The sequence below is a fragment of the Mesoplodon densirostris genome, chromosome 19 (assembly GCF_025265405.1).
Source record: "Mesoplodon densirostris isolate mMesDen1 chromosome 19, mMesDen1 primary haplotype, whole genome shotgun sequence".
In the NCBI taxonomy this organism is placed as follows: Eukaryota; Metazoa; Chordata; class Mammalia; order Artiodactyla; family Ziphiidae; genus Mesoplodon; species Mesoplodon densirostris.
In genome coordinates, this window is record NC_082679.1 from 64,472,832 (window position 1) to 64,544,920 (window position 72,089).

General features: G+C 48.9%; 1 protein-coding gene across 1 annotated transcript; it reads right to left on the reverse strand.

Moving 5' to 3' along the window:
• Nucleotides 1–1,758: 1,758 nt before the first annotated feature.
• On the reverse strand, nucleotides 1,759–58,893 carry KLHDC4 (kelch domain containing 4). Its single transcript, XM_060083725.1, has 12 exons — nucleotides 58,727–58,893; nucleotides 54,798–54,889; nucleotides 52,073–52,151; nucleotides 51,406–51,504; nucleotides 45,351–45,487; nucleotides 21,204–21,296; nucleotides 10,173–10,332; nucleotides 6,492–6,567; nucleotides 4,397–4,605; nucleotides 3,476–3,881; nucleotides 2,697–2,831; nucleotides 1,759–2,309 (listed from the first exon to the last, which is right to left on the reverse strand). The coding sequence occupies exons 1-12, from the start codon at nucleotides 58,823–58,825 to the stop codon at nucleotides 2,251–2,253; spliced, it is 1,644 nt and encodes a 547-aa protein (XP_059939708.1). The 5' UTR covers nucleotides 58,826–58,893; the 3' UTR covers nucleotides 1,759–2,250.
• Between the last annotated feature and the right edge of the window lie 13,196 nt (nucleotides 58,894–72,089).

The following is a 72,089-nucleotide window of genomic DNA, read 5'->3' on the forward strand; positions in this document are numbered from 1 at the left end:
TGCTCAATTCAGTCCAACCCCAAGGACTCCACCGCCTTAGACCAACCCTCTCAAATTATCTAAGCCTGACGCCGTCAGCCAGCTGAGCTGCTCCTGGGAAGCTGGGAGAAAGCACAGCTATTCACACTCAAACCCCACAAAGCCCTCCAGGGGCTCTGGTGTGGTGTCCGCAGGAGTGACGGGGCCAGCTGGTGGGCACCAGCGAGAGACAGGGGCAGAACCCGTCCAAAGGGGGGCAGTGAGGGGGTCTTACCAACAGGTCAGCAAACCAAGGAGCAGGCAAGACGGACGTCCACTCAGGGCCCTCGCTGACCCTGAATACAGCTGTCATCCTGCTGTTTTGGCTCCAGCAATGCAGGGAACAGAGGCCTAGGGCTCTGTGCTGGCCGTCCAGGCGCCAGGAGCATTCAGTTCAGCAAACCAGCTGCCAGCAGGCAGAAGGGGGGACGGTGCGCTGGCCACTGCCCTCCCTGGGGACCCCGCAGTCCTGCACCGTACGCCCACCTCTCCCTGCCACTGTCCCACTGAAGGGACGCTTTAACCATAGGGGTGACACAGCAGAGGCAGCTCCTTGTGTGGAGTTTGTGCTTTTCTTCCTCTGTCACTCAAACGGCATCCTCAGCAATAACCCCGTGGACAGGACAGCAAAGCAGAGAGCAAAACAGAAGTTTCTTCCAGGGGTTCTTTCTTTTCCAACTTGTTTGACTCCAAACTACCTTCCCTGGAGTCTCACCTGCTTGCAGCCTCCTCTGTAATAACAACAGCCCCGGGAACAGAAGCCTGCATTGGGGCCGACGCTCTCCCAGCAACCTCCTCCCAAGGCAGCAGCCAAGAGAGCGGGAGCTGTACGCCTGGGCCTCGCATCACGAGCACGCAGGGCAGGTACCGGGAGGGCCTCTGTGGCCGCCGCAGGCCTGCCATGGCATCCAGCCTGGCTTTGAGCCCTGCCCGCCTGCCCCAGCCCCCACGAGGAGCCGCGTGAGACGCTGAAGCCGGAGCGCCTGCCCTTCCCCCCCACACAGCTGCGTCTGTCCAAGGCCTGTGACCGGGACCCCCGTGGGCTCTGCCAGGCCCCGTACCAGGGGGAGGCTCTGGTGGGCAGAGGCGAGGAGAGAGCTTCCTATTTCTGATCCGCATGCAGTCAAGCGGGAGAAGTCTGACGAGTGAGGTCACACGGCCAGAGGTGCGGGGGCCGAGCACGGCGAGAAAGTAAGTGCGGCTTGGGGGCGAGGGGCTGCTTCTACGCAAGTTGGCCTCAACCTTCCCCTGAAGCCTGCCCGGGCCCGGGCCCGCTCTGCTGGGGTGGGTGTGCCCACGCTCCACTTTTAACTTCCAAGTAATGAGCAGGATGACCCGTTCAAGGTAATGATGGGTTGTTCGGCCTGTCACTGAAAACTAAGAATCCTGCCTTCTCGTTATTGATGATATTTTAGATGAAGATGAATTCCCCTGGTGTGAATTCAAAGCCCAAGCTGTGCCCCAATTACATAAATGAAGAGCGGCCTCCTGCCATTAACCCAGGCACCAGTGGGCGCGCCCACGCACTGCAGACCCAGACGTGCCCGGCACGGGACGGCAAGGCCGCGTGGGGACAGTGGGGCCCGCCCTCCGGCTTCCTGTCCTCTTCTGTTGCTGTGCGAACGACGACCTTGAGCCCGAAGAGGACAGGGCAGAGCACAGCTCCACCACGTCCTCCCCGAAGGTGGGAGCGGCCAGAGGAGCTGGGCACACGGCACCCCAAGAGACCCCAGGCAAAGCCACACGGCAGAGCGGCGCTTTATTCTCCAGAGAACCAAGAAAATGCGTACAGGAGGCGGTGGGCGGCTACCGATAATTTTTAAAAATGAAAGTCGGCTGAACGTGCAGGCGGGCACAACCCGTCTCCTAGTTTTGCAGAGGGGAACCCCGCAAAGCCCGCAGCGTTCCACTTCATGATCAAGGTGACGCGTGCGTGGAGGCGGCTCCCCCTTGCCCTCAGCTCGGCCCCAACCCAGCCAGAGGCCCCGCCAGAACCACCGGGGCCCGGAGGCTGCACAGAAGACCACCTTCGCGGCAGCAGCCCCCTGCGCCAGGTCCAGTTTATTTTAAACCGCACGCAGCGCGGGGGGCAGGGAACCCCACCCCCTCAGTCTAAGCTCTGGCTGGTGTGCGGCTCAGGCCGAGTCATCAGAGAAAGCCGCGGCCACGGCCCGGGTGGCTCTCAGCACTGTCCTCTCCGGGGCCCGGTGTCGTCCGCGCCAGCTTCGCCCACTACTGCTCGGTCCTGGGCAGGGAGACTGCGAACGGCTCACCGGGCGCGGCGCGTTGCCCTTTCGTGGGGAAGGAGGGGAATAAGAAAGAAACGCGTTCAGTCGGGGAAGGAGGCCTGAGTCCTGACGGAGCGAACGTGCTGTGAGCACCCGGATTACACGGAGGACGTCACGAGGCCGTTACGACCCTGCTTAAACAGCGAGTGCTCAAACGTACGACACAATTAGAAAAAGCACTTCAGCTGGCCTGAGGAGCGCACCTACACAGCCAAGTCCAATTTGAACAGAAACTTGGTAAAATTTTACGTTCCCTCATCACCGATAAAAATAAGGGCTCCGGCAGAGAAGTGACCTGAGCTGTGAGCCCTGCGGAGGCGGGGCCCGGCCCCGAGGCTGCTCCTCCTCAGCACCGGCTGTGGCCGCGCGCGGCCCCCCTGGCACACTCACCCCTGGCCTCCTCGTCGCTGTCCTCGTCGTCCTCGCTGCTGTCCTCGTCTTCCTCACCCTCCCCACCGCCCTTGGCGCCCTTGACCTCATCGCTGTCCTCCTCCGAGTCCGTCTCCTCCAGCCACTCCTGAGATTCTTTAAGCAAAAGCGAAAACCACAGAGTGTCAACACGGCCAGGCCACCGGGGAAACTGCAGGCGAGCCGCGGCCGCCCCCAGGAGCCCACCTTCTGCCTGGACATGCAGATGTGAGTGTGGGGGCCCCGCCCCCAGCACGTCTGGAGCTCACGGCAAACATCACATCCCCACATGCCGAGGCAGAGACGGCAGGGTGAGAAGCTGCGCTCCAAGACAGCAGTCGTCTCGCACAGCCGCTCAGGGCCTCTGCCCAGACGTGTGGATTTTAAGGGATTTCAGCCTCAGACCCAAGGACTGAGCAGTGACCGAGTCCAGCGCAGCCTGTGGTGCAACACGGCAGCGGAGACGGGTGGGCCGCTAGTCTGCTCCTGGGCACACAAGCGCACCGCGGGGAAAACATGCGTCCAGTCTGCTTTGCCGGGGCAGGTCCGAGGCTCACGAGTGGTGTCGGGGTGAGCCTGCTCCCTCCCCCGGGACCCCTGCAGGGACGGCCGTGCACAGCCATGCCCCTGGCAACAGGGCCCTCCCCACTGCACTGAGGGCACGGGGGCGGGAGGGGGCAGAGACGTGCAGCGCTCTGCGGGCGCAGGGTGGACGAGTTGGGGGGCTCCCGAGGCAACCCCAGAGGTGCTACCCCCCTCACCTGGATCCATCTCCACCAAGACCGTCCACTCCTCCATCTTGTGAAGGTCGAGGCTGTACAAGTCGCTGAGGGTGACCTGGCGGTCGCCAGCCTCAAACATGCCCCCATAGAGGTAGAGGCGCCCGTGCTTCACGGCCAGCATAGCGTTGGAGCGGGGGCTGGGCTCCACCGCAGGGACCTCCGCCTCGCTGGGGCCATCATCGCTGTCGTCGGACTCGGGCTGTCCCGCCGGGCCCTGGGCAGCGAGCCCCTGCTTGATGGTGACCACGGTCCCGTCCTCTGCCACCAGCTCTCTGACCACCTGCAGGGGCTCCTGGGCCCCGGGCCCCTTCCCTTCCTGCTCGCTGGCACCCCCAGGCGCCCCTTTGTTGCCCCGCCTGCGCCTCCTCTCCTCCGCCTTGGGCCCCTGTCGATAAAGAACAAGGCCGTGTGATCCAGGAAGGGGGCAGCGAGCACCTGACAGCCAGAGGACCCCCACCCACTTGCTGGGCCCCCCCACCCTGGGGGAGCACACCGCCCCTGCCTGGCGTGACCTCTCAGGGGAACGGGCGGCAGACACCAGCCCTCACACGCTGCCTGACTCCCCTCAGAAGCGCCAAGGCACTTCAACCGGAGCCAGCCTTTGCCACATTGTGGACCACCCGCCCTCCTTTGGCCATAGGGCCCTGCTTCTGAGGCCCCTGACCTGATGAAGCCCCCAGGGATGTCAGTCCCGGGAGAGCAGCCACTGTGCCGCGTCTCTCAGGCTGGTGCCAGCAGCAGGGGCAGAGGCGACCCGGTCCCTGCTTACGGTGACAGTAAAGATGGCGGCAGCTCCATAGAGCCTCACAGACAGAGGGAGCGGGGAGGCCCTGGGCATCACTAACGGAGGTGACGGCCGGGCAGGCCCTGCGCCGGCTGCAGGTCTGGGGCCCAGGCTACCTTCAGCTGCCCCGCGAGCCAGCGGTTCCTGACGGGGTCGTAGAAGTGCAGGTCACTGAGGAAGTGGCCCTCCAGGCTCTCCTCCTCCTCGTCGTCACACACACCCCCAAACAGCAGCGTCCGATGGTTTGGGGCCACAGCCACCGAGAAGCCGGACCTTGGGGTGGGCTTGGCTCCGGAAGGGTTGACCCGAGTCCAGGCCCATCTGCCTGAGGACGAAAGGAAATGGGGACGGGGGGCCCTCAGAATGCCATGGCCGTCGTTCTGCACCTGCGGGTCTGGCACACCCTGGAGGCCATGCCTCCTCCTCAAGGGTCAGTCTGCACTGAGGTAGGGAACCTGTCCACACACCCTCCCAACACTTGCCCAGGGGTGCCGTGCAGCTGTGATGTGAAGGCAGGGTGAGGGAGAGGCGGGCGCATCAGCTCCGGGGGATCCCGTATACTGTGCCCTCGGGCGGGGCCCTCCGACCGCAGACACCCTCAGAACCTCCCGTGGGCCACGCACTGTGGTCCTTCCCTCTGGGCGGGTGCCGTGTTTACGCAGCAACCCTCAAGATGTGGCCTGGCACAAAACATGTGGGAGTCTTCCCAACATGTCCAGAAAAAGGAACTGGGATGTTTTTTCTTTAATGAACATTTAAAAAAAGATAGAAGCAGCCAACAGCAAGACTTCCCTGGAGGCGCAGCCCTAGCGGCATGCGTTAGTGGGCCACAAGGTCACTCACAACAACCAGCATCTTGATCTTTAAATAAGAGAAGAGAATAAGCATCAGTGTGCCCTGCACGTGGTTGGGGGAGGTGGCTTTCCCGGCTGTGCCGGATGCGTCTCAGGACACACCATGTACTTTATTTACACTGGGGGCCGAGGGCCTGATGGCCAGACGCGGGGGCTGAGCACAAGGGCTGGGGTCCCACTGCCTAGAACACAGTCCACTTTCAAGTTCAAGTGTGCTGACATGTAAAAGGGGCTCTAAACCTTGGCTCCCACGTCCCCATCAGTCACCGCAATTCGGCGTGGCTGGGACCTGAGAAACGCCTTGTACGTGACCTTTCTGCAGCCTCTGCTTGAAGAATGTCACAGAGGGAAAGAGGAAACGTTCCTGCCCAGCAGGCCTCTCGTCTTACGGAGACGGGTCTCACAGGGGACAAGGGGCAGCCAGGACCAGACGGGCCCCATCCGCTCAGGCCCCTCTCCCATCACGTGCACCATGCAAACTAACCACCTCTCGACTTCTGAGCTTTAAAAATGAGTGCTGGGAAGCCACCTTGGTGTCCGTCAACAGAGGAATGGATATAGAAGATGTGGGGGGGTGGTGTGTGTGTGTGGAATGGAATATCATATCAATATCAATGGAATATCACTCAGCCATGAAAAAGAATGAAACAATGCCATTTGCAGCAACATGGAGGGACGTAGAGATAATCATACTAAGTGAAGTCAGATAGAAAGACAAATACCATATGAGATCAAAGACAAATACCGTATGAGATCACTTCTATGTGGAATCTAAAAAGATGATGCAAATGAACTTATTCACAAGAGAAATAGACTTACAGACAAAGAAAACAAACTTATGCTTACCAGAGGGGAAAAGCAGGGAGGGATAAATTAGGAGTATGGGATTAACAGGTACACACTACTATATATAAAATAATTAACAAAGACCTTCTCTATAGGACAGGGAACTCTACTCAATGTTTTATAAAAACCTATAAGGGAAAAGAATCTGAAAAACAACATATACACGTATGTACGACTGAATCATTTTGCTGTACACCTACAACTAACACAACATTGTACATTAACTATACTTCAAATAAAAAAAAAAAAAAAACAGCGGGCATTTCAACCCCACAGATGCATTCCAGAAGTCTCCGTCCTAACAGTGAGCAAGAACAAATGAGAGATGACAGATGCCGTGGCCCCGCCCCCAAGAAGGGAGCTGTGTTTCTAACTCAGTGCGCCCTCAACGCCTCAGAGGGGACACGGGGGCTGCTCGTGGACTGCCCCACCCGCCCCACGACCCTCTGCCCGCTTTCCACAGCGACACACAGACCACCCGCGTGGTCTGTCACCTGCACGGCGCGTGTACCTTCTCTTCCCTCCTCAGCCTTCAGCAGGAACATGTCGGAGTGCTGGGTACCTCTGTCCACATCTTTCCTGACTCTCTGCAAAAGGAAAAGGGAGCCGTGACAAATGCCACGTGCTGTGCCAAGCCACGCAAGGGCCCCCAAGCTCGTGGTCCCGTTTTCCATGGAGGTGACTCGCTAGCCTTCAGACCAGCCTCAAAATCTGAAACACAACAGGTTCCATCCAGACCGCATCTGAACAGACAGAATAAATGACCACAGGTTGGGGACACCCCAGAGCTCTCCTCTCAGAGCTTCCTGTGGCTCTGAGCCGAGCCCTGCTCTGGATGGGCAGGGTCACCGCAGGGACCCTCCTATCATTACACAGCCACCCTCCATCTCCAGCCCCTGTGCCCTCAATTCCCACAGCCTTCCCAATAATGGGATTCAAGCTTCGGTGCGAGGATGAAACGAACGCTCTGTGCAGAAGCCAGCACAGCCATTTAAAGAGCGCTCCTGAGCTGCAGACAGACAGCACAGCCCCCTTCCACCCCGGTCTGCTGCTTCAAACCAGGCTTACGACCCTGGGTGGACCCCACACTTCACTCTCCCGAGCAGCACCCCAGTCCTCACGTGGCACCTTCTACCTCAGTGCAGAAGGGTTTAGAGAGCGACCTGGAAAAACAGCTCTCCTCAGGGGCATGATCTCAGCAATTTTAACTTCTTCGTCTTTGTCCTTCAAATTCCCTATTTTTAATTAACTTGTAACTTCAGCATAGTTTTACATTTACAGAAAGATGGAGACGGTGGTACCGCAAGTTCCCACGTACGCGGCAGCCTGTTTCCCCTCGTTGCTAACATCTGACATTAGTGTGGTGCATCTGCCACAAGTAATGAACCAATACTGACAAATGACTATTAACAGAAGCCCCCAGTTTATTCACATTTCCTTATTTTCCCTAACGTCCTTTTCCTGTCCCAGGACCACGTTACATGGAGTCGTCATGAATCCTTAGGCCTCTTGAGCCGTGAGTGTTGCTCAGACTTACCTTGTTTTTGGTGACACTGAGGAGGGCCAGTCAGGTGTTTTGTAGGGTCCCCTCTACCGGGACTCGTCTGACACTGTTCGCACAATTGGACAGGGCTGTGGGTTTTGGGTGGTGGATCCCAGAGGTCAAGGGTCCTTCCCATCACATCCTATCGAGGGTGCATGCTGTCACCAAGACCCAGCCCTGCCGACGTGGACCTTGCTCAACTGCCTGAGGTGTGTTTCTCAGGTTTCTCACGTGCGCTTCCTTGGGCTCTGGCACTACAAGCAGCTCCGGGAGCACCTTGCCCACTTCTTGCCCCGATTCCAGAATCGGCTACTTCCCCGAGAAGCCCTGGTTACTTCGTGGAGGTGGCCCTAGAATCCAAGATCTGGGCACAAGGTACCCTGACTGCTGCCGGGTGGTGGTGTTTTGTTCCGTCGGCCGACAGAGCCCGGGGATACATGTGCGTAATTCATTTTGTTTTGTTTCACTAACGAGTATGTGCTGTGTTTACTGTAAGGGGGGAAAACCTATTCTCCTTCTGGAAAACAAACAATCCCATTGTCCGTGGGCCGGACCTGTGACCTGACCGTCCTAGAACCAAGGAGGGTCAACGTGAGGCACGCGTGGGAAGCAGCCGTCTCTAGGAAAGGAGAGCTAGGCGCACGCCTCTTCTGTTCTCCTCCGGAAACAGGTGCACACGTCAAGTGATGCAATCTCTGCACATCACGGACAGTTACTGAGACTGCATATTCCCCTTTTCCAGCAGGCTAGCAGGGGAACTGGCTGCCACTCCCATGCCCACGCTTCCAAGCCAAAAGCCCAGCACTCGCAGGAACTAAATCCACATGAGGGGTTTCCCTGGTGGTGCAGTGGTTAAGAATTGGCCTGCCAATGCAGGGGACACGGGTTTGAGCCCTGGTCTGGGAAAATCCCACGTGCCGCAGAGCAACTAAGTGCAAGTGACACAACTACTGAGCCTGAGCTCCAGAGCCCACGTGCCACAACTACTGAAGCCCGTGTGCCTAGAGCCCACGCTCCACAAGAGAAGCCACCGCAATGAGAAGCCCACACACCACAACGAAGAGTAGCCCCTGCTCGCCGCAACTAGAGAAAGCCCGCGCACAGCAACGAAGACCCGACACACCCAAATATAAATAAATAAAATAAATAAATTTAAAAAAATAAAAATAAATCCACACGAGGCCTTGCCCATTGGCGGCACACTGCAGGAATTCAGTGCCGTCTGCTTGTGTTACAAACTTGATCACAGCCGGGCTCCAGCCCTTCCCTCTCAGCCCCTCGCCCTCCCGCACCTGCTGGCATCCACGGCACTGCTCTGCCAACAGCAACCATCCTTCCTTAGAACCAACGAGCTAAGGGGAACTTTCATGCTGTCACATTTAAACACCCCCCCCGAGGCCTGTACACCAGAGCCCTCCCTGAGACCGCCGCTCCGCCCGCCCAGGGCCACGGCTTCCACACAGTGGCCAGCGTGGCAGAGCCCGGGGCTGGGGAAGCAAGGAGGCTGCAGCCGCGGGCTCCCCCGAAGCAGGGAACGCCCGCTCCACCTCCCCTGCCTGACGGGTGATGAGAGGCTCGTGCGCCAGTCCCTCACCCAGTGGCCTGCGCCGTCCTTCCAGTAACGCGCATCACACTGGTCAGACACTCACTCTCCTCACTGGACTAGAGGACACAGAATGGGCGTGAAGCTCTGGAGCTGTCAAACTTCCCCCAGGGCGTGCGAGGCTCTGAACGGGGTCTCAGCTCCTCCGCAAGGGGGAGTGGACGCTAACGCCGCGGAGCGGTGACCTGGGCGTGCACCTGACAGAGCATTCCTTCCGCCGCTCGCACATTTCTGTCTCATACAGTATTAACGGAACCCAAAGACACCTGAGAGAGACGTGTACCAAGGGTCACAACACTACGCCGCGCCTGCGGAGGACGTTCCAACCCAGAAGAACCCCAGTATCACACCCACGTCTTTATCACCTACTCTGGTAAATCCCCCGTGAGTGCAAACAGAGCAGCTTCTCACTGCCATCAAATGCTGAAGGCCTGGCGTGAGTGGCCCCTGAATCAAAGGGACTCGGATCATCCCCCAGCTGTCCATGTGGCTGCAGAAAAGCAGCATTTGGGAATCAGGCGCTGCTTTGATTAAAGTGGCATCAGCTTAACAAGGGCTTGCTGTTCATCATCCGGTTTTGCTCCGAGGAGCATCTGCTGTGATAAAGCATCAGTTCTGGGCACTGTGCACAGCTGCTGGAGACAGCCGCCTGTCTCGCAGGGCCCTCCCAACTGTCACGCGTCTAGCCATGCCCCAGGCAGGTCACAACCACAAATCCCAAGTCAGTTTTCCTTTCCAGAACAAGGGCTGGCCGCTGGCTGAGTGGGGGTGTGGCAGGGTGGAAGGCGGTGGCCAGGGCACCTCCCTGCCACAGCCAGCATTTACGCTGCATGGTTCGGGGGCGTGTGGATGAGAACGCAGCGTGACTGTAAAGAAGCTCAGTATGTTCACACAGGAGCAGATCAACACCACCTCTGTCCAGTTCTTATTCAACAGAAAGGACTGTTCCTATTAATCTAATGAACTATTATTTGAAGTTTTCATCGCTGGCAAAACTGAAAAGGCAGCAGACAGAAGTCACTCTGCATCCCACACGCACGTCTTACCTGTTTCGAGTAGCCCCCGTAGATGATGATGCCGCCCTGGGCAGTGACGGTCATCTGGCAGCCTGACCTGGGTGTGGGCCCAGTCCCGGATGGGGACAGCCTGCTCCACGTGAAAGCGTCCAGGTTGAAGGCATACAGGTCATTGTAATAGATGTAATCTCTGTTATAATATAGGAACACAAACAAAAAGGCGGTGACATGAAAAAGTGAACTTGATTTAAAATAAAGGTACATTTGCTACCATATGTACTAAGTTATTGGTTTAATTAAAGTTTAAATTCATAAGAAAGGACAGCAAGCACATGTGGGTTTGCATTTGAAGCTAGAAATAACGCTGGCCCAGAGAAGCACTGTAACATGCCTGGATCCGAAAGTCTTTTCATTCTGAAAGTTATGTGATACATCCTTACACAGTTCATACAATCACAGTCTTGCAAACAATTACATTAGTTTTCTATATGTGTAACTTTAAGCGGGACAGTGAACTAGGTACCAATACCCTGCATACTCAGAAGGGAGATATTACAGCTTGGCAAGGGCTGTGGAGACCCCGGGCTGGGCAGAGATGGGGCAAAGCATTCCTGAAACTGAGAGAGAACTCCTGGAGCCCACAAGCCGGAGCAAAAGCCAAGAGGACATGGCTGAGGCATTCCAAGAGGCACAGTGGCCTTGCCCTGCTCAATGCTCCTGGGACTTCAGTGGCAAAGGACTCAAAACAGAGATGGGGCCTTGAGGAGGGAGCACGTGTGTGAGGAAAGCAGCGGTTCTGCCAGAGACACAGAGGCAACCGTGTGTCCTGACGGGAATTTCACAGGTGGCCACGGGCAAAGCCAAGGGGACTTGGGTCAGAATTACACAGAAGAATGAGAGATGCTCCCCAGCTACTCCACACGGAGAGCTGGACCCGATGTTCGCAGGAAGAAAGCATGGATGCATGGAAGGAGCGAGCAGCCCCACCAGTCAGACATGATTCCTGACTCTCCTGCTGCACTCAGATCACCCAAGTCTGGCGCCCTGCAGCCAGCGTGCAGGTCACTGTGCTCCCCCGGAATGCTGTCCAAAGCAGGGCACTGGGAACAGGATGAGCCACGTGGACTCTCCACCAAACACGTCCTTCCGTGGGAGGAGGGCTTTTAGTAGATGAGCTGAGGAACCAGGAGCACAGTTTTTAAAAGACTTCACCACATTCCACAGTTTTCTCAGATTTCACGTTGTAAATTTCCAGGAAAAGAAATACTCTGTTCTGCACCCTACGGTAAATAACAACTGTCATTGGGTTTTAAAGGTCAAACTGTACTTAGTTTAATATGGATGGTGACCACACAGATAGTTGTTTGAGGAACTTCAACTTTGCTATATGTTTGAAATACTTCATAAAAAATAATTTTAAACAAAGTAACAGATAATAGCTTTGAAAAACGTTCTGAATTTGAAATGGTTCCAAGTTACAACCACTGTAAAACTTGACTCATTTTGTAACCTGTGAGTTTCAGGAGAAGGGCCTATGTAGACCCCACTCACTGTCCCGCACACAACAGGGGCTGAATTAACACACTGACATCTCATGAACCCCCCTGTCTGCAATGGCAAACAATTATTTGCTTTGTAAAGGGTTTTAAATGCAAACAAAAATCTTTTAAATATGAATTTTAAAAAACAGAGCAGGCTCTCTTCTCCAAAATGGCAAGAAACTAAACACCTGCAGGTCAGGAAATGGACCATGGGTAGGAGATGGACCAGGACAGGGCAGGGAGCCGGGGTGGAGGCAGGAGACGGACCAGGGGTAGGAGATTAACCAGGACAGAAAACCAGGGTGTAGGCAAAAGACAAACCAGGAGCAGGAGACGTTACCAGGGGCAGCAGATGGACCAGGACAGGGAGCCAGGGGGTGCAGCACGACAGAATATGGGAGTAACTGAACATCCGCAATCTTTGGTCGAGGACAAGTTCTACTACTTAACAGTTATCTTGGTTTCCTCATCTTTAACTTGAGATAATAACCTACCCTCCCAATAGCTTGGTTTTTAAGTGAATTCTGTAAAAACCACTTGATGAACTTTGTGACGAGACATGAAATTTAAGCACTATTATACCCAGATTATGCCTTTAAGGATACACAATCATTCCTTGTTTTATTTAAATTCGACTTTAAAAATCTCCTCCCAAAGCACTTAAGAATTATACCCTGGGAGACCTTCAAGATGGTGGAAGAGTAAGATGTGGAGATCAGCTTCCTCCCCACAGATACATCTACATGTGGAACAACTCCTACAGAACACCTACTGAACGCTGGCAGGAGACCTCAGAGCCCCCAAAAGGCAAGAAACTCCCCACGTACCTGGGTAGGGCAAAAGAAACAAGAAAAAACAGAGACAAAAGGATAGGGACAGGACCTGCACCAGTGGGAGGGAGCCGTGAAGGAGGAAAGGTTTCCACACACTAGGAGCCCCTTCGCGGGCGGAGACTGCGGGCGGCGGAGGGGGGAGCTTCAGAGCCACAGAGGAGAGCGCAGCAACAGGGGTGCGGAGGGCAAAGCAGAGAGATGCCCGCACAGAGGATCGGGGGTGACCAGCACTCACCAGCCCGAGAGGCTTGTCTGCTCACCCGCCGGGGCGGGCGGGGGCTGGGAGCTGAGGCTCCGGCTTCGGAGGTTGGATCGCAGGAAGAGGACTGGGGTTGGCAGCGTGAACACAGCCTGAAGGGGCTAGTGTGCCACAGCTAGCCGGGACGGAGTCTGGGGAAAAGTTTGGAACTGCCTAGGAGGCAAGAGACCATTGTTTCGGGGTGCGTGAGGAGAGGGGGTTCAGAGCACCGCCTAAACGAACTCCAGAGATGGGCGCGAGCCATAGCTATCAGCGCAGACCTCAGAGACGGGCATGAGACGCTAAGGCTGCTGCTGCCGCCACCAAGAAGCCCGTGTGCGAGCGCAGGTCACTCTCCACACCTCCCCTCCCGGGAGCCTGTGCAGCCCGCCACTGCCAGGGTCCCGGGATCCAGAGACAACTTCCGTGGGAGAACGCACGGCACGCCTCAGGCTGGTGCAACGTCACGCCGGCCTCTGCCGCCGCACGCTCGCCCCGCCTCCGTGCCCCTCCCTCCTCCGCGGCCTGAGGGAGCCAGAACCCCCGAATCAGCGGCTCCTTTAACCCTGTCCTGTCTGAGCGAAGAACAGACGTCCTCCGGCGACCTACACGCAGAGGCGGGGCCGAATCCAAAGCTGAGCCCCGGGAGTTGTGCGAACAAAGAAGAGAAAGGGGAATCTCTCCCAGCAGCCTCAGAAGCAGCGGATTAAATCTCCAGAGTCAACTTGATGTACCCTGCGTCTGTGGAATACCTGAATAGACAACGAATCATCCCAAAATTGAGGCGGTGCACTTTGGGAGCAACGATATTTGTATTTTTTTCCTTTTTCGCTTTTTGTGGGTATGTATGTGTATGCTTCTGTGTGTGATTTTCTCTGTATAGCTTTGCTTTTATCATTTATCCTAGGGTTTTGTCTGTCGGGGTTTTTTTTGGTTTGTTTAGTATAGATTTTAGCGCTTGTTATCAGTGGTGGATTTGTTTTTTGGTTTGGTTGCTGTCTTCTTTCTTTTTTTAAATTACTTTTTAATTTTTAATAATTATTTTTTATTTCAATAACTTTATTTTATTTATTTTTCTTTCTTTCCTTCTTTTTTCCCCCCTTTTTATTCTAAGTCATGTGGATGACAGGGTTTTGGTGCTCCGCCCGGGTGTCAGGCCTGTGCCTCTGAGGTGGGGGAGCCGAGTTCAGGACACTGGCCCACCAGAGACCTCCCAGCTCCACGTAATATCAAACGGAGAAACTCTCCCAAAGATCTCCATCTCAACACTAAGACCCAGCTCCACTCAACCAGCAAACTACAGTGCGGCACACCCTATGCCAAACAACTAGCAAGACAGGAACACAACCCCACACATTAGCAGAGAGGCTGCCTAAAATCATAAGGTCACAGACACCCCAAAACACACAACCAGACACAGACCTGCCCGAGAGAAAGACAAGGTCCAGCCTCATCCACCAGAACATAGGCACCAGTCCCCCCCACCAAGAAGCCTACACAACCCACTGAACCAACCTTAGCCACTGGGGACAGACACCAAAAACAACAGGAACTATGAACCTGCAGCCTGAGAAAAGGAGACCCCAAACACAGTAAGTTAAGCAAAATGAGAAGACAGAAAAACACACAGCAGATGAAGGAGCAAGGCAAACACCCACCAGACCTAACAAATGAAGAGGAAATAGGCAGTCTACCTGAAAAAGAATTCATAATAATGATAGTGAAGATGATCCAAAATCTTGGAAATGGAACGGAGAAACTACAAGAAACGTGTAACAAGGACCTAGAAGAACTAAAGAGCAAATAAAAACTGATGAACAACACAATAAATGAAATTAAAAATTCTCTAGAAGGGATCAATAGCAGAATAACTGAGGCAGAAGAGCGGATAAGTGACCTGGAAGATAAAATAGTGGAAATAACTACTGCAGAGCAGAATAAAGAAAAAAGAATGAAAAGAATTGAGGACAGGGGCTTCCCTGGTGGCACAGTGGTTAAGAATCTGCCTGCCAGTGCAGGAGACACGGGTTCAAGCCCTGGTCTGGGAAGATCCCACATGCCGCAGAGCAACTAAGCCCGTGGGCCACAACTTCTGAGCCTGCGCTCTAGAGCCCATGAGCCACAACTACTGAGCCCACGTGCCACAACTGCTGAGCCTGTGTACCACAACTGCTGAAGGCTGTGCACCTAGAGCCCGTGTTCCCAACAAGAGAAGCCACCACAGTGAGAAGCCTGCACACTGCAACGAAGAGTAGCCCCCGCTTGCGGCAACTAGAGAAAGCCCACGCACAGCAACGGAGACCCAACACAGCCATAAATAAATAAATAAATAAAATTTATTTTTTAAAAAAAAGAATTGAGGACAGTCTCAGAGACCCATTAGGGGTCCCAGAAGAAGAGTAGAAAAAGAAAGGGACTGAGAAAATATTTGAAGAGATTACAGTTGAAAACTTCTCTAGTATGGGAAAGGAAATAGTTAATCAAGTCCAGGAAGCACAGAGAGTCCCATACAGGATAAATCCAAGGAGAAAAACACCAAGACACATATTAATCAAACTATCAAAAATTAAATACAAAGAAAAAATATTAAAAGCAGCAAGGGAAATACAACAAATAACATACGAGGGAATCCCCATAAGGTTAACAGCTGATCTTTCAGCAGAAACTCTATAAGCCAGAAGAGAATGGCAGGACATGTTTAAAGTGATGAAAGGGAAAAACCTACAACCAAGATTACTCTACCCAGCAAGGATCTTACTCAGATTTGACAGAGAAATTAAAATGTTTACAGACAAGCAAAAGCTAAGAGAATTCAGCACCACCAAACCAGCTTTACAACAAATGCTACTCTAGGCAGGAAACACAAGAGAAGGAAAAGACCTACGATAACAAACCCAAAACAACTAAGAAAATGGTAATAGGAACATACATATCAATAATTACCTTAAATGTAAATGCATTAAATGCTCCAACCAAAAGACACAGATTGGCTGAATGGATACAAAAACAAGACCCATATATATGCTGTCTACAAGAGACCCACTTCAGACCCAGGGACATATACAGACTGAAAGTGAGGGGATGGAAAAAGATATTCCATGCAAATGGAAATCAAAAGAAAGCTGGAATAGCAATTCTCATATCAGCCAAAAAAGACTTTAAAATAAAGTCTATTTAATTTTAGATGCTACATAATGATCAAGGGATCAATCCAAGAAGAAGATATAACAACTGTAAACATTTATGCACCCAACATAGGAGCACTTCAATACATAAGGCAAATGCTAACAGCCATAAAAGGGGAAATCGACAGTAACACAATCACAGTAGGGGACTTTAACAACCCACTTTCACCAATAGACAGATCATCCAAAATGAGAATAAATAAGGAAACACAAGCTTTAAATGATGCATTAAACAAGACTGACTTAATTGATACTTATAGGATATTCCATCCAAAAACAACAGAATACACATTTTTCTCAAGTGCTCATGGAACATTCTCCAGGATAGATCATATCCTGGGTCACAAATCAAGCCTTGATAAATTTAAGAAAACTGAAATCGTATCAAGTATCTTTTCCGACGACAACACTATGAGCACTATGAGACTAGATATCAATTACAGGAAAAAATTTGTAAAAAATACAAACACATGGAGGCTAAACAATACACTACTTAATAACCAAGAGATCACTGAGGAAATCAAAAAATACCTAGAAACAAATGACAATGAAAACACGACGACCCAAAACCTATGGAATGCAGCAAAAGCAGTTCTAAGAGGGAAGTTTATAGCAATACAATCCTACCTTAAGAAACAAGAAACATCTCAAATAAACAACCTAACCTTACACCTAAAGCAATTAGAGAAAGAAGAACAAAGAAACCCCAAAGTTAGCAGAAGGAAAGAAATCATAAAGATCAGATCAGAAATAAATGAAAAAGAAATGAAGGAAACAGCAAAGATCAATAAAACTAAAAGCTGGTTCTTTGAGAAGATAAACAAAATTGATAAACCACTAGCCAGACTCATCAAGAAAAAAAGGGAGAAGACTCAAATCAATAGAATTAGAAATGAAAAAGAAGAAGTAACAACTGACACTGCAGAAATACAAAGGATCATGAGAGATTACTACAAGCAACTCTATGCCAATAAAATGGACAACCTGGAAGAAATGGACAAATTCTTAGAAATGCACAACCTGCCAAGACTGAATCAGGAAGAAATAGAAAATAGGAACAGACCAATCACAGGCACTGAAATTGAAAATGTGATTAAAAATCTTCCAACAAACAAAAGCCCAGGACCAGATGGATTACAGGCGAATTCTATCAAACATTTAGAGAAGAGCTAACACCCATCCTTCTCAAACTCTTCCAAAATACAGCAGAGGGAGGAACACTCCCAAACTCATTCTACGAGGCCACCATCACCCTGATACCAAAACCAGACAAAGATGTCATAAAGAAAGAAAACTACAGGCCAATATCACTGATGAACAAAGATGCAAAAATCCTCAACAAAATACTAGCAAACAGAATCCAACAGCACATTAAAAGGATCATACACCATGATCAAGTGGGGTTTATCCCAGGAATGCAAGGATTCTTCAATATTCGCAAATCAATCAATGTGATACACCATAGTAACAAACTGAAGGATAAAAACCATATGATCATCTCAATAGATACAGAAAAAGCTTTTGACAAAATTCAACACCCATTTATGATAAAAACCCTCCAAAAAGTAGGCATAGAGGGAACTTATCTCAACATAATAAAGGCCATATATGACAAACCCACAGCCAACATTGTTCTCAATGGTGAAAAACTGAAACCATTTCCACTAAGATCAGGAACAAGACAAGGTTGCCCACTCTCACCACTATTATTCAATATTGTTTTGGAAGTTTTAGCCACAGCAATCAGAGAAGAAAAAGAAACGAAAGGAATCCAAATCAGAAAAGAAGAAGTAAAGCTGTCACTGTTTGCAGATGACATGATACTATACATGGAGAACCCTAAAGACTCTACCAGAAAACTAGTAGAGCTAATCAATGAATTTGGTAAAGTAGCAGGATACAAAATGAATGCACAGAAATCTCTTGCATTCCTATACACTAATTTTGAAAAATCTGAAAGAGAAATTAAGGAAACACTCCCATTTACCACTGCAACAAAGAGAATAAAATACCTAGGAATAAATGTACCTAAAGGAGACTAAAGACCCATATGCAGAAAACTATAAGACACTGATGAAAGAAATTAAAGATGACACAAACAGATGGAGAGATAGACCGTGTTCTTGGACTGGAAGAATCAACATTGTGAAAATGACTATACTACCTAAAACAATCTACAGATTCAGTGCAATCCCTACCAAACTACCACTAGCATTTTTCACAGAACTAGAACAAAAAATTTCACAATCTGTATGGAAACACAAAAGACCCCGAATATCCAAAGCAATCTTGAGAAAGAAAAATGGACCTGGAGGAACCAGGCTCTCTGACTCCAGACTATACTACAAAGCTACAGTAATCAAGACAGTCCGGTACTGGCACAAAAACAGAAATATACATCAACAGAACAGGATAGAAAGCCCAGAGATCACCCCACACACATATGGTCACCTTATTTTTGATAAAGGAGGCAAGAATATACAATGGAGAAAAGACAGTCTTTAAGTGGTCCTGGGAAAACTGGACAGCTACATGTAAAAGAATGAAATTAGAACACTCCCTAATAACATACACAAAAATAAACTCAAAATGGATTAAAGACCTAAATGTAAGGCCAGACACTATAACACTCTTAGAGGAAAACATAGGCAGAACACTCTTAGACATAAATCACAGCAAGATCCTTTCTGACCCACCTCCTAGAGAAATGGAAATAAAAACAAAAATAAACACATGGGACCTAATGAAACTTAAAAGCTTTTGCACAGCAAAGGAAACCATAAACAGGATGAAAAGACAACCCTCAGAATGGGAGAAAATATTTGCAAATGAAGCAACTGACAAAGGATTAATCTTCAAAATTTACAAGCAGCTCATGCAGCTCAATATCAAAAAAAAAACAACCCAGGGCTTCCCTGGTGGCGCAGTGGTTGAGAGTCCGCCTGCCGATGCAGGGGACTAGGGTTCGTGCCCCGATCCCGGAAGATCCCACATGCCGCGGAGCGGCTGGGCCCGCGAGCCATGGCCGCGGAGCCTGTGTGTCCGGAGCCTGTGCTCCGCAACGGGAGAGGCCACAGCAGTGAGAGGCCCGCGTACAGCAAAAAAAAAAAAAAAAAAAAAAAACAACCCAATCCAAAAATAAGCAGAAGACCTAAACAGACATTTCTCCAAAGAAGATATACAGACTGCCAACAAACACATGAAAGAATGCTCAACATCATTAATCATTAGAGAAATGCAAATCAAAACTACAATGAGATATCATCTCACACCAGTCAGAATGGCCATCATCAAAAAATCTACAAACAATAAATGCTGCAGAGGATGTGGAGAAAGGGAACACTCTTGCACTGCTGGTGGGAATGTGAATTGATACAGCCACTATGGAGAACAGTATGGAGGTTCCTTAAGAAACTAAAAAGAGAATTACCATATGACCCAGCAATCCCAGTACTGGGCATATACCCTGAGAAAACCATACTTCAAAAAGAGACATGTACCACAGTGTTCATTGCAGCACTATTTATAATCACCAGGACATGGAAGCAACCTAAGTGTCCACCAACAGATGAATGAATAAAGAAGATGTGGCACATATATACAATGGAATATTACTCAGCCCTAAAAATAAATGAAATTGAGTTATCTGTAGTGAGGTGGATGGACCTAGAGTTTGTCATACAGAGTGAAGTAAGTCAGAAAGAGAAAAACAAATACTGTATGCTAACACATATATATCGAACCTAACGAAAAAAAAAAAGTTATGAAGAACCTAGGGGCAGGAGAGGAATAAAGATGCAGACGTAGAGAATGGACTTGAGGACGCGGGGAGGGGGAAGGGTAAGCTGAGACGAAGTGAGAGAGTGGCATGGACTTATATACACTACCAACTGTAAAATAGATAACTAGTGGGAAGCAGTCACATAGCACAGGGAGATCAGCTCGGTGCTTTGTGACCACGTAGAGGGGTGGGATAGGGAGGGTGGGAGGGAGACGCAAGAGGGAGGAGATATGGGGATATATGTCTATGTATAGCTGATTCACTTTGTTATACAGCAGAAACTAACACAACAGTGTAAAGCAATTATACTCCAATAAAGATGTTAAAAAATAAAAAAAGAATTAAAAGAAACAAGAATTATATCCCCTTTTCTCAACTAATGAAAATATTTTTTGTTCGTGAAAAAAACCTGAAACCTTAACTGAGCCAGATCGACACCAGGATGCCTCAGCTCGGGTAGGAAACAGTGAACCCAGCAACACTCACTCCCATTAACGTACCGAGCACCACTCTCTCCACATATATGTGCAAGGACTTATTTTCACGAGCCAGCGAGTGTCATACAAAACGTGTGCCAATGGAGTCACACTGAAAGAAGCGTGCGTGCTGCCACCACCACCAGTTGATGAGCACGTTAGTGTTTAAAGGAGTAGGAAACAGAGGGGCATGTGAAACGAGGCTCCAGCGAGAAAGCCATCCACCCACCGTGTCGGACACGGCCCGAGGTCAGAGGAAAAGCACCACTTGCGTGGCCTGCGCCAGGCATCAGAGCAGTCTGGATGTCTTACCCAGAACCTGAGCGTTTTACGACAGTGGAAGGAACTAACCTGTTCACCAAGTGTCTTCTTTTTCTGGACTGAACTAATAAGGACATTCAAGAAAGTATCAGTATAGATGATGGGCTTAAAACCCCCAGAGAACATGCCGCCAGGCTGGGCACATAAGCACTGTGGTGACACAACCAGGCACAGGAGACCTGGATGTCCCCTCAGTGCCCTCTGCAGGATGCAGGCTGCCGCATGCTCCCCAACGGGTGGATTTTAAAGTTATTTTAGCCTCGTGGTTCTCAAAGTGGGGTTCCCTGGCCAGCAGGATAAGCATCACCTGGAGCCTGAAGAAATGCAGATTCTCAGCCCGATCCCAGGCCAATGGAGTCACAAATCAGAGTCTGAACAAGCCTTTCAGAGGATTCTCAACAGGCTGAAGTTTGAGAGCCCATCTTAGATAGGATTGGCCACATTACTTGCAGGCCTTGGTGCAAAATAAAACTGTGGGAACCTCTGTTCAGTAATTATGAAGAATCCCACGACAGTGACAACAGAGCATTAAACCAAGCTCAGGGCCCTCCTCTGCAGCTGCCCAAGCCGCTGGCCCTGGTTTTAAGGGATGGGCAACATTTTCCACATGTATTCAGAATGGTTCTTCACATAAGGAGCCCACTCCTCACTGCTCCAGGAAACATGATCCTCCTATTTGTACTGACCTTGTACTCTCATGGAAGCCACCAAAAAGGATTAACTGTCTCTTCCAGGCCACCATCCGATGTCCACTCCGTCCTGAAGGACCGCCTGGTGATCTAAAATTGAACAAAAAAAAAGAGGAGCTTGGCAGATGGCAGAAGAGTAGGAGGTGGAGCTCACCTCCTCCCACAAACACACCAGAATCCATCTACACGTGGAACGGCTCGCACGGAACATCTACAGAATGCTGGCAGAAGACCTCAGACTTCCGAGAGCACAAGAAAACCTCCACGTAACTGGGTAGAACAAAAGGAAAAAGAAAAAAAAAGTGAAAGGAGTTGGGACGGGACCTACACCCCAGAGAGGGAGCTGTGAAGGAGGAAAGGTTCCTGCACCCTGGGAAGTCCACTCATCGTCAGGGAGATCATCCTGGACAGACGGGGAGCTTTGAAGCCTCCGAGGAGAGAGTAACAGCCAGTTTGCGGAAGGCAACACGGAGAGTGCCCTGCACAGACGGTCGGTACAGCTGCCCTGCAGTCCCCAGCCTGAGACACTCATCCACAGGTGCGGGGGGCAGCTGGGTGCTGAAGCTTGGGCTTTGGAGGTCAGACCCAGGGAGAGGACCAGGGCTGGCACACAGAGACAGCCTGAAGAGGCTGGACTGTGGCAGCTGAGGGTGTGCTCGGAAGAAGCCTGGGCCTGTCAGAGAGGCAAGGCGCCATTGTTGGGGGGCATGTAAGGAGAGGAGCAGGACCACCATAAGAGCTTCCTTCCTTGTGCATGTGCTCTCAGTCAACAGGACACCACCTACACGAGCTCTGGGCTGGGCGTGAGCCACCACCACCATCATGGGCTCTAGAGGCGGGCATGGGCCATTGCCACTGCTAAGACACACACAAGGAGACCCGAAGCGCTGCCCCCCGCTGTCCCCGGAGTGCACGGGCCGCCACCACAAAGCCCACGAGCAGGTCCCAAGCGCTGCCCCTAGAGGCAGGCACGGGCCATCGCCACTGCTAAGACACACACAAGGAGACCCGAAGCACTGCCCCCCACTGTCCCCGGAGTGCACGGGCCGCCACTGCCACCACAAGACCCATGAAGAGGTGCCAAGTGCTGCCTGCACTGTCTCAGGAGGGCATGGGCCACCACCACCAAGAGACCCACCAGCAGGCGCCGATCACTGTCTCTGCCTTCTTGGGAGCATGCGGGCCGCCACCGCCACTACGAGAACTGGGAGCAGGGGTCAATCACTGCCCCCGCTGTCCAAAAGGCTCAGGGGCTGCTGCCACCGCGGTGAGACCAACAAGCGGGTGCTGATCGCTGCCCCCGCCATACCAGGAGCGCGCACAGGCCACCGCACCTGTACACCCCATGTCAAGGGGATAATGTCCAGCATACACTGAGGAAAGGGGCGGCAAAGCATCCAGACTACAAGCAGCCCCTCAATGCCAGACAAGGTGGTGGAGTAGGGGATCGAGCTCACCTCCTCTCAAGAAAACACCAAAATCACAACTAACTGCTAAACAACTATCAACAAAAAAGACTGGAGGGCTTCCCTGGTGGTGCAGTGGTTAAGAATCTGCCTGCCAATGCAGGGGACATGGGTCCGGGCCCTGGTCCGGGAAGATCCCACATGCCGCGGAGCAACTAAGCCTGTGCACCACAACCACTGAGCCTGTGTTCTAGAGCCCGCGAGCCACAACTACTGCGCCCACGTGCCACAACTACTGAAGCCCATGAGCCACGACTACTAAAGCCCATGAGCCACAACTACTGAAGCCCGCATGCCTAGAGCCCATGTTCCGCTACAAGAGAAGCCACCACAATGACAAGCCCGTGCACTGCGAAGAAGAGTAGCCCCCACTCACCACAACTGGAGAAAGCCTGCGCGCAGCAACAAAGACCCAACTCAGCCATAAGTAAACAAACAAACAAACAACATTTTTTTAAAAAGACCGGAACCTACAAAAAAAGATATTTTACACCCAAAGACAAAGAAGAAGCCACAACAAGATGGTAGGAGGGGCACTTTCACAATATAATCAAATTCCATACCCGCCAGGTGGGTGACCGACAAACTGGAAAATAATTATACAGCAGAGGTCCTCCCACGGGAGTGAGAATTCTGAGCCCCACGCTGAGGGTCTGGCCTCAGGAGGAAGAGCCCCCAGAGCTCTTGGCTTTCAAGGCCAGCAGGGCTTGAGTGCAGGAGCTCCACAGGACTGGGGGAAACAAGAGACTCCACTCCTGGAGGGCACACACAAGACTTCGTGTGCAACGGGACCCAGCACAAAGCAGTGACTCCACAGGAGCCTGGGACAGACCTACCTGCGGGTCTTGGAGGGTCTCCTGGGGAGGCAGGGATCAGCTGTGGCTCCCAGTGGGGGCAAGGACACTGGTGGCAGAGGCCCCAGGGAGTATGATCACCGTGAGCTCTCCTGGAGGCCACCGTTTTGGCACCAAGACCTGGACCCACCCAACAGCCAGCAAGCTCTAGTGCTGGGATGCCTCAGGCCAAACAACCAGCAGGGGAAACAATGCCCCACCCATCAGCAGACAGGCTGCCTACAGTTGTACTGAGCTCACAGTCACCTCTAAGCACACCCCCTGACATGGGCCTGTCCACCAGAGGGACAAGACCCAGCTCCACCCACCAGTGGGCTCGCTCCAGTCCCTCCCACCAGGAAGCCTGCACAAGCCCAGGACCAACCTCACCTACCAAGGGCAGACACCAAAAACAAGAGGAACTACAATCCTGCAGCCTGCAGAAAGGAGACCACAAACACAGGAAGTCAGACAAAATGAGATGACAAAGAAATATGTGCCAGATGAAGGAACAAGATAAAAACCCAGAACAACTAAGTGAAGTGGAGATAGGCAACCTATCTGAAAAAGAATTCAAAGTAATTATAGTAAAGATGACCCAAGATCTCAGAAAAAGAATGGAAGCACAGACCGAGAAGATACAAGAAATGTTTAATAAAGAGCTAGAAGATTTAAAGAACAAACAGATGAACAACACAATAACTGAAATGAAAAATACACTGAAAAGAATCGACAGCAGAATAAATGAGGCAGAAGAATGAATAAATGAGCTGGACAACAGAGTGGTGGAAATTACTGCCACAGACCAGAATAAAGAAAAAAGAATGAAAAGAAATGAGGACACCCTCAGAGACCTTTGGGACAACATGAAACACATCAATATTCACAATATAGGACTCCTAGAAGAAGAGAGAGAGAAAGGGCCCGAGAAAATAGTTGAAGAGATTATAGCTGAAAACTTCCCTAACATGGGAAAGGAAATACTCACTCCATTCCAGTAAGTGCAGAGAGTCCCATACAGGATAAACCCAAAGAGGAACACGCCAAGACACATATTAATGAAACTGACAAAAATTAAAGACAAAGAGAAAATAATAAAAGCAACAAGGGAAAAGCAACAAGTATCATACAAGGGAATCCCCATAAGGTTTCTTCAGCAGAAACTCTGCAGGCCAGAAGTGAGTGGCATGATACATTTAAAGTAATGAAAGGGAAAAAGCTACAACCAAGAATACTCGACCCAGCAAGGCTCTCGTTCAGATTCGAAAGAGAAATTGGAAGTTTTACAGACAAGCAAAAGCTAAGATAATTCAGCACTACCAAACCAGCTTTACAACAAATGCTAAAAGAACTTCTCTAGGTGGAAAAGGCCACAACTAGAAAGAAAATTATGAATGGGAAAGCTCACCAGTAAAGGCAAACACACAAAAAAGGTAGGAAATCACTCACACACAAATATGATATCAAAACCAGCAATCGTGAGGAGACGAAAGTACAGATGCAGGATATAGGAAATGTGTTTGAAATTAAGAGACCAGCAACTTAAAACAATCTTGTATATATTCAATATATAGAATGCTTTACCAAAACCTCATGGGAACCGCAAACCAAAAATCTACAATAGATACAACAGACACACACACACAAAAAGCAATCCAAACACAAGACTAAAGATAGTCATCAAATCACAAGAGAACAAAAGAAGGGAAGAAAAAAGACCTACAAAAACAAATCCAAAAGAATTAACAAAATGGCAATAGGAACATACATATGGAGAATTACCTTATATGGAAATGGTTTAAATGCTCCAAACAAAAGACAAAGACTGCCTGAACGGATACAAAAACAAGACCCATATATGATGTCTACAAGAGACCCACTTCAGATCTAGGGACACATACAGTTTGAAAGTGAGGGGATGGAAAAAGGTATTCCATGCAAATAGAAATCAAAAGAAAGCTGGAGTAGCAATATTCATATCAGACAAAATAGACTTTAAAATAAAGACTGTTACAAGAAACAAAGAAGGACACTACCTAACGATCAAGGGGTAAATCCAAGAGGAAAATATAACAATTGTAAATATATATATACACCCAACATAGGAGCACCTCAACACGTAAGGAAAATGCAAACAGCCATAAAAGGAGAAACCAATAGTAACACAATAATAGTAGGGGGCTTTAACACCCCACTTACATCAATGGACAGATCATCCAGACAGAAAATCAATAAGGAAACACAGGCCATAAGTAACACATTAGACCATCCAAAAGCAGCAGAATACACATTCTTCTCAAGTGTACATGGAACATTCTCCAGGATAGGTCACATGCTGGGCCACAGAGCAAGCCTTGGTGAATTTAAGAAAACTGAAATCATATCAAGCATCTTTTCCAACCACAACACTATGAGATTAGAAATCAATAACAGAAAGAACTTAAAAAAAAAACACACACAAACACGTGGAGGCTAAACAACATGCTATTAAACAACCAATGAATCACTGAATAAATCAAAGAGTGAATAAATAAACAACTAGAGATAAAAGACAATGAAAACACGGGAATCCAAAACCTATGGGACAGTGGCAAAAGCAGTTCTAAGAAGGAAGTTTACAGCAATACAATCTTACCTCAGGAAACAAGAAAAATCTCAAACAACCTAACTTACACCTAAAACAACTAGAGAAAGAAGAATGAAACACAAAGTTAGTAGAAAAAAAAATCATAAAGATCTGAGCAGAAATAAATAAAATAGAGACAAAGAAAACAATAGCAAAGATCAATGAAACTAAAAGCTGGTTCTTTGAAAAGATAAAATTGATAAACCTTTAGCCAGACTCATCAAGAAAAAAAGGGAGAGGGGTCAAATCAATAAAATTAGAAATGAAAAAGGAGAAGTTACTACTGACACCACAGAAATACAAAGGATCATAAGAGACTACTACAAGCAACTATATGTCAATGAAATAGACAACCTAGAAGAAAGGGACAAATTCTTAGAAAGGTACAACCTTCCAAGATGGAATCAGGAAGAAATAGAAAATATGAACAGACCAATCACAAGTACTGAAATTGAAACTGTGACTAAAAAACTTGCGACAAACAAAAGTCCAGGACCAGATGGCCTCACAGACGAATTCTATCAAACATTTAGAGAAGAGTTAACACCTATCCTTCTGAAACTCTTCCCAAAAACTGCAGAGGAAGAAACATTCCCAAAATCATTCTATGAGTCCACCATCACCCTGATACCAAAACCAGACAAAAATACCACAAAAAAAGAAAATTACAGGCCAATATCACTGATGAACACAGACACAAAAATTCTCAACAGAATACTAGCAAACCAAATACAACAATACATTAAAAGGATCATACACCATGATCAAGTGGCATTTATCCCAGGGATGCAAGAATTCTTCAATATACGCAAATCAACCAGTATGATGCACATTAACAAAGTGAAAAATAAAAACCATATGGTCATCTCAATAGATGCAGAAAAAGCTTCTGACTAAGTTCAACACCCAGTAATGTTAAAAAACTGTCCAGAAAGTGGGCAAAGAGGGAATGTACCTCAACATAATAAAGGCCATAGTTCATAGATGACCAACCCACAGCTAACGTCATTCTCAATGGTGAAAAGCTGAAAGCATTTCCTCTAAGATCAGGAACAAGACAAAGATGTCCACTCTCACCACTTTTATTCAACATAGTTTTGGAATGCTAGCCATGGCAATCAAAGAAGAAAAAGAAATAAAAAGAATTCAAATTGGAAAAGAAGAAGTAAAACTGTCACTGTTTGCAGATGACATGATACTATACATAGAAAATCCTGAAGATGGTACCAGAAAACTACTAGAGCTCATCAATGAATTTGGAAAAGTTCCAGGACACAAAATTAATGCACAGAAATCTCTTGCATTCCTATACACTAACAATGAAAGATCAGAAAGAGAAATTAAGAAAACAATCCCATTTACCATTGCATGAAAAAGAACAAAATTCCTAGGAATAAACCTACCTAAGGAGGAAAAAAGACCCGTACCCAGAAAACTATAAGACACTGATGAAAGAAATCAAAGATGACACAAACAGATGGAAAGATATACCATGTTCTTGGACTACAAGAATCAACACTGTCAAAATGACTATACTACCCAAAGCAATCTACAGATTCAGGGCAATCCCTATCAAATTACCAATGGTATTTTTCACAGAACTAGAAATAATTTTTTTTAAATTTCTATGGAGACACAAAAGACCCTAAATAGCCAAAGCAATCCTGAGAAAAAAAAACGGAGCTGGAGGAATCAGACCCCGACTTCCCACTATGCTACAAAGCTACAGTAATCAAAACAGTATGGTACTGGCACAAAAACAGAAATATAGATCAATGGGACAGGATAGAAAGCCCCAAAATAAACCCATACACCTATGATCAATTAATCTATGACAAAGGAGGCAAGAATATACAATGGAGAAAAGACAGTCTCTTCAGTAAGTGGTTTAGGAAAACTAGGCAACTACATGTAAAAGAATGAAATGAGAACATTCTCTAACACCGTACACAAAAATAAACTCAAAATGCATTAAAGACCTAGTGTAAGGCTGGATATGATAAAACTCTTAGAGGAAAACATAGGAAGAACACTCTGACATAAATCACAGCAATATTTTTTTTTGGATCCACCTCCTAGAGAGTAATGAAAATAAAAACAAAAATAAACAAATAAACAAATGTGACCTAATGAAACTTAAAAGCTTTTGCACAGCAAAGGAAACCATAAAAAACAAAAAGACAACCCACAGAATGGGAGAAAACATTTGCAAATGAAGTGACTGACAAGGGATTAATCTCCAAAATATATACACAGCTCATGCAGCTCAATATCAAAAAAAAAAAAAAAAAAACCCAATCAAAAAATGGGCAGAAGGGGCATCCCTGGTGGCACAGTGGTTGAGAGTCCACCTGCCGATGCAGGGGACATGGGTTCATGCCCCGGTCTGGGAGGATCCCACATGCCGCGGAGCAGCTAGGCCCGTGAGCCATGGCCGCTGAGCCTGCACGTCCGGAGCCTGTGCTCCATAACATGAGAGGCCACAACAGTGAGAGGCCCGCATACCGCAAAAAAAAAAAAAATGTGCAGAAGACCTAAACAGACATTTCTCCAAAGAAGACAAACAGATGGCCAAAAAGCACATGAACAGATGCTCAACATCATTAATTACTAGAGAAATGAAAATCAAAACTACAATGAGGTACACCTCACACCTGCCAGATAGCCATCATCAAAATATCTACAAAGAATGAATGCTGGAGAGCGTGTGGGGAAAAGGGAACCCTCCTACACTGTTGGTGGGAATGTAAATTGGTGCAGCCACTATGGAGAACAGTATGGAAGTTCCTCAAAAAACTGAAAATAGAGCTACCATATGACCCAGCAATCCCACTCCTGGGCATATATCCAAAGAAAACAATAATTCAAAAAGATACATGCACCCCCAGCGTTGACTGCAGCTCTATTTACAATAGCCAGGACATGGAAGCAACCTAAAAATCCACTGACAGAGAAATGGATAAAGAAGATGTGGTATGTATATACAATAGAATATTACTCAGCCGTAAAAAATAAAATAATGCCAGTTGCAGCAACATGGATGGACATAGAGATTATCATACTAAGTGAAGTAAGTCAGACAAGGACAAATATCATATGATATCACTTATATGTGGAATCTAAAAATATAATAATACAAATGAACTTATCTACAAAGCAGAAACAGACTCACAGACTTCAAAAAAAAGTGATGGTTACCAAAGGGGAAACGTGGAGGGGGGAGGGATAAATTAGGAGTTTGCAATTAACATATATACACTACTATATGTAAAATAGATAATCAACAAGGACCTACTGTATAGCACAGGAAACTCTACTCAATATTCTGTAATATTGGAAAAGAATCTGAAAAAGAATGGATATATGTATATGTATAACTGAATCACTTGGCTGGACACCCGAAACTAACACAACATTGTAAATCAACTATACTCCACTATAAAAGAAAAATTAAATTAAAAATAAAAAAGAACGAAGTTTTACACCAATTTATTCTGTAAGCACTTACTGGGTACCATCAAATTTGACCACAAGCTACCAAAACCATCCTGAGTATAACTAACTATTATAAACTCGGAGAAAATCTCTATAACCCTGGCGTAGATATAGATAGAAGCTAACAAACTGGACTCCATCAAAACAAAAATCTTCAGCTCTTCAAAATAAACCATTAAAAAATAAAAAAGGCAAGTGATGGACTGGGAGAAGTATTTGCAAATATACATTTGCAAGTGACCTGTATCCAGAATATATAAAGAACCCTTACTACCTTATCAGTAAGATAAACAACCCAATAAAAACACAGGCAAAAGATCTGAACAGAAAGTTCACAAGAGAGATGAAAACAAAATTCACAAAAGATAGAAAAATTATATAGAGAGATACAAACGACTAACAAAAATATGAAACGTGGTCAAGGTCATTAGATGTCAGCTGTTTAATACCACAAGTGAGCTCCTCCCTGCACCCCCGGGGGGCCTGAGACAAAAGATGGCACCCAGAGCTGTGAGGCCAGGAAGCACTGAGCTCGCTCCCCCTCCCCCTCTCTGTTGTGGGGAGGGTGAAAACGGGACAACAGCTTCTCACAACTGCCACACACAGACTCAGCACACAACCTAGCAATGTGACACCAGACATTTACTCAAGAGAAGTGAGAACACAGGTGCACACAAACACCTCCACGTGTTCAGAGAAGTTTTACTAGTGGCTGTCCAAAGCTGGAAGCGGTGGAGAGTGCTCCGAGTACACAGATACACAAGGTGTGTGGTGTGTGCATCAGACAGAACACGCGTCGGCCATGGAAAGGAGCTATCTACTGACACACACCATGACGTGGACGGTCTCAAATACACCACGGACAAGGGAAGCAGGGAGACGGAGGAGCGCGGACTGGGTGATTCCACGTGTATGAGATTATAAAAAGGCAAAATGAATCCCTGGTGATAGCAGCTGCCTGGGGCCCGAGCTTAGGAGAGAACTGACTGCAAAGGGGCAGAAAGGAACTTTGCAGGGTGATGGAATGTTCTGTCTCGGGTATGGGGGTGGCTACACAGGTATATATAGTTGCTGAAATTCATCTAACTGTACACATAAAAGGTATACATTTTATAGAATGTAACTGTATCTCAATAAAATGGATATAAAAATACACAGCAATAAAAAACCAGGAAAAGGGACTTCCCAGCTTCTGGTTCAGCATATAAGGAGCATGGAAGTTGCTTCTCTGTCCTATAAAAAGCTAAACAGACTGAAAAATCCACAGTTCTTGATCTGTAAGAGAGGTGAGGACACAGGGAACACTGCTGCCCACAGACTGGAGAGACGGGCAGGGACACAGTGTTGTGCTCAGGGCAGGGGGGACACACACAAGCAGAAACCCCGGAAGGAACCAGTGCTGGGGTGGAAACTAGGGTAGAAACCCTAGTTCAGCTGGAGGCTCAATGCAGACAGCTCTGAGAGTGGAAAGCTCCAGGTGGACCTCACCACTGGGGTACCCGCAATATTGTAAGATTTACCTCCAGGGGCTCGACCCAAGTCCCACAGTAAATATCAGAGAAAAACCCCCTCGTGCTTCTGGCAGGGGGAGAGGAAAAGCAACCACTTTGAGAGACACCAGAGCCCTGTTCTTAACCAGGCCGGCCCTCGAGGGAAACTAGTTAACCACAGCCTAAGCTGCTGTGTATTATCAGAGCCAAAATGACCTGGGGGAAGAGAAATACCCAACTCCAGCCCACTCTAGGCACCCTGTCCCACCTAAGGGGATGGAAAAAACTGAGAAACACTGGAGAAGTTCATGGTCCAGAGGCACAGGCTTCACTAGAAGACCTAAACCCAATCAAACGACTAGCGAGCGTGTCCCCTCCCCCCTCGTCACCAGCGACCTATTTACAGCAGTTCCTTTAACAGATACATCATGTCCTGCAATCGAGAAAAAATTACAAGGCATACTAAAAGCAAATAACACAATTTGAAGAGACAAGTGTCAGAACCAGACATGGCAGGAATGCTGGAATTCTCAGACCAGAAATTTGAAACAACTATGTTTAATATGCTAAGGGCTCAAATGGACAAAGTAGACAGCATGCAAGGACAGATGGGCAATGTAAGCAGAGATGGAAGTCCTAAGGAAGAACCAAAAAGAAAGCCTAGACATGAAAACCACAGTGACAGAAATGAAGAATGGCTTTGATGGGCTTGTAGTTAGACTGGACACAGCTGAGGAAAGAATTACCAAGCTAGAGGATTATCTCAATAGAATCTTTGAAAACCAAAAAGCAAGGAGAAAAAGACTGGGGGAAAAAAAAGAACAGAATATCCAAGGACTGTGGGACAACTACACAAGGTGTAATGTACATGTAATGGGACTATCAGAAGGAGAAGTGAGCAAGGAACAGAAGAAATATTTGAAATAACACTTATTGAGAATCTCCCCCAAATTAAATTCAGACACCAAACTACAGACCCAGGAGGCTCAGAGGATGCCAAGCAGGATAAATGCCAAAAACTACACCTTGGTATATCATTTTTAATTATAGAAAATCAAAGATAAAGAAAGTATCCTGAAAGAAACCAAGGGAAAAAACACCTCACCTATAGAGGAACACAGATAACAATTACATCCAACTACTCCCCAGAATCCATGCAAGCAGGAAGAGACTGGAAATATTTAAAGCTGAGAGAAAAAACCCCATCACCTAGAATTCTGTACTCTATGAAAGTATCCGTCAAAAGTGAAGGAGAAATAAAGCCTTTATGAGACAAATAAAAATTGAGAGAATTTGTTGCCAGTAGACCTGCCTTACAAGAAATGTTTAAGGAAGTTCTTTAGAGAAAAGGAAAACAATATAGCTCAGAAACTTAACTGATCAAACAGGTAACAGTTTGTTTAAAATAATAATGGCAACAATGTATTCGGTTATGTTTGCTTTTGTGCCTGTGTGCGTGTGTGTACACATGTATATGCCTCTAAGGAATATATATTTGTGTGTGTATATATACTCACATATATGTACATATAAGTGAAATGAATGACACAATGATACAAGGGATTGGAAAAAGAAATTAGGATTATCTTGTTCTTGCAAGGTACTCACACAACCTGTGGAGCAGTATAGTGTTATCTGAAAGTGGACTTGGATTAGTTATAAATGTATATTGTAAACTATTGGGCAACCACTTTAAAAAGTAAAAAAAGAAGTATAACTGATATGCTAAGGAGAAAAAATGGAATTATAAAATGCTCTATTAAAACCACAAAAGGCAAGGGCTTCCCAGGTGGCGCAGTGGTTGGGGGTCCGCCTGCCGATGCAGGGGACACGGGTTCATGCCCCGGTCCGGGAAGATCCCACATGCCGCGGAGCGGCTGGGCCCATGAGCCATGGCCGCTGAGCCTGCGCATCCGGAGCCTGTGCTCCGCAACGGGAGAGGCCACAACAGTGAGAGGCCCACATACCGCAAAAAAAAAAAAAAAAAAAAAAAAAAAAAAACCACAAAAGGCAAAAAAAACAGTGGAGGATAAAAACAGGAACAAATAACAAGGGCAACAAATGGAAAACTATAACAAACGTGGTAGATACTATATCAGTAATCACTTTGAATGTCAACGGTTTAAATGCACCAATTAAAACACAGAGACTATCAGAGTGGATCAAAACACAAGACCCAATTACATGTTATCTACAAGAAACCCACTTTAACTATAAAGACATATGGATTAAAAGTAAACGGAATGGGGACTTCCCTGGTGGCGCAGTGGTTAAGAGTCCACCTGCCAATGCAGGGGACATGGGTTCGAGCCCTGGTCTGGGAAGATCCCACATGCCGCGGAGCAGCTAAGCCCATGGGCCACTACTGAGCCTGCGCTCTAGAGCCCGTGAGCCACAGCTACTGAGCAACCCCCACTTGCCACAACTAGAGGAAGCCTGCACACAGCAACAAAGACCCAATGCAGCCAAAAATAAATAAATTAAAATAAATACATTTTTTTAAAAAGGAAATGGATGAAGAAAGATATGCCATGCTAACAATGATCAAAGGAAAGTAACAGTAGCTATATTAATTTCAGATGGGGCAGACTTTAAAGCAAGGAAAGCTGTCAGGGATAAAAGGGGCATTACATAGCGATAAAGGAGTCAATCCTCTAAGAATACATAACAATTCTTAACAGGTATGCACCTAAGAACAGAGTGTCAAACTACGTGAGGCAAAAATTAACAGAATTGCAAGGAAAAACAGATGAATCCATAATCATTGCTAGAGAATTCAATGCCCCCCTCTCAAAAATGGACAGGTAAGATACAGCAAGCAGAAATCAGTAAGGATATGATTGAACTCAACAACCATCAATCAAGTGGATAAAACTGACATCTACAGACTACTTCATCCAACAACAGCAGAACACACATTTTTCTCAAGCTCACAAAGAACATTCACCAAGTCAGACCCCATTCTGGGTCATAAAACACATTGTAACAACATTAAAAGTATAGAAATCATATAATGTCTACTCTTAGACCATGATAAAATTAAACTAGAAATCAGTAACAAAAAAAATAACTGGAAAATCCCAAAAAAGGTAGAAATTAAACAACACACTTCTAAGTAACACATGGGCCAAAGAAGAATTATCAAGGGAAATTTTAAAATATTTTAAGTCAGATGGAAATGAAAAGACAACTTACCAAAATTTGTGGGATGCAGTGAAAGCAGTGCTTAAAGGGAAACTTATAGGGTTGAATGCACATATAAGAAGATCTAAAATCAATCATCTAAGTTTCCACCGTAGGAAACTAGAGAAAGAAGAGGAAATTAAACCCAAAGTATGCAGAAGAAAAAAAGAGAATTAGGGCCTCCCTGGTGGCGCAGTGGTTGAGAGTCCGCCTGCCGATGCAGGGGATACGGGTTCGTGCCCCGGTCTGGGAGGATCCCATATGCCGCGGAGCGGCTGGGCCCGTGAGCCATGGCCGCTGGGCCTGCGCATCCGGAGCCTGTGCTCCGCAACGGGAGAGGCCACAACAGTGAGAGGCCCGCATACCGCAAAAAGAAAAAAAAAAAAAAAAAAAGAGAATTATAGCAGAAATTAATGAAATTGAAAACAGGAAATGAATAGAGAAAAAATGAACAAAACGAAAAGCAAGTTCTTTGAAAAGATTGATAAAATCAATAAATCCCTAGCCAAGTTAAGAAAAAAAGAGACAGGATACAAAGTACTAATATCAGAAATGAGGGCTTCCCTGGTGGTGCAGTGGTTAAGAATCCGCCTGCCCATGCAGGGGACATGGGTTCGAGCCCTGGTCCAGGAAGATTCCACATGCCGCGGAGCAACTAAGTCCATGCGCCACAACTACTGAGCCTGTGCTCTAGCGCCCGTGAGCCACAACTACTGAAGCCCGCATGCCTAGAGCCTGTGCTCCACACAAGAAGCCACCACAATGAGAAGCCCACGCACGGCTACTTGTCACAACTAGAGAAAGCCTGCGCGCAACAACGCAGACCCAACAAGCCAAAAAATAAATAAATTTAAAAAAAAACCCAAAGACCCAACGCAGCCATAAATAAATTAATTTATTTATTTATAAATTTATTTAAAAAAGAAATGAAAGAGGGGACATCACTACAGATCACATGGAAATTAAAATGAAAATAAAGGAATACTGTGAACAATTCTATGCCCACAAATTTGATAGCCTGTATGAAATGGACCTACATGAAGTGGACCTCCTTCAAACAATTGTGTGTCAAAACCCACACGAAAAATAAACAATCTGAATAGACCTATATCTATTAAGTAAAAGTAATCAATAATTAATAACCTTCCAAAACAGAAACCACAAGGCCCAGAAGGGTTCACTGGTGAAATCTACCAAACATTTAAGGAAGAAATTATACCAATCCTCTACAATCTCTCTGAGGATAGCTTCTATCCTCTATCCAGCATTATCCTAATGACAAAACCAGACAAAGACGTTATAAGAAAACTATAGGCCAATATCTCTTGTGAACATAAATGCAAAAATCCTCAACAAAATATTAGCAAATTGAATCCAAACAATATAAAAAGAAGTATACACTCTGACCATGTGGAATTTATCCCGGGTATTGCAAGGCTGGTTCAAGGTTTGAAAATCAATATAATCCATCACATTTGACAGACTAAAAAAGAAACATCACATGATCATATCAACAGTTGAAAAAAAGCATTTGACTAAATCTAATACCCATTCATGATAAATACTCAGTAAACTTGGAATAAAGGGGAACTTTTCCAACTTGATAAAGATCTACCAAAAAAACTACAGCTAAAGTCATACTTAACGATGAGAAACTTGAGGCTTTCCCACTAACAGCAGGTACATAGTAAGGATATTCTCTCTCACCACTCCTTTTCAACTTCGCACTGAAAAGTTCTTGCTAATGCAATACGGCAAGAAATGGAAATAAAATGTATACACGTTGGGAAGAAACATAAAAACTCTCTTTGTTCACAAATGACATGATCATCTATGTGGAAAATCCTTAAGAACTGACATGAAAACTGGAATTAGTAAGCATTTATAGCAAGGTGGTAAGCAACAAAGTTAATATGCAAAAGTCAATTGCTTTCTTATAAACCAACAATGAACAAGTGAAATTTGAAATTAAAAGCAGTATTGTTTACATTAGCACTACAACATGAAATACTTAGGTATGAACCTAACAAAATATACATAAAATCTATATGGGGAAAACTGCAAAATTCTGATGAAGAAAATCAAAGAAGAACTAAGTAAATGGAGGGACATTCCACGTTCATGGATAAGAAGACTCAGTATTGTCAAGGTGTCAGTACTTCCCAACTTGATCTATAGATTCAACAGTCCCAATCAAAATCCCAGTAAATTATTTCACTGCTATCAACACACAAATTCTAAAGTCCAAATGGAAAGCCAAAAGACACAGAATAGTCAACACAATATTGGAGAAGAACAAAGTTGGAGGACTGATGTTACCTGACTTCAAGACTTACTATAAAGCTACAGTAATCATGACAGTGTGGTGTTGGTGAAAGAGTAAACAGGGAGATCAATGGAAGAGAAGAGACAGCCCAGAAACAGAGTTCCATAAATGTAGTCAACTGATCTCTGACAAAAGAGCAAAGAAGGCAATACAATGGAGCAAAGACAGTCTCTTCAACAAATGGTGTCGGAACAACTGAACATCCACGTGCAAAAGAATGAACCTGAACACAGACCTTTCGCCAAAAATACTCAAAATGGATCACAGGCCTACATGTAAAGTAGCTGATAGATAAGCTGGACCTATAAATTTAAAACTTCTGCTCTGCAGAAGATAGTATCAAGAGAATTAAAAGTCACAGTCTGGGAGAAACTATTTGCAAAAAACACATCTGAGAAAGGACTATGATCCAAACTACACAAACAACAGTAAGGAAACAACCTGATGCAAAAAGAGCCGACGTGGTCACCCGGGCACGCTCACCAGGTGCCTCTGCTCACCCTGTTTTGCACTGGTACTATATCCCAATCGGGCTCTCCCACCTACACAATCCAACCATGAAGTCAAGGCTGCAAAAGATGGTTACAACCTGAGCTGCCCAGTCCAGTACTTCTCTATACAAGGCATTATTCTCCATTTATTTCCACAAAGCTTTCCCCCAAACCAGGTGCCCTAAAAAAATACAACACAAAGACTCTCAAAATGAAAGAGAAGCTTGAGCTGCCCAACCCAGCGTCTCCCCGCTAGCAAATCTCAGATAAACATTTCATCACACGCTGCTATGAGGACCTCCAGGATCTTCCCTTATTCCAACCTAGAAAATTCTCACCTTTCTTGAAATGCTTCATCATCCTAGTCTCTCTCTCCTAATGCCCTCAGCTTATTAACTGCCCTTTTAATGTGTCATTCAAACCAACCATGGTACTCATCCATGGAAAGTCAACCAAAAATTACCAGTTCCTATTCCTGAAGACTATATCCTGCTAATCTGATCTTTAAGCATCAGCCTTGGAGTAGCCTCACCATATGGAGATGACTACCGGCGTTTCAACTTACTAAATACTTCTCTTCTACTAGCAAGGGCAGCTTCTTTAAATGCTACATTTATATGCAACCTACAAGGAAAACTTATCCCACTTCAATTTCATCTTGCTAGATTTGGTCCACAAAGATAATTTTGGATGCTGAACTGCCAACGAATTTATTTGCTTTTCTTCCTAGCTTTTTTTTAAATTTTATTTATCATTTATTTATTTATTTATTTTTGGCTGTGTTGGGTCTTCATTGCTGCGCACAGGCTTTCTCTAGTTGCGGTGACCGGGGGCTACTCTTCCTTGCGGTACACGTGCTTCTCATTGCGGTGGCTTCTCTTGTTGCAGAGCACGGGCTCTAGGCGCACGGGCTTAGTTGCTCCACAGCATGTGGGAACTTCCCAGACCAGGGATCGAACCCGTGTCCCCTGCATTGGCAGGTGGATTCTTAACCACTGTGCCACCGGGAAGTCCTTTCCCAGCTGTTTATCACCCACAAATCTAGTAAGCATGTTTTCTTTTCCAAATTCATGATAAAAATCCCAGATGGACAGGTTCAGAAGGAGGGACTGCAGCACGCCACGACATCACCACCACAGGTTCACGCCGGCACCGGGCACTGACCCTGCCTGTGCACTCTGCATGGTGAGAGCAGTGCTCTCCTTGGAGCTGGCCCCACTCCACAGGCTGAAGCGGCTGGCACGACTTTTCCCTGTCCCGGGACTGGGTGCCGAGGAGACAAGCCACAGTGTATAGCTGCACCACAGAGAAGGTGAATGAGAAGACTACCACTGTGCTGGGCAAGCAGCAAACCCCCCTTCCGAGAAACTGTCTGTTACAATACTTTACAAGTACAACCTGGGAAACAGGTTTTCTTTCAAAAACTAATAGGTTTGTTTCCAATTCTACTTCAAAAAAAGGTACACAGGAGAGCCCCAAACGCTCCCAATGTTACTCCAGTAACCGTGAATGTAATGGCCCAGTGACCTATGGAAACAGCACCGGCGAGCCAAGTGACCTCTAGATGAGTCCCCGGAGCCGAGGTGGCCAGGTGAGGGCCCCCCGCAGCCTCTGGCCGCAGATCTATGGGCGTTCTGTCCTCTGGTGAGCCAGGCATCAAGGACTCAGTTAACTTTCTGTGGCAGCAGCCAAGTACCGCTGTGTTTTGTAACCGAAAAGGGAAATTTTTTCTATAAAAAGACTCCATATACCCCTTTAGAAAATAAAGCCGCCCGAAAAAGCCTGTTTATATTTGAATCTCCAACAGGCACTTTTCAACGGCCGTCACTCCTAAATGTGGAGTCTTAAAAAATTAGCATGTCCTACCCAGCCAGCTCCATAAGCAGCGCAAAAATACATGTGTACTGTCGTGGGAGTGAGTGCCTTCCAGCGCATCCGAGCTGCGTGCAGAGCAGCGCTGCGGCAGGGCACATTGCCACTCGGCATCACCCAGGCCCCTTCCAGCCAGCTGCCGTGGTGACATTTACAGAAGATGCACACGTGTCTAATAGCTCCATGGGCTTCGGGTACAAACAGAGTGTTAAGCACTCAGTATGCAAATGCTTCCCTGAGTTATTTGAAAGTTTACACCTTACAAAAGATACACCATAGTACCATGCTGTTCCCGAGATATTTACTGAGCAAAGGAAAAATTTCTCTCACCATCCCAGAGATTCAAGGCCACACAGGCCGACCTGACGGGGAACTTAGTCTAGGGGCCCATCCTCAGAAAAGGAAAGGGCCCTCCTCCAAGAATGGTTCCGATGTGGCCAGAGCAGGAAACGCAGGCAAGAGCATCTCTCCCTTCATCAACCAGGGCACCTTCAGAATTCAGCCCCACTTTTCCAAGCACCACTAAACAACAAATTTGGGGCTTAGTAAGTATTTACTCACATTGCACAGAATAACTAGTAGCAGTCTCTAGAATCCAGGCAGCCTATCAAACTGTGTCCTTCTTTTACTTTAACTATTACTCTTAGTAATGAAACCATTTGTGGAGTGTTTATATAATAATAAACCTACCATACTGGAGTCTGCGCTGTGAGAGACTGAGCAGGCGGGCAAATGCTGAGTCCTGCCTTTGGTATCGAACTGCCCTCAGACTCACACAGGTGCACACACACTTCAACACAGCCCACTCTCCTCCCCGACCTCCTGGAGGAGATGCAGCGGGGGACGGGGAGACAGGCTGTGTATGGTATACAAATAAAAACACGATTAGTAGACAGAATCTGTGTTACCAAATCAGGCCTTTTTTTTTTTTTTTTTTTTTAAATCAGGTCAGTTGTGCAGGCACGTCCCACCGAAGACAGACACTGCAGGGAATCTCAAAACATCTGTTAAAGCTGGTCATACTCGTCCAATGTAAATCAGGAGTCTGTGCTGACATTTAAGCTTTGGCCTTCTTGACGTTAGTGACTCTACGAACTTTCCTCTCATTTTCAAGCTGTTATGATGTCAATTAAATGTTGCAAGAATGGAGGACGTGCATAAAGGAAGACCATAAAGACTCCTAAGGCTCTGCTCGTTGTAAACGTGCCACAGATGAAACACGTGAAACAGGAGAAGGGCAAAAATGAAAGACAGAGCAGATGCCTGGGAACCAATCACCCTGCCCTCCCACGAGAAAAACCTGCTTAAAAGCCAACAAAGGGACTACATATACCACATACGGATTTAAGTCTGCCTCTGCTGGCCTTTACTGTTATATAACCTTTTCTTGGTCTCAGTCTCCCCAGACGTAAAACTACCCCCTTGGGAGTGAAAAATGTTTCCTAAAATACGGATGTACAAAATTCCCTGGTTAGGACTCGGTGCTCTCACTGCCAAGGGCGAGGGTTCAAAACCTGGCCAGGGAACTAAGATCCCGCAAGCCGTGCAGCATGGCAAAAAGAATGCAGAGTGCCGGGCCAAGTCCAGGAGACTGAATAAATTCGGTTCACAGTGACCTCTTCCTGCACTTTTCCCATGATCTGAGCTCACACCATGTGGCTTTCCCCAGACTCGGTGATCTTCCCCAGAAATAGCAAACTCAGCGTTCATTTTGGCTGAAGCGCCTTCCCGTTTCTTTGAGGTCAGTGAGAAAACATTACAGAGAAGACAGCAGCCATTGTGTCAGCCGTTACTAACCAGGCCCAGTTCTGAGTGGCCGCAGCTCCACGGCAAAGCCCCACGCGCTGTAACCCTGCCCCCAGGATCGACAGACCGACGTCAGTAATTAGTCCGCCTGGTTCCTCGGCTACGCCCGGGCCTCGGCAATGAAGCATGCGCAGCCTTGCCAAACAACAGTGGGGTGATGCTTTCGTGTTGGAATAAGCAGTAAATTACAAAAGCAATACCCACACTGTTTTTCATTGTTAAGGATCTAAGAGGCATTTTACATGGGTTCTCTTACTTCTGAAAAGGCAGTGGACGTTTTCACATTAGTGAACAGTGCTCAAAATATGCATGAGACGCGCCAGTAGGCGAGGCCTCCAGCGGTGATCCAGGGCCGCCTGGATCAAGGTCACTAAGGGGGGTGGGGAGGGGTTACTGTCAAATGCAGATTCCTGAGCCCCGTTTTAAAGCGGCTCTGCATCAGACTTGATGTCTGGGGGGACGAGGGCAGGAACATGTATTTTCAGAGCTCCCTAGGTGCTAATCGGTGCACGAAAGTCCAAGAATCACCCAGAGAGGTATCCTCTCAGCTCTGAGCCATCTCCCCAGGCTGACAGGTCTCCCAGCCACTCCAACACCGACTCTTGCTGTGAAACCTCGAAAGTTCTTTAAGACACCCCCTCCAAAGCGCAGATAGGGCAGCCACCCCGCGGTAGTATGTGCTACACTGTGAAGCGAGGGTGGACCCTGAGAACAAGTAAGAACTGCCCCAGACAAAACACCTGTGCGCTGCAGACAGCTGTGCCCACAGTGCCTGGGGAGAAAGTCAGACCCGGGGACAAGGGTCCAGGAACACATGCCCTCTAACTTTGAAACTCTACCTCTGGGCCGGTTTAAATGTTTCTGGAGGATAAAAAATAAACCTAACTGAGACTCCGAAGAGGAGGGAAGTGAAATGTTCCCGACTGGGAAGGCTAAGAGTTAGACAGATGTCAATTCTCCCTAGGTGAAACCTACAAACTGCGATCCAATCGAAATCCCAATGGAATGTTTATAAAACAGAACTTGAACATTCTGAAGCTCTTATGAAAAAAATGAGTGGCGCTTCCCTGGTGGCACAGTGGTTAAGAACCCACCTGCAAATGTGGGGGACACAGGTTCCAGCCCTGGTCTGGGAAGATCCCACATGCCGTGGAGCAACTAAGCCCATGCACCACAACTACTGAGCCTGCGCTTTACAGCCTGCGAGCCACAACGACTGAGGCTGCACACCACAACTACTGAAGCCCGTGCACCTAGAGCCTGTGCTCCACAACAAGAGAAGCCACCTCAATGAGAAGCCATGCACCTCAACGAAGAGTAGCCCCCGCTCGCCACAACTAGAGAAAGCCCGCGCGCAGCAACAAAGACCCAATGCAACCAAATATTTAAAAAATTTAAAAATTAAAAAAAAATGAGTGCATGACAAAGAAATTTTTGAAGTAAATGAGAAAAATCTTCCTGCTATCCAAATAAACCACAGAGCTATAGCGATTAAAATGGAGCAACACTAGAATAGGTGGGAAGAGAAGATCAAGGAATCAGAAGAAAACCCGGAAACATCCAGAGCCTCCTGGACTGTGTGTGTGCACGCATGTGTGCCTGCACCGGCTCTCTGGCCCAGTCTGCAGGCACACGTGCATGCATACACACTCAGGCATGTGTTGCTCTGCATCTTAGGTTTTTGTACAAAATGAGAGGGAACATTTCTTTAGGGTATATTCCTAAAAGTGAACGTGGGGTCGAGGGGCAGGCACCAGCAACAGGATGCTGGAACGACGGGTGCTGCCTGCCGACACTTCAGCCAGCGGGAGGGACCCCTGCTTGGCCAGCCCTCGCCGCCTGACAGTGCGACCTTCCGTGTGAGCCACTCGTGGCTGCCTCCTCTGTCCGGCCGCTTGCTGCTCACCACTCCACACGAAGTCTCTCTTCTGAACGTGAGCTCGCTTCACACTGTAAACCTGTCACCACTCCCACACTTTCCTGGTGGCATGATTCCTGACACAAAAACCTTAACATTTCCCATGGTCAGACAATCACCCTCTTGTGGCTTCCGGTGTGTGACTCACTTAGGGAACCTTCCCTGAGACGTGCGTGCTCCCTACACACGGTGGCTGCAGACACTGCAACAGCAAGGAACGGGCCACACAGGGCACACCTTCCTCGCTGGTCTCACAGAACACAATGGGGCAGGGCGGGGGAAGGGCTGCGGCTGTGCACACGCCCAGGCACCGAGCCCAGCGCCCACGATGACAAAGGGGAACGGAGGTCGTCACCACACAGTATCTCTCACACACCGCTTCTGATTTCTTGCATCCCACCAGGGGCCTTAAAAACAGAGCCAGCCTCAAACACAACGCATCTGGGAACCGTAGGCATGTAAAGCAGCAGTAACTGAACTGGGCTGAGCAGCAGAAACAAAGAAATTCAGCTGGGCGTTTAAAATCTCCCGGCAAACAGAGTAAGAGGAGAAGCCAGGGACGGGCCCTCCGTCCCCTGACCTTCAGCCCCGCAGGGACCACGGGCTCTGGTGAAATGCACCGCCGCACCCTGGCCACTGAAGAGAACAGCTCAGCGCAGCTCTGCCCAGCTGCCCATCTCCCCACGGAGAACCAGAGATGATGGCCCAGAAGGTAGGCTCAAAAAAAAGATGCTGTAGACAAAAAAGACAAAAACTAAAGCGCCTAACCCTTTCCCTGCCACACCACTCTATCCAGGCTAGAACAGGGGTGCTGAGAAAGGCAGCTCAGTTCCGTCTCTGCACCCTCACATTAGCATTTCGTAGGTTCCCCAGTACACCGTTAGGAATTCTCCCACTTTAATTACAATCAGCAAAAAAGTAATGAGAGACCTGCTCATCGGGAACAACTTCTGACTTAGGACAGAGACCTTGAATGCCGAGCAAGCGCAACCAGGCCGACAACGCCGGGACACAGCTCAAGTCGCGCAATGAGGGGGGGCTGGGGCAGCAGGCACGGCGAGCTCTGCAAAGGGCGGTGGCTGCATGTCACTAGTACCTCCCTGCTTCCCTGGAGCGAACACCTGCAACACCTGTCACAGAACCGGAAACGTCTGAAGGCCACGAGAAAGCACGCACCACAACACAGCCCAGCAGGTCCCTGCGGGACACCCCACAACATGCCGCCACCATCAACACCAGGCCCCACGGGTGCTGCTCCCTCACGGAGCCATTCACCGTCCCTCACCCATACGTTACAGGCAAAAGCTACCAAAGCTGATAAAAATGCAACGAAACATCAAGAACCAATTCACCAGAAGTGAACAAAGAAATAACAACTGGATTTTGAAAAGAATAACTGAAGCAAGGCAAGAAAGACAAAAAGAGTGTTCTGTGCCTGAACACTCTTTAAATTAAGGGGAAAATGAAAATGACTAGGTCTCAACATATACACAATGAAATCAATTTTTAACATGAAAAGTTCTTAGTTGCCATGCCTTTCCCAGAGCAAGTAAGACAAGAAGATGCAGGCGGCGCTTGGGAGAGCACACAAGGCCCACCCTGGGTCCAGCTTTACCAGGACTGCTCTCCAGAGCTTCCCTGGCAGCTTGGCGAGCATGGGGATCTCTGAGCACCTTCCAGTCACTCTCACAGTCAACTCTTTACACGGCTGGTCTAACACTCCAGGCTGGAAGCCGATCTGAGCAGGCCGACAGCCCGGTATTCACGGGCTCCTAAAAGGCCCCTCAGGGGACCACGGAGCACACCCTCCAGGGACCTCCCTCGGATGCAAGTCCCAGGACCTGCAGCCCTGCACCCCCCCTGAATTTCGCTCCGCTGAGGCGGGGAGCCTGGCGGCCACTTTAACAATACAGAGCTGGTGCCCCAGAGACGCGCATGTGCCCCACGAGGGCAAAGCCACTGACTCCACTTTCAGTCCATCATGATACTAAGCTTCTTCTTGTACATAATTTATATGCAGACACACCGTCCATCTCTCTACAGAGTCAGGCGTGTGGCTCTGGTCGCGGAGACCGCAGGGGTGAACGTGACAACCACACCTCAATGTCACCGACAGAAGCAGGAATTGAGCACCAATCATGGCCGAGCCTGGTTTACTGAACAGCGACATAAAGGCTTCCCTGTCCTTCCTCTTACACGCTCCACTATTCCTATGTCAAGCAGACCTAGCCGGGTACTTCCTCTCAGTGACACGGCACTCCACGGGCAGCAAGCTGAAACCCAGAGCTGCCTCTGGGGCGATAAACGGACAGGAGAACTGCAAGAAAACATGATCATTGTTGACGCTGACGAGGGGAGGGAGGACCAGGAAAACAAGCCCGGATGCGGCACTGGTCCCAGAGACCCTGGCAGCGCCTTTCCCGAAGCCAGATGTCAGGCAGCCGGCACCGGGCCGGGCCGCTCCGTGAAGGGGAAGCTCTTCCCTCACTTTGGTTACCAGCCAGACTGATCTCCCAGGCGGGGCATCCGCGCTCCTCGGAGCCCTGGAATTCTCCTACAAGAGCCGATGCCATCACCGTGCACCCCAGACGCCGGGACGGGACAGGAGCGGGCCCAGGGCTCATGCTCCCCACCTTACCTGACTTGCTCCCACGTCTTGGTGGCCAAATGCAGGACCCAGAGGTCCCTGTAGTGGTAGAACTGCTCTCCATCGGGAGAGGCAAACTCCCCGCCAAAGATCCACAGCTGTCCGCCGCCCTGGGGCACCATCACAGCCTGTTGAGAGAATGGCGACAGGTCAGGGCACAGCCGTACAGCTCTCAGGTAAAGCCGGAGCCCCTCCCCCAGGACACCCGGCGCCAAGCCCTGACCTCGTCTTCAAACACCTGCCCCGTCAGGTCCTTCTCGCAGCCTGCCCCTCTGTGGTTCTGCTGAAGGCCCAGGACTCACAGGCCACGTGGGAACCAGGTGGGACCGCCTGGGCTGACAGAGACACACAAGCCACTGGTGGGCCAGCCCGCCCTGAGAGTCACCAGCCCTGGGCCCGAACAGCAAAGGGGGCAACTGGGCCCGTCCTTCACACCAAGGGGGTGCGGGACGGGAACCCGTCGAGGGGCCGTCTGGCCAGGGGCTCACAAGCAGTGCCGACGGCAGCAGGCACAGTGTGGCCGGGGCAGGGGAACTGGGTTGGGGGCAGCTGGACGCCAGGTGCTCCAAAGCAGCCTGTGTGAATGCCTCCTGCCCTCGCAAACCGCCACGGACAAGCACACACTGGGCGGTCAGATGGTGGTTCCCAGAAGGCCCGCCGTGGGCACACTCCGAGCACCCTGGGGCTTGCACTGCAGTGCGGTCCTTCACCTAATTAAGCTTAATACTGCAGAACTGTGGCTCCATCACCGACGCTGCTCCTGCCCTGGACTAACTGGAGGGTCCTGGCGACACACTTAGGGTGATGTGCCCCCCCCCGCACCATTTTCACTCAGTCTTGTGCATCCTCTCTGGACTGACCTATCAAGAGACAAGCCAGCTTCCTAGGACTCTAAAACCCCAGTAATTATAAAGAAAGAAACGGATCACTTCAAATCTTTAAACCAGACATGAGGATTAGCTCAGGCCCAAACCTAACACGTTTTTTTGAGCTTAATAAAGTTTAGGGAGTACTTTCATGCTACGCAATACAATGTAGTTTTGAAATATCATATTATAGAAGCTACTGAGGGCTTCCCTGGTGGCGCAGTGGTTGAGAGTCCGCCTGCCGATGCAGGGGACACGGGTTCGTGCCCCGGTCCGGGAGGATCCCACATGCCACAGAGCAGCTGGGCCCGTGAGCCATGGCCGCTGAGCCTGCGCGTCCGGAGCCTGTGCTCCGCAACAGGAGAGGCCACAACAGTGAGAGGCCCGCGCACCGCAAAAAAAAAAAAAAAAAAAAAAAAAAAAAGAAGCTACTGAATGTCCCAGGATAACACCACAAATAATGCATTAACTGGGAAAAACAGTACAGGGAGAATATATGTATATATACGTACATATACACATGTATATATGTGCACACACACGTATACACACGTATGTATGTGTATAGTCCAACTAATATGAAATATAAATGCATAGAAATATGAATTACAGGTGCAGAGAAAAGATACAGAAAATATAAATTAGGAGTTCTGGAAGAATGGACAATGAACTTACTCTGCTTTCATTATCTTCATTTTTTTTTCACAATGAATATTTATTACTTACATAATCAGTTTTCAGAGCCATTCTGAAAAAATGAAGTCAAACTCCAGGCAAGAAAAAAGACTGTGACCAGAGTGTGTCTCCCACGTCCCATCACAGGCAGAACTCTGGGGACACGAAGGTGGACTGATGGCCAGTGATCTGAGGGCTCTGTGTTAATCTCCTCCTCAAAGACCATAAACACCAAGAAAGAGCTAACACACTACTCAAGAGAAGATGCAAACTACAGACAGGCATAAAACTTCCACTTCTGACCAGGCTCAGCAATCAGCACCATGCCAGCCCTCCCACTGTAAACAAGGAGGAAACGGGACAAAACCTATGAAGCACGACAGCCAGACAGCACGACGTGCAGGACTGTGATCCTGAGACACGGTAAACGAGCAAGGTCAGCCCTCTGACCCCACAGGCAGTTTCACACCCTCGTGGTCCTGCTGAGCTGAGGAAACAGAAGCCAGAGTTCCAGGATGCTGAGGCAGCTGGAATTTGCAGGGCCAAGCCCCCTGAAGTCTGGGTGGGTTCCCCTGGAGCCCATAAACACTAAGCTGCACGTGTGCAGACTGAGACCACCGGAGGCCGGGCACAGGGTGGGCACCATCACTGTGAGGCTGAAGACTTGAAAACGACCTGAGCTCACAGTGGGCTCGGAGACAGACAAGTTCCAACCAGAGTGAAAGGTGCCAATGAATACCCAGGGCGTTCACTAGGGACCGCAGAAAGGCCACGCCATAGAGCTACCATTCTTAGAGAAAGCCTCCAAAGGCTCGTGGTCATCTGCATGAGGCTGAGCCACCTACCAGAACGAAACTCATCATCTGTTGATGAATGAAAACAAACGCAGACAGTCAACACTCCAGCGGCACTTTGCTGACTGGCGTCACGCTCGTGGCAGGAGGGGTCTGGGCATCCCAAACACCACCTGCTTTACTAGCGTGACACAAACTGAGCACGCTGTCTCCTCGTGGGCCAGGCTGAAACTGCAGAAGGCATCAGAACAATGACAACCTGACAGAGAAGGAGTATGAAGACTCCAGTGGGAATGTTGTAAATAAGAAGACATGTGAGAATCTGAAAAGACAAGAACTGCTCCAGTGTTCAGGGATATATCTCAGCTCTGGGGCTTGCCCAGGCTTCCCTAAGATCTGCTTTTGCATTCACAAAGTCTATCATCTAACCACACAGTTCCAGCAGAAAAATGTGACCCATATCAACAAGGTCAGTCAATACAAAGAGACCCAGAGGGCTTCCCTGGTGGCGCAGTGGTTGAGAGTCCACCTGCCGATGCAGGGGACACAGCTTCATGCCCCGGTCCGGGAAGATCCCACATACCGCAGAGCGGCTGGGCCTGTGAGCCATGGCCACTGGGCCTGTGCGTCCGGAGCCTGTGTTCCCCAACGGGAGAGGCCACAACAGTGAGAGGCCTGCGTACCACAAAAAAAAAACAAAACAAAAAAAGAGACCCAGAAATGATATAGATGAGAGAATCAGCAGACAAGGACTTCACAAGTTATAAATATGTCCAAAGACTTAGAAGAAAACATGAACATAATAAACAAACATGTAAACAACCAACATTCCCTGGATCTAACAGAGGCAAAGCACTGCCCAGTGACCAAAGCAGGATGGCACTGCTCCCCATACAAGGCAGGGCTGTCCTAGCCAGCATCTACTTTGCTACTTGTCCCATGAGGCTGTATGCTTCCCAGGTGTTTGGGTTTCTGTATTGTTGTCTGAACTGGAATAAAATCACGTCTAGAAAACCTTAAGTTCACAACTCTCCCTCCAAGGGTCAAAAAAAAAAAAAAAAAGGCACAATGGAGTCCAAACAACATACAGACTCTGTGAATGGATTCTGACATCAGCCACATACGTCAGCTTTGTGTAAGCCAAGTCCTAAAAACGTGCCAGGCCATCAGGACCAAAGAAAACACAAAATATGGGACATCACCAAGAATGGCAAATGTGTCTTTTTTGTCGCTGTATCCCAGCCCTAGAAGAGTGCCTTGCATGTTAAAGATGCTCAGAATTTCCCAAGGAACAAGTCTGCAACACCTTCTCGGATGGACGGCAGTGAAGCTGTGACTGAGCTGGAGGAAAACACTTTCTGCAGCTCATGTGGGCACTGTCAGCGCAATTCTGCTCACTCAGGAACAGGCGTTTTGTAAACATTAACTCTTCTACATAAACTACTTACTCCTCATGCTTGCACAAAGGCTGATGAGAACAGAGGTGACATTTTTTAACCATATGGAACCTTTTGTCCTACCGTACAAGAGAATGCATTTTGTTTCAACTGCGTTTACTCAGTCATTGCTTGGGGAGAAACAAACCATCAGGCAAGTAACAAAATGTGGACTCCGCCTACGCCCGCCCGCACCTCCCACTCCCCCACCCCTCAACCCTCAACAGTCCCGTCCAGGCAGGAGTGTCTGAACATCCTCCCCAGGGGCGGGTGCCGGGAGGGGAGCACCAGCCAAGGCCTGACAGGTGAGGCCCGACAGGTCGTCGTCAGGCACACCTTCAGTGGGCCTCGTGACCCTTCCCCTTCCCTCACTGGCTGTGTTCATTTTAGAAAAGGCCACTGAACTCTCAAATTACACGCTAAAATAACTTAACCACTGGACAGCCAAGGAAGTCCCAGGTTAAGACTCCACGCTCCCAATGCAGGGAGCATGGGTTCGACCCCTGGTTGGTGAACTAAAATCCCACAAGCCACACAGCACAGCTAAATGAACGAATGAATGAATGAACAAGATAAAATAACCCCCCAAAAATCGAGAGAGAAAAGACAGAATGAAGGGTCCACGTATAAGCTTTCTCTTTCTACTCATTTTACCCCTAATTGATTAAAGATAAAGAACGTGGCTTGTCATCACATTCATTAACCTAGTCCATAATGAGGAAAAACCTTTTTTTAATATTTATTTATTTGGCTGCACCGGGTCTCAGTTGCAGCACGTGGGATTTAGTTCCCTAACCAGGGATCAAACCCGGGCCCCCTGTGTTGGGAGCACGGAGTCTTAACCGCTGGACCACCAGGGAAGTCCCATGAGGAAATTTTTACGTCTCAGAATTTAACGTAGTGGAATTTGAACTGTAATGACCTTTAGGCAAAAGACTTTATAACCAATTATCTGTTTCCCACAGCCCTGATTTGTTGTGAAATTCACAGAGTAAACAGCAAGCCAACCTTATCTACAGGGTAACATTAAGCCTCAGACTCAAAGTACTCACAAGATGTACATACAAACCGGAGCCTGCCAAAGTAACTTACTTAAAAATCTCCAAGACTTTTTATGACACTAATTCTTCAAGGACAGAGTTAATAACTGATTAAAACGGATAAGAAAACGAACATCAAAGAAACACCTCAGCCTGCGTTCCTGGGGCCCAGGAACTGGAGAGGCGTTGAGAGGGGAGTGCTCCCCGCCAGGATGGGCCGGGATGGGACAGGATAGGACAGGACAGGACAGGACTAAGTGCTTAGCCTGGAGGCCTGGGGTGGATGCATTCTCGGAACTGGAGAGGGCTCCGGTGAATGGACTAGACTTACCAAGATCCATTTATTAATTAAAACCCAGCCTTACTAAGGTCTAGTTTTTAAATCAGAAAGCAGGGCACGCCTCTCTTCCAGAAGATGAACCAGTCCGAATGCCGGCAAGCCCGGCTATGCACGAGACATCCGTGCAGTTCAGGCAGTTAGCTCGCGCTCACAGACCCCATTTCAGTCGGGAGGCTATTCTGAGCACAGGATTAGAAAAGAGAGAACCACACACTGCGGAGGGATGTTTCAGCCGTGCCACAGCAGGCTGACACTGGAGAAGTATCACTCTTCCAGATTGTCTTTTGAGCCCCAACATCGTCCCGGGTACAATAATGAACAAGAAAGACCAATGCCTGTCCTCGTGGAGCGTACGAATGTGGAACCATGAAACCAGGACCCCTTCCCTGGTAAGTCATCGGCTCTGACGGAGCTTGCTGGGGTGAGCAGAAACGAGCTGAAAGCATGCCGACCTGGCGCTGCTCCCTCAGCGTCCCTGGGCGCCACTCATTTCACTCTGCAATGGCTACTTTCTGTAACCACTGACACCTTTCATTCTGCCTTTTTGTTTTCATCTCTCTGGACACCAGATCTTGAGCCTGTGGGAGCTTCTCTCACTCAAATACAGGAGCATTTTCCTGACTGCTACACGCCAGGCACCACGTCGATACTTTTACCTGGCTTCACACCACCTGGAGGAGCAGGAGTTCATCTCCAGCCTCACAGGTGAAGGCTGAGTGTGAAGCAGCTCAGAAACAAGGCCAAGTTGGAGGCGGCCGAGTGAGGACCAGGGGCAGGGTCCAGCCTCTCCATACCAGGCTGCCCGCCGTTACCAGCTCTAAAGGTCTGTCATGGAATCCTGAGTCAGGGCCCCAGCGAGAGAGGAGGGGAGGCTGGTGGCCATACGGACACGTACCTGGTGAGCACAACGCCTCGGAGGTGGGTTGGGGATTTCGACTTGAGTCCAGGCGTCCTTCCTGATGTTGTAGATGTAGAGTTCATTATATAAAAAAGTCTGCAGAAAGGAAAAGGTACTTTAGTGTCACGAATGGTGCTTCCATACAAGCGACAGCAAGTGGAAGGTAGGATCTCAATCACTAGCTCTCCCCAGGAAACGTGTTTTCTAAGGCTGGTCCCCGGACCCTTCAGGATGATGACACAATGACAAAGACCATCTCTGGACCGCCATGCAGGGAAGGCGAACTCAGGATTTTGGAACTGTTTCATCTATAGCTCTGAAACACAGGGCTTTCTGGTCTGCTCAAAAATAAAAATTACAGGTTTTACAATTTATCAATTGCTCTGCAATTTATCAGCACTATTCAAACACCTTTGGAAACCCATCATGAGGAAGAACAACAGGGTACTGGCCCACCTCACGCAGGCAGTAAGAGGCGTGACCCTAAAGGTCCTTAAAGGGCCCTGGTGGCTTGTCAAGGACCATGGCCCAGGCCAGTCCTGACATGTAGACACACAAGAGGGGAGTTCAAGGACCATGAATATCTGGTATCAGCTTAAAATGAAGTGTCCTCTAAATGAGACCCATGAAAACTTGGAGGGAAAGAAGAAAATATATACTTAACTTTTTGGCCATTGAAATATTCACCGCCAAAAAGGATTAATTCCGCTTTCTCAGGATGAGCGGAGAGTGAGGCGTTTAACCTGCAAGAGATACAAGCAGCAGCTCAACACAAAATCAAACCACGAGACGCCCAAGCTGAGAGCCGTTCTCCTTTCCATCAGAGGGCTTCACCACCAGGGACGTGCGTGTCCTAAACTTCTGTGAGGAGGAGCCTGGCACTGAGGACCGAAGCTGAGGCCTCACCGTCAAGACACCAACACCCAGGCTCAGTCTCCCAGGAGGGCAGGGGCTACTCACACAGCGTGTGGCTGAAAATCATCAGCAGTGGGAAGTCTAGGGGCTCCTATTTATGCGCCAATTTTCCAGAACTGTCCTGTTTTAAAGGTCTATCCTCTTAAATCACAATCTAAACTGTTCTAAGAGGTCCAGTATTGAAGCATTTCAATATACAACCCAGATCCCTTCCATCTAGAAAATGCAAATACTTCCCTACTTACTTCACACACGAGGACAAGGGAATAGCCATAAGAGAATTATAAGGAGGTCCTGACCATTGCAGCAGGAAGTAATGAAGGGTACAGTGACTGAGAGGGAAAGTACCCTTCTTGCAGAAGCCCGCAGAGCGGCATTCCCCAAGGTGCCCTCCACCACATTAATCCCACAGGACGCTTCTCAAAGGGAAAAGGGTTTCAAGGTCAAGGAAGTCTGGGAAATCTGAAAACTGTTTTTCTCCTGGGGATTTAATGCAGACAGAGACATTCTATAGGCTGAGAAACTCTGTAGTCAAACCCTCAAATCAAGATAGTGCACCCTGGGCTCTGGTACAACCAAGCACCTCATCCTCATGTCCCCATTAAACTACCTCTGAGCCAAGACGTGGGGACGTACACACTTAAACCTGATAATTTTCATGGGTTTTTTCCCGTAATGCGATAGATGGGTGGAGGTGAGAAGGTACTAAGGTTACCACCGAAACGTCCGCATCCCTGTAGATCTCAGCTCCGACTGCTCCCTTCTGCCAGGAAGCTTCCCAGCTGACCCATGGAACTGAGTGTCTCACATCATATTGTGACATTACAGCTGGCCTTTTGGGGCAGCATACTTTAGGAAAAATGTCATCCAAAAAAAGTCAACCCACATTCAAAGTGAATTCCCTCAGGGGTGCTGTACAGATAAAGCCTCAAAGGTCTCAAGGATTTACCTGCTTCAACAATTCAGATGAAAACGTCCACCTACCATGTGTGACTCTTATGCTTGGCCTCAACGGTAACATGATAAATAGAAGGAAAATAACAGCAGATTCCTAACGGAGTTTAAGAGCCGAAGAACAAGAAGGATCTGCAACTCTGGGAGCGGCTGCAAAGCCGCTTATGTCTGCTCAGGGGTAAGCACGCTGCTCCCGACCCTGAGCAGGTGATGATCGCACGCCAGGGGCGAAGTCGTGGGATTCGGGGCCATGCCCTGCACCCACTGAAGCAGAGGGGGCACTCTTACCACCTCCCTTCCTGACGTGCTAGACCAAGGGCTCCACTCAAGCCTGAGGGAAACAAAGCAAATCGTTTCTCAACTGATCAAGACAGCCCCGGATGCTCGTGCAGTTAAGGCATTTCCCCTTCTCCAAAGGACATGGCATCTCCTTATCAGGGTCACTCAGCCTCCCTGGGCCCCTAGCTTGATGCACTCCGTGTCCGGCCTCTGCTCTGCCAGGAGCCAAGTGTAAGAACTATTGAGCCTGAATCCCTAGATCAAGTTAGAGAAGTGGCATTCCGGAGCCAAGGGAACGAGAAGAAAGGAGCAAGAAGCCAGTGAAAACCACAGCCTGAGGCTTCCCTGGTAGTGCAGTGGTTAACAATCCACCTGCCAATGCAGGGGACACAGGTTCGAGACCTGGTCCGGGAAGATCCCACATGCTACGGAGCAACTAAGCCTGTGCGCCACAACTACTGAGCATGCACTCCAGAGCCCGCGAGCCACAACTACTGAGCCCACGAGCCGCAACTACTGGAGCCCACGCACCTAGAGCCTGTGTTCCGCAACAAGAGAAGCCACCTTAATGAGAGGACTGCACACTGCAATGAAGAGTAGCCTCCGCTCTCTGCAACTAGAGAAAACCCCACACATAGCAACCAAGACCCAATGCAGCCAAAATTAATTAATTAATTTTTAAAAAAACAAAAGAAACCCCACAGCCTGCTCCTTCCACAGGGTCTCAAATCCTACAAAAGATGCTGGAGCTCCTCACATAAACTACAAATCCACCTAAAATGGCTAACAGTTTACGTTTAATGGTCACACTTTTCACATGAGAATTTGAAAGCATTATGAACAAACACAGCAAAGAGCTATCATGATTTTAAGTTTCGCACCGTGATGGGCCTTTAGAAACCTAAGAAGCAAGGAGAAGCTCACGGACTGCCCACAGACTGTCACCAGGTGGCAAGCGACCAAGCCCACACAACCTCCCTGACGGGCAGAGCAGCTGTACCGGGAGACCTCCTCACAGCTGTGTTTCTACATGACAATGAAGCTGAGGTGCCTCACTCCCATTCTTCCTAAGTGGAAGTGAAAAAAATGTTTTGTGGGAGCTGATCTGGCGGGTTTTCATGATGGAAATGTCCCAAGTGCCCGGTTACTTACGAAAACACGGTGCCTACTTCAAGCACTTTTCCAATCTATACCAGAAAACTTCAGGTCAGAAGCTACACTGGAGAGTCCGTGCTGCTTACCTTGGAGAAGGTGGGGAGCAGGGTGTCTCCACAATCCGAGTCTTTCTGGCATCTAGAGCCTGGAAGTGGGCTATGAGGGCTTCGAGGTCCTCCTGTAGACAGACAAGCCACCACACGTGAGACGTTTTCTTAAACCCTATCACGTGGCCAGATGCCTGGGTCAGCTTTCCCCAGCCCCTCTGACCTGACCGGGGTCCAGTCACATCCGTGAATTACAACTTGTTTCTCCCATTTCAAACACACAGAACCTGACACATGTGCAAATACTCAGGACCTGACCTTCCCGCGCACGGCATGTGCATCATCTCCTTCCAAACCCTCACCCGACTCCCCAAGGCCTTCCTCTCAGACAAGCCCACCCAACTTCATGCCAACACCTGCAGCCACCCCTGGAAACCCAAGCCTGGGCCACCGCACCAGCCTGCTTTGCTGTCTGTAGAGCAGGGTCTGATGTTTTCTTGTTCACTTATTTATTTTGTTTCCACCTCCCTCCCACCAACATAACAAAACATAAGCTCCAAATGAACAAAACATGTCAGTCTGCTTAGAACGGCGCCTGCGCGGTGGGGGCCCGACATCTATGAGCTGCAGCCAATCCGTGTACGAAGGTCTCCACCATTAAGACCGCAGAAACCAATTTAGACGTTAAGGCGCCAATTTCCGTGCACAGCTGGGCAGCGTTGGAACTCAGTCTTCCTGCCCTCAGTCCCTGCATCTACGGTAGTGCCGCCCACCCCGCAGTGACTCACGATCTGTCTGTCACGGGAAAGCCTCCCATCCTTCTCTTCAATGCTCAGCCCAGCACCTGGCTCATGCTGAGACCTGGCATCTGTCCCCCCATCCTTCCTCCCATCCCACCCCACCCCACACTGCCCCGGCTCTCCTTCCCAGGCTCCACATTCTGCAGGGCCTGAAAGCGGGTCTTCCAGACCCTCCTCCCTTCCTCGCCTGCCTCACGTCCCACCCCACCTCCTCGCTCTCCCAGCCGCACTGGTTTCCTCTCGGCTCCTTTCATCAGAGCATCACACCCCCTGGGCCTGAACAGCCCCCCGCCCCCCCGCCCCCACCGTGTGTACCCCCTTCACCTTCCCGAAGGCAGCCACTCTCTGGAACGGAGGACTCATTACTCTCACACCATCTCTCTATACTTTTACTACACGTTATGTACCCCTAAACTACATACGTTATTGCTTTAGGTCTTTCAATCCCATGTAAATGTTATCGTACTGAACATTCCCTTGCAACTTGCTTTTCTGCTTAACGCTGCTGAAAGAAAGGTCTGACGCCCTGAGCCCATTCATTGTCACGGTGGCGGAGCTACACGGCTTCTCCACCATCCAGCTGCTGCGGAACATGCGGGTCAACTCCAAAATTTTCTTTTTTACAAGAAACACTACCACGTCCGTTCTAGTACCTGTCTTTGTGTAGCTGGGGGTAATGTTTCCAAGGTAAACCTTTAGGTGTGTAACTGCTAGGCTGTAGCTTCCACTTTTCTAGGTATTGACAAATTAGGATCCAACTGGCTCTACCAATTTTCACCTTCACGGGCGTCCACAAAAACACCCATCATCCTGCTACTCCTACGTGTAACTAGGTACTCAAGACAAGCTACTGAACCGCTGGACCCTTACAGGAAGACGTGTGTGGAGAAGTCACTGCTGGAGCCTCAAGAAGCTCAGAGCTCCCAGCCCACTGTCACTCAACCGCGAAAGTATCTTCCTGAAAGGGAGAAGGGAAGACGGGAACAAGGTGGGAGGAAGGCGTGGCTGTGACGAGCAGCGGCAGGCCTGGAGGGAGAGCTGCTGTGTCAGTCCTGGGGCGAGTGGCACTGACACCCGCCTGGCTAGGCCAGCAGGAAGCATCAAACCCCGCCACGCGAGGGCAGGCACGACCACGGTGTCTCTGGTTGGGAGCAGGCCTCGTCGACCCCTTAGTGAGGAGCCCAGGCTCTGCCGTCGTGTAACTGAGCAGGACCCTATGAAGCCTTCCGGGAACAAGAAACCGCACCCCTCCCCCCCCGCTCCCCCCGCCCACATGTCCTCTGCCTGCCTCTTGTCTGTAGAAAAACTTCAGCCTTCTAGGCCTTCCTGAGTTCCAAAGAATAAATTTAATCAGAGAAGGGAGAAAATGAAGAAAGAAGGGTTAAGGAAGACAAAATAATAATAGTTTGATCTTAAAGTCAAGGACCTTTAGTCCCTCCTCAACAGCTGCAGATGATACTCTGTGCCACGTCCTGTGAGCTGTTTCGCAGATATGGAAACCCTCACCAGGTGGAAGAAGTTAACTGCGTGCTGCCACCAGAATGCAGACCCCAGACCCTCACCAGGTGGAAGAAGTTAACTGCGTGCTGCCACCAGAATGCAGACCCCAGACGGGCTGGAAACAGGTTGATGATGTTGACTCCTGATGACCTCACCACCAACCAACAAGAAAAATGTCCACAAGCTGATCACACAGCCCACAGCCCCCCTCCCTGACCCTGTCTTTAAAAACCTTCCGTAAAAGCCTTCAGGGAGGTCGGGTCTTTTGAGCACCAGCTGCCTGGACTCCTTACTGGGCACCTGCAATAAACCCCCCAGTTTCCCTCACCACAACCCAGGGTCTGTAGGTTGGTTTTGCTGTGTGCAGGCAAGAGGACCCAACTTTGGTTCAGTGACTGTCGGGTGACTCGCTTCAACCCCCACCTCCTCCACTTCTTGCCAGTTAATCCAGTAGCCGCTCCCCATGCCCGCACGTTGAACAAATCTCACCAGATTAAAACAAGGTCCAGGAGCCAGGTGAGCTTCCCTCCTACCACTCTAAGGCAGCACTTCTCAAACGGCTGAGCATCACAATCACTGGGCTGAGGGGCTGGGACAGGGCAGGTCTGGTAGCACAGGCAGCCTAGTCTGGGAAAGCCTCTCCAAGGTGACAGACAACAAGCTGAAAGATGAAAAGGAGCCAGTGTAGAAGAATGTATTTGGGGTTGAGGTGCAGAAAGACGGTGGCATAGCTGAGACACAGCACAGAGTTGTGTGGCCGGAGGGGAGTGAGCCCAGGTGATGCAGGTCTCCTCAGCAGGGTGAAGAGATGGGGCTTCAATAAGACAGTGTAGAAGGGGAGAAATCTGCACGACAGCCACTTGCAGGTGTCAACCAGGTATCTGAGACATGAGTTCTGCACTGGGCAGAACTCCAAGTTGTCCCCCAAGACCACTCGCTTAGTCCCGCTGGCAAAAAACGACAGGAGACGGGGAGAGAAAAGGCTCAACCCCATTATTTGACAGATGAGGAAATGGAGACACGAATGCCTTAGAAAGAAAAGGGACAAGGGTATGCGGTCAAGAGCTCTGGATCAGGGACACCCGGTCAAATTCCAGCTCCAAGCCACCTCACAGCTGTGTGACCCTGAGCTGCGCGTAACCTGTTAGCTTCTGATTTCCCGTCAGATGGGGACGCCAAAGCTACCTAACTCAATTGGTTGTAAGAATTAAAGCCCAGAGAGCACAATGCCTGGCACGCAGCAAACACTCATTAACCACTATAAACGGCCCCGGGTTAGGGAGCCCGTGAGCAACAGTCAATTAAGAGCAGAGAGCTCTCCTCTAAGTTCAGCACTGATCCGTTTGTAGACACTTCTAAAGAGAGAGAGAGAGAGAGAGAGAGAGGGAGAGAGGGAGAGAGTAAGAGGGGGAGGGAGGGAGAAGGAGAGACAGAGACGGAGAGAGACAGAACTGTTTTGGAGCGCCCCACAGTTCCACTTACTTATTCCACTGACGCTCACTGCTCAGGGCTGCCGTGAGGATCACGTATCCTCTTTTAAAGCCGAGGACTGAGGCTTGCAGAGGCGCGCCCGCTCAGCCCGGCCCCTCCCAGCGCCCAGCACAGGGGGCCCGGCTACGCACGAGACCCGGGACGAAGGAGGCCAGCCCGCCTTCCGGCCCCGCTCACCTCCTCCTTCCGCGAGCGCTTGGACACCTTCTTCTCCATCTTGGCGGCCGTCTTCTCCGCCCCGCGGCCCTTCTTCTCTTTCTTGCCCTTCTTGCCCATCGCGCCTGGTCAGAGGAGATGCCGAGACGCCTGTGAGACTCGAGCGGCGCGCCGCGCGCAAAAAATACGTGCTCGGCGGCGCGCAGAAACGCGTCACTTCCGGTCCGCCCCCCCCCGCGCGCGCTTCCAAGAGAGTGGGCGGAGCGGGCTGGCGGGCGGGGCTGGCGGGCGGGGCTGGCGGGCGGGCCGGGGCCCCGGGATGGATGCTTCACCGGTTCTCTGTGCTACGCCTTTGGAAACGGGCCTGGGGGCCTCGGGCTCCGGGTGGCGTCCGCCTGGAAGCAGTGGGGCCCCGTCCCCGTCCCCGTGCCGTCCGCCCTCAGCTCGGAGACCTCCTCCCGGGGACTCGACGTCTGTTGTTCCCGCCGCCACCGGGCCCGGGCCTGAAGGTTGGCTTCAGTGTCTGCCGTGTTTACGCATATTGCTTAGTGCGTGCACATTGCACACTGACCCAGTTGGGTGACTTGGTAAATGAGCCGCGTTTTGTCAGCGCGAACCCTGGTACGAGTCAAATGATTGCTGTGGCTTCGTTCCCCATAGAGACGCTTATACACTTAAAGGATTCGCAGACCCTGAGCACCAGATATTGTTAGGGGCTGAGGGTACTGTGCTCAGCAAGAAAAACAGCCCTGCCAGTCCGCCTTCTAGGTGACTCCTTAAGTGTCCTGTGTGAGGGGACTTGTTTCTCCATGATCGAACAGGGCTGATGACACCCCCTCCAAGAGCAGTCAGTGTTCCAAGTCTGGGAAGCCAAAACCGCCCGCTAGCATTTGACTCAAATGACTTAGTACATGGGAAAAACCACAGGTAGAACGTGGAATGCTATGGTTTGGACAGAGCAGAGTGAAAACGCTTCTCATTGCTTAGAAGATGTCATCTTTGGGCTTGTGATCAAGGAAACAGGACAAATTAAGGACAAGCACAAGCAAACATTTGGCAAAGGAAAAGCATAAATCAGGAAATAATCTCCTTTCCTACTTTGTGGGTGAACCGCCACAAGGCTCAGCCTTAAAGAAATTGAGACAGGCTGGGACCTGGGACCTTTTGGTGCAGTGCTTGCACCTGGACAAATCTCCTCCAAACAAAAGACAAAGCAACTAAGGGATTAAAAATAACTGCATGAAAAAAAAAAAAAAAAACTGCATGCATGTGGCAGTTGGGGCAAACTATGAACAAGATACAAAAAGACCAAAGACCCAACTGCCACTTCTGAGGAGTCAGGAAGCAAAGCACAGGTACTGCAAATGATCCCTCTACTCAGCACCGCCAAGTTGGGGGGGCAGACCACCCAAGCCACTGCTGGGGACCAACCTGTGGACCCGCCTCTGCCCTCACCCCATGTAAGGTACAAGCTCGCCCCACCTCCACCCCCACCCCCGTCAGGGAGCGAGCAAAGGAACCTGCTACTTGGTTTCGCTCCCTCGTGCTGCAGCACAAGTCCCAATAAAGCCTTGCCTGAATCTCTTCTCTGGCCTCTTATCAATTTCTATTGATTAAGGAGTCCAAGAATCCTGATCGGTAACAAAATCAACTTAGATCCAATCAATTTACTAATCTCTGAGCAGCCAGAGAGGAATGCTTTTTCAGCCAACTCCAAGCCTTGTGCATTAACCTAGTCTTTCAGAAGAAAAACAGGGCTTCCCTGGTGGCGCAGTAGATAAGAATCCTCCTGCCGACGAAGTGGACATGGGTTTGAGCCCTGGTCCGGGAAGATCCCACATGCCGCGGAGAAACTAAGCCCGTGCGCCACAACTACTGAGCCTGCGCTTTAGAGCCCTCGAGCCACAACTACTGAAGCCCACGCGCCTAGAGCCCGTGCTCCGCAACAAGAGAAGCCACCAGGATGAGAATCCCGCGCACCGCAACAAAGAGTAGCCCCGGCTCGCCACGACTAGAGAAAGCCCACGCACAGCAACGAAGACCCAATGCAGCTAAAAATAAATTAAAAAATTAAATCTTAAAAAAAAAAAGAAGAAAAATAAAATTTGGGGAACTATGGGGGGTGGGGGGGATGGGGAGGTGGAATACATTCAGGCTGCCACCATCCCCAGCACTGATTGTAGGAGAATGTGAGAACATGTGAGATGATAGAGAAAAGAACCAGCTAGAAGCCAATTGGAAGGGAGCTGCAGAATTTCACAGTAACCTGGCCCCTGAACCTGCAGACATAATTGCCTTCAATAATGAGCTACAAATGGCGAAAGCCTCACTAGTGCTCCTCAGAAACCGTTACTTTCCCTCTAGTGCAATATGACTAAGAGCATGCCTAAGCCTTTTATACTTTTCTGAGAATATTGGGTAACCTGGAGGCAGTACACTTGAAGTAAGATGGCCCTTCAGTCACAGCGCATCTGTCTGCAACACATTACAGTGGTCGCCTCTTAAGAGCTACGGAAGGGGGAGCCTATTCCCTGCTGAAGATTTGAAAGGATCTGGTAGATGGAGGATTTTGTACTTTTATTATCTGAAAGAATCTTGAAGCTCAATTGGAAGGCTCTTGGAATTAATAGTGTCATGGTGATTTACGTGAGGTTGAAACTCTCATTACCAAGAAAGAAGGAGAACAGAACATTTAAAATGAGATCAGAATCCTAAAATAGTAGAGAGATTAAGTACACGGTCCTATTTTAGTGAAATTCACGTTTTTGAAACTTTAATGAATAATTTTATTTTTTTTATTTTTTTTAAAAATTTATTTAGTTTACTTATTTTTGGCTGCGTTGGGTCTTCGTTGCTGTGCGTGGGCTTTCTCTAGTTGCTGCGAGGGGGGCTTCTCATCGTTGTGGTGCGCGGGCTTCTCATTGCAATGGCTCCTCTTGTTGAGGAGCACGGGCTCTAGGCGTGGGGGCTTCAGTAGTTGTGGCGCACGGGCATAGCTGCTCCGCGGCATGTGGGATTTTCCCGAACCAGGTCTCGAACCCGTGTTCCCTGCATAAGCAGGCAGATTCTCAGCCACTGCGCCACCAGGGAAGCCCCTAATGAATAATTTTAAATCTAATATATCATTAACATTTAGAGTGTACCTTTTGTGTGGTCAGGCGCCCTCTGCTGTCTTCAAGTTGAAATCTAGAAGAGAAAAAAATATTAATGCACCTAACATCTAATTACCCTCACCACAAATAATCAGTGTAATTGGAGAGATCTCCCAAGTATGCTATAGATGCAGTGGGTCTTTGTACTTTCCCACCTGGAAAGTGATCATATTAAACCCGCCCACCTACTACACAGAACTCTTGAGAGAATCAAGTGAAATGTTAAAAGCTTAGAAAAGTAAAAAGCAAAATACAAATTTAAGAGATTCTCTGTGCTGCAAAGTGGGGTCACGGTTTTGAACTGGCTGACGATCATTTCATTTAACAACATTAATTAGTTACCACAATGCAGGGATGTTGTACCAGGACACATGAGACACGAAACAGAAGACCCAGCCACCAGCTTCAAGGAGGTTTTGTTCTAATGAGATCAACATGATGACATTCCTCAAATGCTCTGTGAAATGAAGCAGGGAATAAGTACAGAAGGAGAGGATGTGGGGAGAAAGGGAAGAGGGAAGGCAAGGGAGGGAGTGACATCAAAACCTTTGTTTCATGTATTTTGTCCAGTTTAATAGACATCTGAGGGGAAAGGGGAAACCCAGTCTCTCTGCGCCATCGTGGCTGAAAGCAAAACTTTCTCCTCTTTGGGGTCAAAGTGTGCTGTTTAATTTCCAAACATTTGGAGATCTTTCTGTTATTTATTTCTAATCCAATTCATTGATTTGAGAGATCTCAGAATTCAGTGCTCTGAATTTCCCTTTAATTCTGCTTCAGCTGCATCCTACAGATTTTAATATGTTGTTTTGATTTTCATTCAGTTCAAGACACTTCCTGATTCCCTTTTTGATTTCTTCTTTGACCCTTGGGCTACTCAGAAGTGTGTTATTTCGTTTCCAGATATTTGGAGATTTTCTAAAGATCTTTCTGGAAAGGAATATTTTTTCTCCATCTGCTTTTGCGGGTTTTTTTCTTCATCTCTTTTATCCTGCAGTTTCACTAAGATATGTTTAGATCTTTCTTTGTATTCACTTTGCTTGGGAGTTGCTGGTCCTCATGAGGCTGTGTGCGGTGGCCTTACAGGTCTGGGATTTCTCTGTCATCCTCTCTTCAGAGGACGCTGTTGCCCCCTCGCCTCTCTCTTCTTCTGGGTCTCTTAACCTCTCTTCTCCATTTTCCCTCTGTTTGTCCCTCTATGCTGCATTCTAGATAATTCCTCCTGGTTTATCTGCTGGTTCATGGATTATTTGCTCAGCCCCATGACATCTAACTTGTCCATATAATTTTTTTATTATGATTAGTAATTTTCAGAGGTTCAATTTTTCTCAAATCTGCTGGATCACTTTTATAGCTTTCAGTTCCCTGAAGATGTTTTCAAGCTTGTCTTGTCCTTAAATAATGTATGTTAATCAGTTTGTGCTGCAGTGACGCTGCTCGTATCCTTGAAGAACTGCTTGTAAATAACCTTTGAAAGATTTCAGCGAAAGCATCTTTTTCCCAAGGGTAATTGCTTTTGCTTCTGCCAGACAGCCTCAGACACTGCCAACTCATGACATCCTGAGTCCAGATTAGTGTCTTAAGTTTCTTTTGGACAACCCAGGTGATGTAAATTGAGGCTGAGAATCCAAGGAAAGCCTGGATGTGGTTACAGTATCTCAGGGACCTTGCCTTCCCACATACCCCGCTCGGCACTGGGGTGACTTTCTCTGTTCCCGAGGTTCTGGGCAGCAGGCTTACTTCTGCTGCACCCTCATCCTCAGGCACAGCTCTTGGCACCTCAGCTTCATCTGCAGGGAATGGCCCTGTAGCTCCCACCTGGGACAGCCTTGGATTTGCTGAGCTTTCTCCTTGCCCTTTGAGGCCGTCAAACCCAAGTCAAACATGGCAACACTTGCCCATGCCGGAAGCAAAAGCCGTCTCAGAGCCCGGCCTCTACTCAGTTTTTTTCTGTGTGTACTTCCCATTAGGTTCCAATTTGGTGATTCTTTACTCCTTGTTACCCTTCTGATGCCTTTAAGAAGACTCATTTCGGGCTTCCCTGGTGGCACAGTGGTTGAGAGTCCGCCTGCCAATAGGTGGGGCGCGGGTTCGTGCCCCGGTCCGGGAAGATCCCACATGCCGCGGAGCAGCTGAGCCCGTGAGCCATGGCCGCTGAGCCTGCACGTCCAGAGCCTGTGCTCCGCAACGGGAGGGGCCGCAGCGGTGAGAGGCCCGCGTACCGCAAAAAAAAAAAAAAAAAAAAAAACTCATTTCAACATTTATCCATCATTTTGTAGTTTGAATGGGAGGATTGGTCCAGATAACTTAGTCTACCATATCACAGCACTGCTTCAGTCTTTAAATGGTATTTTTCAGTGTGTCATTAATATGTACTAACTTTTAAAATTCGGAAAATACAGGCACAGCCTGTATTTCTTCGCTCCCACGCACATCGACGCTTAGCATGTGGGGGAGTTTCCTGCTGACTGATTTTAAGCAAAGAGCTGTGTTGTAGTTTCATCATCTGCTTGGCTCACAAGTGCAGGGCCTTCTTCATTCTTGCATTGCCCCATCTTTATCACCCATATCGGAGGCATCACATGAAGATCAAGGACATTCTGTAAGTCATCAGATGCAAAAATTGGGGAGGGGGAAACACCAAAACCTAGATAATAGTGCAGGAAATGCAACAAAAGACAGAGCCATGCTGGGTATGTTAACTGCAAACTCAAAAGGAACCCGTAACATCACAGCGAGTCAGGGAACAGGTTGTGATGAAGCCAACGACCTTGCGTGCCGCCCTGTGAGCCTGCAACTGCTCATCCGTTTCCCAGCCACTGTGTCCCCTAAACCTACCCAAACACAGCCCAAAGCCAGCTATCCTTCACGCAGATTTCGAGGCACCAGCCTAGAGGACACGCAGTGTGCGAAATTGCAAATCCGTCCCTAAGGTTAAATTTGTTTTTAAAAAGGTAACACTCCTTGCCCAAATAGTTGGAGATATTGGTGATTCTTTAAGTTGATTTTTTTAAATCCCCATATCATCACTGTTCTGAGCATCTGGCCCTTTAATCCTGCCTGACCCAGGAACCAGCTCGGTTTTCAAGCCTGATCATCTCACAGTCAACAACTTATGCTCAGGGTTCATAGCCATAGCCCCTTAAATTCCAGCTGCCTGGCTTTGAAAACAGATAGCGCACGCACTAAACTTTCTAATGCTCCAGAAGGGCTGTTCTCCCGCCTCTTCCGGAGAGGCTCTGACCTCAGGCCATCTGGAGGGGGCCAGGTGTTAACCCTTCACGGAAACGCAGTTCTGAAACCTAGGTTCTGGGCAGAGACCTAACCACATCCTCCTATCCTTGGCCCTTAACTGCATCATTCATGAATGATGCAATTAATACAAAACACGTGAAATGCAACAAAGACTTCTACATCAAAACCTGAGAGTTCTACGTTGTTAGCACTCAAAGACCGGAATGGAGAATTGGTTAAGTGGTGCCCAGTATTTCAAAGGCATGCCAGGAATAATGTTCATGTTATCTGATTTCCAAGTAAGTCAAGATTTTCCCATTAACGCAGTTCCTGGAATGGTCCCCAGGATATGCTAGGAGCTTATGGCTTTATAGTTATCCATGTGCTGTGTCTCTCCTCCGCTAGGTGTCAGTCTCCCTCAGGCTGTATCTCATTCACCTTTGTATCCCCCTGACAAAAATGTTGCAGTATTTGCTAAATGTTAATAAATTATGAATAACCAGTGAATGAATCAAAGCCCCCAGATGACAGCACGACTTGATACAGAGAAGATTTGTCCAGCATGGTCAGAGGAGGGGAATGTGTGAGCTGGTCAAATATTTCACAGTAATGTCCTGTGGAGCATCCATTCCCAAAGACTAAGAGCCACACATATGGGAAATCAAAACTCAAGGGAAATGAAAATGAAGATCTAGAAAGATCTATTAGAGGAACAGAGGACCAGTGAATAACTGCACAGGCGACACATTTTGAATAAGACGCCTGTCCTACCTTTCCTGTGAAGCAGCTTTGACTGCAGGTTTGATCCTCTCGTAGCAAACTGTTCAACTCTGATCCTCAACATCCCCACGAAGGGGTTTGGTGTAGGCTCTCACCCCGATTCCTGTCTCACATTTGCTCTTTTTCCTTCCTCCCTTCTCTTGACTGAAAGGAAAAGACACAGCGTAAAAGTTGTCAGTTAAGTTTATTCGGGGACCTTCCTGAGGACTATACCCCTCTCAGAAGAGGTAAGGGAGAAGCCAGGATATATAGGAATTAGTTGCTGGGAAAAATGTGTAATCAAGCATGAAAAGATTACTGTTAATCACAAAGAACGGAATCTCAAGTTAATGATTTTAGTGTGCTTTTCTTTGTATGGAAAGATGCAAGAATCTGGGGTCATTGAAACTTTTCCTTAGATATGTAACTTCACTATCTGGGGGGTCTGTATCCAAAGCACAGGGTGCTTCCTGGTTTTTTTCCATCCTGAATTCCCCTCACTGTTGGTGGGCGACTGCAGGGGCCAAAGGCCTGATACTTGTAGCCGTGGAGTGGCAGGCAACGCTTTTTCCTTACCCTCCCTTCCTCCCTTCTTTCTCTGTTTCCTTCTCTCTCCATCCCCCGCCCCCCTTCCTTCCTTAGTGTTTTTCACTCTGGCCTGAGAAGGCAGGCCTGGGGTGGGCAGAGGGGCATTCTGCCTCGATGGGCCCCGGAAGCACTGTCAACGTTGAGAGTAAAAACAAAAAGTAGGTTATTCCGGGGAATGGGTGGAAGCTGATCAAAGGCAAAATCGTGAGGCCGGTGAAATTGCTGTGAAGCTGTGCAAGGCCCTCATGCTCCACTGCCACCCGGACCCTCCCAGGTGGGGCTCCACTCCGAGGAGGCCTTAACACCCCATCCAAATGTCTTACCTCCCAGCCTCTCAGATAGCCTCTCTCTAGGATGACATCATTAACTACTGATTTTATAAGTAACGCAGATGCTCCACATCATATGTCATCAGGGAACTGCAAGTTAAAACAGCCAGGAGACACCTCCACACACCCATCAGAATGCCCCAAACCCAGAACACTGACAATACCAAATGCTGATGAGGACGTGGGGCATATGTTTACATGAGTCATGTCAGGGAAGACTTTTCCTCTACCTTCTAGGTTCTTCTGCCTGGTCTATGAATTGGATTGGCATGGGACAGATTAACAGGAGAAAAATCAAAGTTTAATAACACGCATACATGGGAGAGATCCAGAAAAGCTGAGTAACTCACCAAAATGGCCGAAACCCTCGCCCTAAATACCATTTTCAGCTAAACACAAAAAAGGATGGTGAGTGCGGTGGTTTGGGACTTCAAAGGGGAGGAAGGTCATTGACGTGGAGATGTTTGGTAAGTATCTGTTTGCTGGGCTGGGCAGAGACAATGGGACGCTGAGTGGACTCTGATCTCCACGCCTGGCCCATATTCTTTGCAGACATATCGGGTGATAGCTCTATTCTGGGAACAAGCCCTCTATCTAAATCCTTCGGGCAGTTGGAGGAAGGTCAAAGTTTCTTCCCGAACTCTTTTGGTGCCTTGATTGTTTTCAGCTGGAAATAATTTGCAGGCCAGAGACATTCTGGGTGTCTCTGGCCTGCAAATTTTCTTCCCCTACAGTAATGCATTTAATGTTACCTTCAATTCATCCAAAAAAAAGTAGCAAGCCTGTAAGAGCAGTGCTACAGCAGGTGGGGTCTCGGGAGCCAATGCCCACCTCCCAGAAAGTAGGTTTTTGGGGTGCTCTCTCTGGGACAGGGGTATGAAACTGCAGGCTCTCGAGTGGGTGGCATGCAAGGCTCACGGTGTCACTACAAGCTGCTCACCGACCAACTGCTGTGCATTTGGCGTTAATGGTTGCTTCCTGGCTGGCAGAAGACCCTGTCTTCCTGGGATACCTCTGAGATACCCCAATAAAGATGAGGAAACATCTGTCACAGGCTGGGCCGCCTAGCAGGGGCTCTACCCACAGGCACATGGGAAATGTTCACATTAATATATGTTTAATAATAATAATAAAAGAACAAGCAAAAAAAAAAAAAAAAGAGAAAACCTGGTCACCAGACTTACCTCATTAAAAATTACCAGGTACTGGGACTTCCTTGGCAGTCCAGTGGTTATTAAGACTCCACGCTTCCACCGCAAGGGGCACAGGTTCGATCCCTGGTCGGGGAGCTAAGATATCACGTGTTGCATGATGCGACCAAAAAAAAAAAAGACATTACCAGGTACTATGTGAACTGGGCATCCTCCCCGTGCCCTGACCCCTCCCCACTTCTGACCCTTGACATGGAGGAGGCATCAAAGGGTCTGCTGTCAGCATTACTTGGTGATAAAATAATGACTTGGTGACAGTATTCTTAAAGGCAGAAGGGGGTGTCTCGTTCTGTCTTCGCATCAGGCCACTTAGGTCCGAGTGGCCAGGGCAGAGCAGGCTGAGTACCTTCTGGCTTTTGCTGAGACGGAGCCGACCGGACCCTCTCCTGGGCCGAGGACGGAAGGACGCACACTGGGGGATCTGGGCTCAGCACGAGCAGACGGAGCTCCCTGAGGGTTGAGGAGCAGCCCCATGGTCCTAGTGGACCACCAGAACCCATAGCCGGGAGCCAGGCCCAGGGCCACGGGGCTGTGGACATCGTCCGCACAGGGAGAAAGGGGCCTGAGGGGTGAGCTCACCCTACCCCACACACCCTCATGACCCCCAGCCAAGAAGGCGCCCATGGGGTGGGGAGGGCCTGGGTCACCCCGGGCGGGACGGACAAGCCTTGGTGTCCCCAGGCTCCCGTGGGGGGATGCAGACAGCCGGGAGAAGCACGGAGGCAGCAATATGGGAGCTGGCCACCAGAGGTCAGCCTTTCCCCACAGACGGCCGCAGGCCATGTGACACTGACCTTGCATCATCCCTGCATGGCGTCCGGGAGGAGGGCCTGGGACTCACCACTGCCAGGGCTGAGCCCGCAGGAAAGCCCCCGGCATTGGAAGTAGAAGCACCTGCAGCTCTCCGTGGCACGGACTGTGCCCCCTGAGCCTGTCACACTGGAGGTTGGCTGGTCCCCAGGCAGGCAGCCAAGAGGGGCCGGGACGGGAGACTGGGAAAAGTGGCTCTTCGAACTAACTCTTACCTCCCTGATGAATAACGTGTTAGGAGCTGCGTTGGTTTTTGGTTTTTCGAGGGTTTTTTTGGCCGCGCCGCGTGGTTTGCAGGATGTTAGTTCCCCGAACAGGGATCGAACCTGGACCCCTGGCATTGGCATTGGAAGCTCAGAGTCCTAACCATTGGACCGCCAGGGAAGTCCCAGAAGCTGCGTTTTTAAGAGGGGTTTCGGTGCAGGCTTTGTGATCGTTTTGTAGGATGAATGGAGGGAGGACCAGGCTTGCCAGCCTTCAGATAGGACACCGGAGGAGGCACAGCCAGAGCCCTGGGGCCCCAGAGGAGTCGGCCAGGCTTTCCTAATCCGGAAAGATGACGGGGGAGGCAGATGTCTGGGAAAAGGGTTGTTTGCAATCCCTGGCGGCACAGACACCCAGTGTCTTCAGATGTCTACGGAAACCTGTAAATTACTGTTTGCTCAACTGTTGGGCACAGGAAGAATCCTCCCTCCTGCGTGCCAGGTGAGGAAAGCAGTACCAAGGGCTCATGTGGAGGCCAACTGTTTGTTCTTAAAATCTCAACCTTCAACACCGCCGTCTCTGATGATGATGATGACGTCATCTCCGTCATCAGAGTGTCCAAAAGAACAAGAGCCGACCCACCTCTGTGCTTCCTGCGGTCAGACCCACGCAGCCCTCTCCACCGGGTTTAGAATGGGCTCTCCGGCCTCGCCCTCTGCCCTCTGCCCCTGCACCTGCCCTCTCCCCTCCCCCACCTTACTATTGCTTTCACCTTTGGTTCCTTTTTTTTTTTTTTTTTAAATCAGATACTTTTTCCTTTGGAATACTTTTAGATTTGCAAAAAAGGTGCAAAGATAGTTCTGAGTTTTTGTGTGTCCATCTTCCAGGGCAGGTAAGTCGGTCAAAATGGAGACACCAACACGGGAACACGACTATTAGCTAAACTGCAGACGTTATTTGGACTTGACTGGTGTCCCCACTGAGAAGTGGAGTATTTTCTGCCATATCAGTAAACAAACGATGTCACAGTCATCAGCGCTTGCAGCCACTGCCAGTGGTGAGCCGTTGAGGGAACTCAGGAAGGAGAAGAATACCTGCCACCTAGCAGCCATCAGACTGCAGCCACTCCCTACGGTGAGACCTGGGGAAATTCAGGATGTGAAAACGGGGGATGCTGGCCCCAGAGAGCTGAGGTGCACATCAAAGGAATGAGTTCAGCGGAGCCCAGACTCGTGCATCTTCCCATACACAGAGAAGCGCTACATTCCTTTAACTTGAGAGATCGGGCTTTCCTTGAATTGACACTAATCTTTGGACGTTCAGACTACCTGCCTCTCGTTGCAGAATAGAATCTGGCTCTACCCGCCCTCGCCTCCTGGGAGCAGCTCTCAGGGTTACTGGCGATGTTGCCTCCTGGGCTTGAAGTCCTAACAATTCCCGCGGGATAAAACGTAACTCTCAACCTTTAGGTTGTGAATTTTGTTTGTTTGTTTTGGTTTTTGGGGTTTTTTTGCGGTACGCTGTTGTGGCCTCCCCGTTGCGGAGCACAGGCTCCGGACGCGCAGGCTCAGCAGCCATGGCTCACGGGCCCAGCCGCTCCGTGGCATGTGGGATCTTCCCGGACCGGGGCACGAGCCCGTGTCCCCTGCATCGGCAGGTGGACTCCCAACCACTGCGCCACCAGGGAAGCCCGTGAATATTTTTTTAAGTCGACACCACTAATATCCTTTGTCTGGTCCCATTCAGGATCCCACGCACGTCACAACGTTGCATTTAGATGCAGTTCACTTCTCAGAGGGCGGACTGCAAAGCACCCCTGCCCACCTGGTTGTGGCTCCCACCCAGAAGGCCCCACCTGCTGCTCTTGGGAGAAAACACGCCCTGAGTGGAAGTGTCCGGCTGTCTCTGAAACGTCTTTGGGCTACGCTGGAGACCTTCCTGTGGAAGGCCTTCCGTTGACCTCTCCCCAGCCCGCCTCCACAGTGGCTGTCCTCCTCACCGCTCCCGTGGCCTTGATTTCGAGATTCTGAGTATCAGTCATTCACTACTTAGTATATACCCTGGGCTTTGCTCAGCACTGATCACTGCTGAGCTGTGAAGATTCAGAGTTCTCTGGGGTGGGAATCGTCTAGAATCTCGGGTGGCATTAGGGATTAAAGCTTTTTTGAGGGTCCCGTTACTTAGAGAGTTCCCCTCACTCCTGGGACTGTGGCCCTTTCCGCCCCTTCCCCACCCATGCCTGGACTAGCACAGATCCTCGTGCTGTGTTTCACTGATGCCCATCCCCCCCCCAGAGTCTCCCCCGAACCCCATAGCTGAAGCACCGACACAGGACATCATTTAAGACTCACTTGCATGCAGTGAGATGAGGTCTTTACTCGGGAAAAAAAGGAAGGGAATCTGTAAGAGAATCTTGCCGAGGCCGGGCCCTCCTCCACCACTGGTCTGCCGGTAACGAGGTAACCAGGATACCTTCCTCCAGCTGCCCAAGGTCATGGGGTTCCACTCAGAAAACCAAAACAAACCCCTAGGTAAGGGATGCAAAGATCCAAATGTCCCCACCGTGCACCAAAGGGAACACTGGGTTACCTGTTTCTCCCGCTCAGGGGCCGCCGGCCACAGGGAGCTGGGAATGTTAGTGATTTCATCCATGGGACAATCCGTATGTCGTGTGATTGTCAAACGAGGCCAAAGCCAGGGGTCTGAGGAGGACGGCTTTTCTGAATCAGTGACCGCGTTGAAAATTGCAGCGCTGGTGGGGCCGCGTAACTGACCGGAGTTCTGAGTCGCTCACCCAGAGCCGCTCGGCCCTTCAGGCCAGAACTGGAGAAAGTGGACAGTGTCTTACCCAGTTCCCGGTCTTTCTGCAGTGGCCTCTGAACAGTCTTGGGCTGGGAGAGCTCGTGGCCCCTGCACACCTGGGAGGGCAGAGCTTGGGGAGGCGGATGAGGCTGAGGCACTGAGTCCTGTGCCCCGCACCGGGCAGTGGCTCCACCTGTGAGCTCCGTGCCCATGGTTGTGCCCTCTCCCTGCTCCCCGCCAGGCCCGAGCTACAGTTCACTCCACATGCACTGCCCAAATTAGTCTTCCCCCTTCCCCG

Bases quoted from the DNA above. Each gene is read 5' to 3' on its own strand.
- KLHDC4 (XM_060083725.1), bottom strand. From the start codon at position 58,825: ATGGGCAAGAAGGGCAAGAAAGAGAAGAAGGGCCGCGGGGCGGAGAAG. The intron at 10,333-21,203 runs GTCAGTACAAAT...ATATTATAACAG, and splicing joins GGCTTCCATGAGAGTACAAG to AGATTACATCTATTACAATG. The intron at 3,882-4,396 runs GTAGCCTGGGCC...CTTTATCGACAG, and splicing joins GGCTCGCGGGGCAGCTGAAG to GGGCCCAAGGCGGAGGAGAG.